Source organism: Dendrobates tinctorius, unplaced genomic scaffold (assembly GCF_039654945.1).
Source record: "Dendrobates tinctorius isolate UK_male_01 unplaced genomic scaffold, ASM3965494v1 ptg000332l, whole genome shotgun sequence".
Taxonomy (NCBI): domain Eukaryota; kingdom Metazoa; phylum Chordata; class Amphibia; order Anura; family Dendrobatidae; genus Dendrobates; species Dendrobates tinctorius.
Window position 1 is genome coordinate 858,209 of NW_027361998.1, and position 72,089 is coordinate 930,297.

A 72,089-nucleotide genomic window follows, 5' to 3' on the forward strand; every position below is an offset into this window, starting at 1 on the left:
TGGGGGGTCTAGTTTCCAAAATGGGGTCACTTGTAGGGGGTTTCCACTGTTTAGGTACATCAGGGACTCTCCAAACGTGACATGGCGTCCAATCTGAATTCCAGCCAATTTTGCATTGAAAAAGTCAAACGGCGCTCCTTCCATTCTGAGCTCTGCCATGCGCCGAAACAGTCGTTCCCCCCCCCACATATCAGGTATCTGCGTACTCAGGACAAATTGCACAATAACTTTTGCAGTTCAATTTCTCCTGTTACCCTTGGTAAAATAAAAAAAATTGAACCTGAAGTATTTTTTTTATGAAAAAAAGTTAGATGTTCATTTTTTTTTAAATATTCAAAAAAATTCCTGTGACGCACCTAAAGGGTTAATAAACTTCTTGAATGTGGTTTTGAGCACCTTAAGGGGTGCAGTTTTTAGAATAGTGTCACTTTTGGGTATTTTCTATCATATAGACCCCTCAAAGTGGCTTCAAATGTGATGTGGTCCTAAAAATAAAATGGTGTTGTAAAAATGAGAAATCGCTGGTCAACTTTTAACCCTTATAACTTCCTAACAAAAAAAAATTTTGGTTCCAAAATTGTGCTGATGTAAAGTAAACATGTGGGAAATGTTAGTTATCAAGTTTTTTGTGTGCCGTATCTCTGTGATTTAAGGGCATAAAAATTCAAAGTTGGAAAATTGCGAAATTTTCAAAATTTTCGCCAAATTTCCGTTTTTCTCACAAATAAACGCAAGTTATTTGAACGAAATGTTACCACAAACATGAAGTACAATATGTCACGAGAAAACAATGTCAGAATCACCGGTATCCATGGAAGCGTTCGAGAGTTATGACCTCATAAAGGTACAGTGGTCAGAATTGTAAAAATTGGCCCGGTCATGAACGTGCAAACCACCCTTGGGGGTGAAGGGGTTAATATTGATATTTTATAATTATTATATTATTGATAATTTTATTAATATTAATTGTATCAGAATTGTATATTGAGCAGAATTATGAATGCCAACATATATCATTTGAACCCGAGCACAGCCCCTTTTACATTTTATGAGCCCCCCCAACAGCCCCTTATATGCAGCAAAACAACAAAATTAAAACGCGTGAAAAACAAGGCCCATCTAGCCTGTCTAGGATTCAAGCGCTTGGCCGACTCCAGATAAATCAGATTCTTGTGATCGGTGAGGACCACTAATTGATGTCTAGCTCCCTCCAACCAATGTCTCCACTCCTCAAATGCCCATTTCATGGCCAACAATTCCTGATTCCCCACATCATAGTTGTGTTCAGATGGGGAGAACTTTCGAAAAAAGAAGGCACAGGGATTAATCTTAGAAGTCACAGGGTCTTTTTGGGACAACACAGCTCCTGCACCAATCTCAGAAGCATCTACCTCCACTTGAAATGGAAGTGAGACATCAGATTGCCGTAGAACTGGAGCTGAAGTAAATCTCCGCTTAAGCTCCTGAAATGCTGAGACAGCCTCAGGAGACCAATTCAGCACATCAGCTCCCTTCTTGGTCAGATCAGTCAGTGGTTTGACAATACTAGAAAAATTACCTATAAATTTACGATAGAAATTAGCAAAACCCAAAAACTTCTGGAGGGCCTTCAAAGAAGTAGGCTGAACCCAATCATAAATGGCCTGTACCTTGGCCGGGTCCATTTCAATAGTCGATGGAGACAAGACAAATCCCAAAAATGAAATCCTCTGTACACCAAAGAGGCATTTCGATCCCTTAGCAAACAGGGAATTCTCCCTCAAAATCCGGAACACAGTCATGTTCCACTTGAGAATCCCAATCACTAGAAAAGATCAGAATATCATCCAGATAGATGATCAAAAACTTATCTACAAAGTCTCGAAAAATATCATTCATAAAGGACTGGAAGACAGAAGGGGCATTAGTGAGCCCAAAAGGCATCACCAGGTACTCATAATGTCCCTCCGGAGTATTAAACGCCGTCTTCCATTCATCCCCGTGCTTGATGCGAACAAGATTATACGCCCCCCTGAGGTCAAGCTTAGTAAACCAGCAGGCACTCTTAACTCTGGAGAATAAATCAGACATCATAGGCAACGGGTACTGATATTTAACCGTCATCTTGTTAAGGGAACGATAATCAATACACGGTCTTAATGAACCATCTTTCTTGGCCACAAAAAAAAACCCAGCGCCCAAAGGTGAAGAGGATGGTTTAATATGACCCTTCTCCAACGACTCCTTAATATAGGATCGCATAGCATCATGTTCGGGTACAGATAAGTTGAAAAGCCGACCCTTGGGAAATTTACACCCCGGCTCAATTGCACAGTCATAACTCCTATGAGGAGGCAAAGATGCAGACTTACTCTCACTAAATACATCAGAAAAATCGGCCAGATAATCAGGAATATCATGAGACTGAGGAGAGGTGGAGAAAACAGGAGCGTCCCTAGGAACACACTGACAACCCCAACTCACCACAGACCCAGATTTCCAATCCAAAACTGGATTATGAGTTTGCAACCAGGGGAACCCCAGAACAATTGTATCATGCAAATTATGCAGCACCAAAAATTTACAATTTTCTTGGTGGTCTGGGGCAACTCGCATTATCACCTGGGTCCAAAACTGAGGTTTATTTTCTGCCAAAGGAGTGGCATCAATACCCCTCAAAGGAATAGGCGTCTGCAGAGGTGTCGTGGAAAAACCACAATGTTTAGCAAAGTCCAAATCCATCAGATTCAACGCTGCTCCTGAATCCACAAAAGCCTTAATGGAAAATGTGGACAAGGAGCAGATCAGAGTAATTGCCAAAAGGAACTTAAGTTGTATTCTGCCCACAGCAAATGTGTGTGCAAAACGTTTCCCTCGTTTAGGGCAGACAGAAATAGTATGAGAGGCATCTCCACAGAAATAACACAGCTTATTACGCCTTCTAAACTCCTGACGTTGCGCCCTAGACAAAACCCCATCACATTGCATAGGTTCAGACGTTTGTTCAGAAAGTGGCAGCGCCTCCCGTGTTGTCTTGTGTTCACGTAAACGCCGATCAACTTGAACGGCTAATGACATAGAGCCATCCAGACCAGAGGGAACAGGAAATCCCACCATAACATCTTTTACAGTCTCTGATAAACCTTTCCGAAAGAGAGCTGCCAATGCACCATCATTCCATGTAGTAAGGACCGCCCACTTTTGGAATCTTTGACAGTATAACTCTGCAGGATCCTGACCCTGGTTTAATGCCAACAGGGTTCTCTCAGCTTGATCAACAGCATTAGGTTCATCATACAAAAACCCCAAAGCCTGAAAAAATGCATCCACATTAGTCAGAATAGGATTTTCAGGTGTCAGAGAAAACGCCCAATCCTGGGGATCGCCGCGCAGCAAGGAGATGACAATTTTAACCTGCTGTGCAGAGCTCCCCGATGAGTTAGGCTTCAAGGCAAGAAATAATTTACAATTATTCTTAAAATTCTGAAATTTAGACCGATCCCCAGAAAACACATCAGGAGTAGAGATCTTGGGTTCAGCAACATGTGACTGAATGAGGTAGGTAGAAATTCCCCGCACTTCAGCAGCAAGTTGCTCCACACGATCAGACAATTGCTTAATCTCCATTAGGAAAAAAAAAATCCTCCTACGGCCCCAGAGAAAAAGAGGAAAAAATATTAAAAAAAAAATTCTGACACTTTTTTTTTCTTTCCTTTTTTTTTTCTTAAACAATTCCTTCCTGCCTTTGAGTACCCTAGAATCTGCGGTATGGCTGGTGATTCTATTACGAATGGGTCACCGAGGAGGAAAAAAGCAAAACACGCTAAGGCTACTTTCACACTTGCTTTTTTTTGCAGCGCGTTTTTCCCGCAAAAAAACACATGGAAAAAACGCATACAAATACTGCGTTTTTTTCAAGCATTTTTATGAGCATACATGAAAAAAACGCAGCGTTTTTATGCGTTTGTATGCGTTTTTAGTGCGTTTTTACCGCATTTGCGTTTTTTTCCAACATTAGTTGGCCCCTCACACTAACCCAAACCATGACTTTACTAACCCTAACCCTGACCCTAACCCTTAACCAAACCATACCCTAACCCTTAACCAAACCATACTAACCCTAACCCTTAACCAAACCCTACCCAAACCCTAACCCTAAACCCTAACTAACCCTAAACCCTAACCCTTAACCAAACCATACTAACCCTAACCCAAACCCTAACCCTAAACCCCCTTAACTAACCCTAACTATAACCCAAACCCCTAAATTCCATTGTCTAAGTAATGGTCAACAAAAAAACGCATGCGCAAAAAATGCATACATGAGCATGGCAATGCGCACATATGCGCACCCATAGACTTATAATGGGTGTCTTGCTGTAAAAAAAACGCATTGCACGCGCATGCGTTTTTTTGAGGCAAGTCGGACGCCCAAAAAATGCAACAGGATGCATTTTGTGCGCCTGAGCGCACACCACAAAAAAACGCATGCGCGGAAAAACGCATACAAAAGCATGTGTATGCGCACATAAGCGCATCCCATACAAAATATAGGGAAAAAAACGCATGCGTTTTTTAGCGCTAAAATCCAGCGCAAAAAAACGCAAGTGTGAAACCAGCCTTAGTCTCAGAAAACCATAAAGCTTGGTAACTATGCAGACTGCAGGGCCCTGATCTTAACACATAACTAGAAGCAGTCGTGGAGCGTGCCTACGGTGGTCCTGGACGTCTCATCACAACCGGAGAGCTAAATAAGCCTAAAGTAAGAAAAGAGGAAAACTAACTCCCCAGAGCAGACCCCAAAGGAAAGACAGCCCCCCACATGTATTGACGGTGAAGCAAGATGAAAACACAAACAAAGGCAGAAAAATAGGCTGAGCAAACGATGGGGCCAAACTAACTTGAAAGGACTGGAAAGGAAAGATACTGTCTGCAATCTGCCAAAAAACCCTACCAAAAATAATGTCCAACGCTTCTGATAACAAAATTAACCCTGAAATCACTAGACTTCTCCCACTATATCAGCACTCTGGAATATTCTGAGACAGAGCAAAAAGAGGCCAATCTAATAAAGGACAAAAAGGCAAATTGGCAAATACAGATAAATAAGAGTGGAAATTCAGCACAGCCCAGCCAGGCTGGCTGACCACACAAAAACTGAGTTGACCAACAAGAGCAAGTGTGAACATTAGCAAAAAAACAAACTTAACTTGAGATGACTGGAGCAGAGCTGAAGTCCAAGACCTGAGAAACAGACTGAATCACCAGCAACAGGATAGGGCGTTGGCTGTCTTACATCCACTCTGATACTCCGGAGATCCAATCACTATCCTCCTCGTCAGGTGGCAGACCATTACCAATTAAACTAACCTCACTACCTCCTGTCACTACCAGAGGGAGAACGGAAGGAGAACTCCCAGCTGGTGGAGCAGAAAATGAGCTCATAACACCCGCCACTGGTACCATGTGACAAAAATACACAGCAAGCTAATCTCGCTCTAACAATTTACCACAGGGGGTTATTTTGGATGCCCCACCACTGCTAACAACCTTCCAAGAACTGCGGGGATTTATGGGTATCCCACTTTGCCAGTTCCACTTTGGAACTCGCAGCTCTCCGGCACCCTTCTTACCCTCAGGTCAGTCAGGGAACTGCACCTAGGATAATTAGTCGCCGGATGGGCTGCTTGTTGTGCACGGGCAATCAGACTACTGCAGTAAGGGAATTATCAATACCTTGGCCTCAGCCACTCATTCAGCAATATTAGACCCTTCCGTACTGCCAACTAGCCTAACCAACCGCACACACCACGCTGCCACCAGCCACGACTCACTTAATCAACGAGTTAATTAAGAGGGTCTGTGGCAAACCCCCAAATTAGTAGCAATTATCTAAAAAAGGCGCATAGTTCGTTTCTTAGAGCATGGAGACAAACTGATAATTTTATCATTTATTCCCAAAAAGGTGGGCAGTGATTACACAGATAAAAGTTGTTACAAAGTTGAGACATTAAATATGTACAATGCAAATATAACATAACAGGGATGAAAAAACAGAAAGTACACTTACAGTTGCTTATGGTTCTTTAGGCAAGCCATGTGCTAGGGGGAGGGGCAGCCAACCACACATCCCCGGACATCTGCCCGTCTTGTCAGCATCAAAACTCCAGCTTCAACTGAGGAGTCTTAAGGGAGAGGTATCTTATAGCCTAGGGTCGGTTACATCACGAAAGGGGCAGTCTGCAGAAGTTCAACCCCCCTATCTCCAAGTTGCCATTTAACTAAAAAAACTTATAATAACCATATCTAAATGAGGGAAGCTCGTATAGACACACCGAGGGTCTCATTGGTTGTAGTTTATCAAATACAATAAAACAACATCAAACATGCCATAATTAAGACACTCCATTTGGGAGCAATCCATATCTCAGTTTCTGGAGGGGTTAGAACCGTGAAAATTAGGGGTTTAGAAAGCTGGTTTCGTGCCCTTGGCAGAAATGCAATTATTATATCTCTGCCGCTAGCGAAGTGCATGCTGGAGCTTCTTTTAATATTTCCTATACCTTTATCCAGCCTCATGGCCAGGACAAAGGAATACTTTCCCTTATCTAATTAACATTCCTTTCTCAATAGGAAATGGATGGTGTCCTGTTACCCAAATGCAGGCAGAGAGCTGTAAGTGAATAAGGAGGGAGAAACAAAAGGAGGGGGGCTGCAGCTGTGTGACAAAGAGGTTTTCTCCTAGAATGGAGGATTCTGGAAGGTTCCAACAAAATCATGCCATACAGTACATTACAATGGGGGCTGTATTATAGTAGTTATATTCTTGCACATAGGGGGCAGTGTTATAGTAGTTACATTCTTGTACATAGGAGCAGTATTATAGTAGATATATTCTTGTACATAGGGGGCAGTATTATAGTAGTTATATTCTTGTATATAGGGGCAGTATTATAGTAGTTATATTCTTGTACATAGGAGCAGTATTATAGTAGTTATATTCTTGTACATAGAGGGCAGTATTATAGTAGTTATATTCTTGTATATAGGGGGCAGTATTATAGTAGTTATATTCTTGTACATAGGAGCAGTATTATAGTAGTTATATTCTTGCACATAGGGGGCAGTATTATAGTAGTTATATTCTTGTACATAGGAGCAGTATTACAGTAGTCATATTCTTGTACATAGGGAGCAGTATTATAGTAGTTATATTCTTGTACATAGGGGCAGTATTATAGTAGTTATATTCTTGTACATAGGAGCAGTATTATAGTAGTTATATTCTTGTACATAGGGGCAGTATTATAGTAGTTATATTCTTGAACATAGGAGCAGTATTATAGTAGTTATATTCTGGTACATAGGAGCAGTATTATAGTAGTTATATTCTGGTACATAGGGGCAGTATTATAGTAGTTATTTTCTTGTATGCTGTGAGTTCATTTTCCCCTTCACCATTGAGGTCTGATGAACTCCCTCTTCTGGTGAAGGAAGGTAGTGAGGCTGATTACCAAGCACCTGTGCAGGATGATGATGACTGGGTGACTGGAATTGCTGACTGGATATAAGGCAGCCGACGCCCTTCTGCCTTGCTGGTGATCTCTCTGAGGGATTCTAGGAGACCAGTCTGATTCCTGCGCCTCAAAAGCTAAGTTTTCTGCTCTGCTTTTTGCATTTGTGTTTTGGTTTTGTTTTGCCTTGTTTTTCTGGATTTCTGCCATTCCCTGCTGGGGTGAGCTGAATTCCTTTTTGCTCTGTCTTCAGAAAATACCTGAGTACTGATATAGTCTTTTTGAAGCCTAGCGTCTTCAGGGCTTTTTTCCCTATCAGTCTGTTGGCTCTTGTTTTGATATGGTTTTGGCGGATTGCAGACAGCAGCTTTTCTATTCTTTCCTATTTAATTAGCTTGGGCCCCAACATTTGCTCAGCCTATCTTTCTATCTGTGTGAGTGTTTTTTCATCTTGCTTCACCGTCATTATATGTTGGGGGCTGCCTATTGCTTTAGGGTCTGCTCTGGGGCAGTTTAGATTTCCCTTTCTGTCTTTAGGCTATTTAGTTCTCTGGCTGTGATCAAGGGGTCTAGGGCACCGTAGGAACCCCACATGGCTACTGCTAGTTGTTGTTGATAGGTTCAGGGGTCTGCAATCCGATAGCTGCCAACTTCTCTGGTTTTTTGGACTTAGCTAGTATTTCTGTTTTTGCCTCCTACGGTGACTCATTCATAACACTTGTACATAGGAGCAGTATTATAGTAGTTATATTCATGTACACAGGAGCAGTATTATAGTAGTTATATTCTTGTACACAGGAGCAGTATTATAGTAGTTATATTCTTGTACATAGGGGCAGTATTATAGTAGTTATAGTCTTGTATATAGGGGCAGTATTATAGTAGTTATATTCTTGTACATCGGGGCAGTATTATAGTAGTTATATTCTTGTACATAGGAGGCAGTATTATAGTAGTTATATTCTTGTACATAGGAGCAGTATTATAGTAGTTATATTCTTGTACATAGGAGCAGTATTATAGTAGTTATATTCTTGTACATAGGGGCAGTATTATAGTAGTTATATTCTTGTACATAGGGGGCAGTATTATAGTAGTTATATTCTTGTACATAGTAGCAGTATTATAGTAGTTATATTCTTGTATATAGGAGCAGTATTATAGTAGTTATATTCTTGTACATAGGGGCAGTATTATAGTAGTTATATTCTTGTACATAGTAGCAGTATTATAGTAGTTATATTCTTGTATATAGGGGCAGTATTATAGTAGTTATATTCTTGTACATAGGAGGCAGTATTATAGTAGTTATATTCTTGTACATAGGAGCAGTATTATAGTAGTTATATTCTTGTACATAGGGGGCAGTATTATAGTAGTTATATTCTTGTACATAGTAGCAGTATTATAGTAGTTATATTCTTGTATATAGGAGCAGTATTATAGTAGTTATATTCTTGTACATAGGGGGCAGTATTATAGTAGTTATATTCTTGTACATCGGGGCAGTATTATAGTAGTATATTCTTGTACATAGGGGGCAGTATTATAGTAGTTATATTCTTGTACATCGGGGCAGTATTATAGTAGTTATATTCTTGTACATAGGAGGCAGTATTATAGTAGTTATATTCTTGTACATAGGAGCAGTATTATAGTAGTTATATTCTTGTACATAGGGGCAGTATTATAGTAGTTATATTCTTGTACATAGTAGCAGTATTATAGTAGTTATATTCTTGTATATAGGAGCAGTATTATAGTAGTTATATTCTTGTACATAGGGGGCAGTATTATAGTAGTTATATTCTTGTACATCGGGGCAGTATTATAGTAGTATATTCTTGTACATAGGGGGCAGTATTATAGTAGTTATATTCTTGTACATCGGGGCAGTATTATAGTAGTTATATTCTTTAGCAATTGTTAGTTGCACCGGTGTGATGAATGCCGTTGTATGGCGCTGTCCATCACTGAGTCGTTTTATATGTGCAGCCCCTTGAGCCTGGATGTTGTACTCCGCCCGTCAGCAGCCACGTCCCCTCTTGGAAGACTTTTTTCAACCACTAATGTCTAGCTCTCAGTTCTATCCAATATTGCTATATGTTACTGACAATGTGAAATAACAGAGCCGTGGATGAGAAATGGCCTCTTTCTCCTGTTTGTCAGATTTATATATTTTGGTAATTTAAATGATTAATCGCCTTTGTATTATAAAGATTTATTTCGGCTTATTTGGCCAAGAGTAAAATGAGTCCCCGATTCCTCTGTGTAATTATCCCCGGTGATCTGTTATTGAAGGCGCACTTACTTTCTTCCTTCAGTTGTGTTCCATTAAGTAAAGCATCTTTCACATGTATTAATGCACTAAAGACCCACTCGAGTGGTTAGTGAATTAAACCCATAATCCGCCTGCAACTCTGAGGAAAGAGGCAAAATTGCAGTGTTTCAGGCTGCAGAATGGGGGAATTAGGGGTTTTTTTTTTTCTGATAAAAGAAGTGGAATTTATCTTCTTCAAGGACCGAAGTTCAATAGAATCTCAGGAATCAACATTTGGTCTTCACCTCGACGACCAGTCTTTGGAAAAACTGCGGGGGTGGTGGGTGTCACAGTCTTGGAAAAAGCAAAAATATATATAGACACAGGATATACAGTACGTATAATATATAGAAAGTTGCCTAAAGATGGTGAACCCTTGAACATCACTTGGCTTAGAGGATCCTAATTTTAAGCCAATTGATGCCAATTTTCACAAATTTTTCAGGACTGTCTTAATTTTTTTAAATCAATCTCAACAAATTTGGGGCTGTCCTGGGCAAAAAAGAGCTTGGGTTCATGTAATGATATCTCTAAGGTGTGCATTTCAGGTCTGTTTGGGGCTATTCCTAGGCAAAATTGAGGGCAGGACCAGAGGGATGGCGACTTAAACGTTCCCTCTTCTGCCAAGGTTTTCTCAATCAGTATTTGTGTAGTTAGACTTTTTGGACCTGAGATGGCATGGTCATCATTTCGCATCTCCAGTTCATTTGAGGGTATCCACATTAAAATCGGATGAAGGGTTTAGGAGTTTCAGCTCCTTAACATGTGCCACCCTGTTTTTAAAGGGACCAAAAGTGATTGGACAATTGACTCCAAGGCTATTTCATGGACAGGTGTGGGCAATCCCTTCGTTATGTCATTCTCAATTAAGCAGATAAAAGGCCTGGAGTTGATTTGAGGTGTGGTGCTTGCATTTGGAAGGTTTTGCTGTGAAGGAAACATGCGGTCAAAGGAGCTCTCCATGCAGGTGAAACAAGCCATCCTTAAGCCGCAAAAACAGAAAAAACCCATCTGAGAAATTGCTACAACATTAGGAGTGGCAAAATCTACAGTTTGGTACATCCTGAGAAAGAAAGAAAGCACTGGTGAACTCATCAATGCAAAAAGACCTGGGCGCACACGGAAGACAACAATGGTGGATGATCGCAGAATAGTCTCCATGGGGAAGAGAAACCCCTTCACAACAGCCAACCAAGTGACCAACACTCTCCAGGAGGTCGGCGTATCAATATCCAAATCTACCATAAAGAGAAGACTGCATGAAAGTAAATACAGAGGGTTCACTGCACGGTGCAAGCCACTCATAAGCATCAAGAATCAAAAGGCCAGACTGGACTTTGCTAAAAAACATCTAAAAAAGCCAGCACAGTTCTGGAAGAACATTCTTTGGACAGATGAAACCAAGATCAACCTCTACCAGAATGATGGAAAGAGAAAAGTATGGCGAAGGCGTGGTACAGCTCATGATCCAAAGCATACCACATCATCTGTAAAACACGGCGTAGGCAGTGTGATGGCTTGGGCATGCATGGCTGCCAGTGGCACTGGGTCACTAGTGTTTATTGATGATGTGACACAGGACAGAAGCAGCCGAATGAATTCTGAGGTATTCAGAGCCACACTGTGCGCTCAGATCCAGCCAAATGCAGCCAAACTGATTGGTCGTCGCTTCATACTACAGATGGACAATGACCCAAAACATAAAGCCAAAGCAACCCAGGAGTTTATTAAAGCAAAGAAGTGGAACATTCTTGAATGGCCAAGTCAGTCACCTGATCTCAACAGAATTGAGCATGCATTTCACTTGTTAAAGACTAAACTTCAGACCCAGAAACAAACAGCAACTGAAAACCACCGCAGTGAAGGCCTGGCAGAGCATCAAAAAGAAGGAAACACAGCGTCTGGTCATGTCCATGAGTTCAAGACTTCAGGCAGTCATTGACAACAAATGGTTTTCAACCAAGTACTAGAAATGAACATTTTATTTCCAATTATTTAATCTGTCCAATTACTTTTGTTTTGTTTAAAAACAGGGTGGCACATGTTAAGGAGCTGAAACTCCTAAACCCTTCATCCAATTTTAATGTGGATACCCTCAAATGAAAGCTGAAAGTCTGAACTTCAACTGCATCTGAATTGTTTTGTTTAAAATTCATTGTGGTAATGTCTAGAACCAAAATTAGAAAAATGTTGTCTCTGTCCAAATATATATGGACCTAACTGTAATTCTCTGATACAATGACTGTTACTCAATAGAATGCGTTCCTGATGATGGTCAACCATTCCACTTTCAAGTGTCCCATACCCTTCGCCTTTTCTTACTTCTGACTGTTACCAACTGAATGGCATCAGCTATTATGATGTCTCCCATCACACATGAGGGATTCATGTTCAGAAGCAGCAGACTAGAGGATACTATACAGCAGTTCCGAGCTGTGTAACTGTGGAGAGGAGGACACCCAGATAGTGAAAGGACAGGTACCCAGGGGATCGCCATCAGGGTTCCTGAGGGAACGATACTGGGAAGACAGTAAAAGGAAAGACTTGACTGAAATTGTCAGGGAAACAGGGGGCGGGGCAAGCTTAAAAGGAGCAGGGAGCGCGCTGAAGTGGCAGTTGACAGAGAGCAGGACAACAGACAGAAAGCCGTGTGAGAGAGGACCGAGGGAGCAGACGGTGTGTTGGGGAGAGACCGTCAGGGGCCTGTGAAAGGAAAGCTGCGGACTCACCGACTAGTGACACGTGAGAGACTTGCACCGGCGGCCGCTCCCCGCATACTGTCCCATACAGCGACTCCTGCTGCTTCCCACCCTGTTATGACAAGGCGGCTACCTCAGGCGACCGCAGCGACGACAGACCATTCCTTTACAACGGTCAGGACACTGCCCCCTGCCTTCTACCACAGCTGTGCCCCTGTCATCACTGGCCCCAGGGGGGGCCACCTCACTACAGGCAGTAGTAGAGGCCCCCGTCCGGTTTGCTCAGGGACCCTGAGCAGAGGTTGGTGAACGGTTATATTTTGAGACTGCGTCATAACCCCGCGGTGAGACGAGAGCAGCAAGGAGACGCCTGTTGCGCCCACCGGCACAGTTTCTTCAGGGCCTGTTGCGCCCCACCATCAGTTTCTTCAGGGCCTGTTGCGCCCCGCCGTCATTGTTTCTTCAGGGCCTGTTGCGCCCACCGGCACAGTTTCTTCAGGGCCTGCTGCGCCCCACCGTCAGTTTCTTCAGGGCCTGTTGCGCCCCACCGTCATCTTTTCTTCAGGGCCTGTTGTGCCCCACCGTCATCGTTTGTTCAGGGCCTGTTGTGCCCCACCGTCATCGTTTGTTCAGGGCCTGTTGCGCCCCATCGTCATCGTTTGTTCAGGGCCTGTTGCGCCACACCGTCCTCGTTTCTTCAGGGCCTGTTGTGCCCAGAACCATCCCGGAATATCGAGGCGTCAAGGCAGCCGCATCAGCGACCTCTACGCAGCCACGCCTGTGATCCTGACAGACTCCTGGAAGGATAAGGGTACCGTTACACCTAGCGATGCACCAGCGATCCCGACTAGCGATATGACGCAGTCAGGGTCGCTGGTGCATCGCTAGGTGGTCGCTAGTGAGCTGCCACACAGGCAGATCTCACCAGCGACATCGCTGGGGACGGGGGTCGCTACTTATCTGTCAGACGCGGCGATCCTGCGTCCTCCCGCCCGGCTCCACGCGTCGCTCGTCGTCACAGCAGGAAGCGCCGCAGGAAGTGACCGACGAGGAATGGTCCAGCAGCTTCTCGCGTGATCAGCGATAATCAGCGGGGGCGCGGGTCGGAGGTATCACATGCAGCGATATCGCTAGCAATATCGCTGCAACGTCACAAAATCGGTGACTTTACAGCGATATTGCTAGTGATATCGCAGTGTGTAACGGGGGCTTAAGTTTATTATAAGAGATAAGGACCCCCTCAGTTTGGTCATATGTGGCCTATAGCACCCGGGCCAACCGGGTTAGTCGCATTACCCATAAGAAAGTGTTGTTAGGTTTGTTGAGTCCCTGCGTGGACTGGTTGCTGTTAATACTTTTTTTGGTTGCTCAATATAGCCCCAGCGGCTACAGTTTATAAAAGTTATTTCCACAAACCACACTCAGTCTCATGTCTTGTCACTGCATCTTGCGAACCTGCTAGAACCCTACATAACTGTGAAACCAGCGCTTGGGTGTGTCAGTATTCCGGGTTTTTTCTAAATCATCTTGTGAATGACTTTGCCCTTTTTCAAGATGGAGGTTGCTGTTTCTCTGCCCTACTTCCTGTTCATTTGTATAAAACCCGGTCCAGGTGCTGCCTTCCTTGCTGGAGTATTTTGCTTCTGCTTCCCGTCAGCTGTGCTGTTCGCTTCCTCAGGGTGCTTCTACTGTGGCTAGGGACATTCTCTGTTCTCTGCTTAGGAAAGCTGCACTCATCGTGCTATCATTAGTCTGTTTGACTTTGGAACTTAACCCTCGGTAAGACCTGTGTTTCTGAATTGTGTGTCGCCGCAATCCTTCACTCTCCCCAGTGAGAGCTGTGGGAACTATCACCGACCTTATACTTTGATGTGAACCTGTTTCTGGACTCACTTGTGTTCACGTCTCTTCTGGGAACAACTTATAGATCAGCTTCTGGCCTTTCTTGTGTTTTTGCTGCGTCTGGGATCAACTTGTCCTGGACTTCCCTGTGCCTGTTAAATATCTGGATTTGACTCTCTCTGCACCACCAGTGTGAACTGCGCCACGTCACCCGAGTGTCACACTCACCTTCTGTTCACATTTTTGTGAGGACTCTGTTTTTGGGAACTCTGCCAACTTGCTATGGGTCGCCCTCCCAGGGCAGCGGGGTACTCGGTACCGGGCCGGTGTCAGGGGAATGTGTCACAGCAGCGGTGACCCGGTCCGTGGCCCTGGGCGCCCAAGCAATGGGGAGATGTAGTTAATGGTAGAATAGTTTGTGACGCCACCCGTGGTGTTTGGCAAATATGGTGTTAGGCCAACGCTGCATACAGATCCGCTGGGGCTGATGGTATGTGCAGCTTAGATGGTAAAGCTCCCCACAGGTGGAGCTGTAGTCCCAGGGCAGTGTAGATGTAGCTGGCACGGGGATGTAGCAGTGCCGAAAGCGTAGGGAACAGACAAGACAGCGGTTGTAGTTTCTGTACCTTTACTGAGTATATGCAGTCCAGAGTCCTGATTACAGATGGTATTGGGGCAGGTTAGCCTGGAAGCAGATCACGATTCTCTCTCAGCAGAAGGGCTGTGCAGTCTCCTTCCTAGCGCTTTGTAGTGTGAAGCACTCCAGTACTTAGTTACTCTGGAACGCCTCTCCTCCGATGTTCCTAGAACTATACTTGTATGACAGACAGCTGTAGCATTTACAGCCTCCTACTCCTCTGGTATCTGTGGCAGGACCGTCAGTATCTGTACCACCATGGAGACCAGGCTCCAGTCTTTGCGCTCTAGCGGTGAGGGAGCTCTCCTCCCGGAGCTCAACCTCCACCCCGCTCCACACGTCTGCACATGTGGACCTCCTCACACTATCTGATCCTTCTTCCTTCTGGCCCTCAGAGGACACTCCTCTCCAGAATCCTCCTGGAACTGTGTTGTATGCATTAGGTTAACTGCTGGAGAGACCCATCACTGCTTCCAAGCCTGGCATTTACCCTCCCCTGGAGGAAGGCAAAGCCAGTGTGGCGACCATACCCCCTGGGGGCGCCACAGCTATATAGGTCGAGGACTGGTCTCATTGAAGGTTATCAGTATACCGTTTGGGATATTATCACTGTGTAAAAATACACTGTTTGCACACAAAGAAACCTGTCTCTGTCTGTTCATTGCCCCACGCTATGAGAATCCTCGAGTTTCTACAATAGTATTATAGGATACTCCAGCCAAAAAGAGGATTCTGCTGGGGCAATGTCAGAGTGAAGGGCAGACAAAATGTTTTCTATGATTAACTCCTTGCAGCAGGAGGTGGGGGCTATACAAAATAAACTTAGAGACTTGGAGTCCCGGGTTGACCACAATGCACAGGTGTTTGGTCAGGCTCTCCAAGATCTACGTACCAGGACAGAAGTCCAGGAGGCCTTACCCACTGAGCATACACCGTTCCTCAGTATGCCCAAATTGCCTCCATTCCGGTTTAATGGTGATCGAAGTCAATTTCGTGGGTTTGTCAATCAATGCATATTATTTTTTGATGTACATTCCTCTTACTACCGGTCTGATAGATCTAAAGTTCTATGTATTATTATGTTGTTGACATCGCGGGCTCTGGCGTGGGCAAATCCTATGGTTGAAAGTCATGATACCCGTCTAAATAATTTGGATGATTTTCTGACAGCTATGGCGCAAATGTTCGACGACCCCCAACCGCCGTGCCACCGCTGAATCTGCCTTGCTTTCCTTATGCCAGGGGAAGCATGCAGTCATAGAATATGTTACCGAATTTAAGGCCTCTTTCACACATCAGGTTTTCGCCTTCAGGCGCGATCCGGCGCTTTTGACAGAAACCGGATCCGGCGAAATGCAATGCCGGATCCGGTTTCCCCCCCATTGACTTGCATTTGCGCCGGATCGCGCCGGATGGCCATGCGTTTCATCCGGTTTTCGCCGGATCCGGCAATGTGTCCGGATCCGGCGTCTGGAAAAAACATCTACTGTAACGTTTTTTGTCTCCGGCGAAAAAGTTGGACACGCCGGATCCGGCGCGTCCGGCTTTTTCACACAATGGAAGCCTATGAGCGCCGCAATGCGCCGGATCCGGCTTTTTTTGGTCTGAGCATGCTCAGTAGCCACAAGGGTCAATTTTAAAAACCGGATCCGGCGTAATCCGTCGAAAAACGGATAGAAAAACGGATGAACCGGATGAGACGGATCCGGTTTTGTCTGTCAAGAAAAAGACTGATCCGGCAGAAAACCGGATCCGTCACATCCGGTTTTACAAAACATTTGCCGGATCCGGCGTTCCGGCACGACGCCGGATCGCGCCTGACGCCGAAAACCTGATGTGTGAAAGTAGCCTAAGAGGTTAGTGGTGGATACCAACTGGGACAACAATGCTTTGTTGCCAATTTTTAGGAATGGGCTGTCCAGTGCAATTAAGGATGAGCTAACTCGTTCAGAGTCTCCACAGGAGTTCGAGTTGTTTTTACAACACTGTGTGCGTATTGATATTCACCTAACTGAACGCAGACAAGAGAAATGGGCAGCTTTAAATCGCATCACTAATTTTGCTCTTCCATCTAGGGAAACTACAGGCAAAAACCCGCGGGAGGCCGAGGAGGTGCCTATGCAAGTGGATTCGCTATATAGACGTGAGAATAATGAACACCGGGAATGCCGTTTCCGCGAACACTTATGTTTTTATTGTGGTCTATCAGACCATTTCCTCATTAATTGTCCTAAATGTCCCAGGCGACCTAACAAGGTGCTGGCGGCAGTAGGGGATTATGACAATACTGACGCTGAGTCTGAGGTTTCGGAGGCCAGTTTACATCTAGACGCTGTGTTTCCCCCAACATTGTTGTCCACCTCCCCCAAAGATCAAGGGGAGAAATATTCACATTGTTCTCTTCCTATTCAGATTCTGTGGGAAGGTCAGTGGATATCAAGTTCGGCCATGATAGACTCTGGTGCAGGTGGGAATTTCATGGATTCTTCTTTTGCCAGGGAACATGGCATAAGGACCCAATTAAGAGCTTCACTAGTCACCATGGAAACGGTGGATGTTTCCCCATTAGCTTCCGGACCAGTAGACCGGGAGACGGTGCTTCTGGAATGTAAGATGAAACCAGATCATCAGGAGACCCTTTCATTTATGTTAATATCTTCTCCTCACTTTCCTATAATTTTAGGAATTCCCTGGTTACGGTCACAAAATCCACACATCAATTGGGAAACCAAGGAAATATCCTTCCTCCCGAAGTGTCGTCCTACCATCAGTCCAACAGTAACGGTTCCAGTTACCCAGAACGTGGAAGAGCCAATACAGGTACCTACTGTCCCTCTGGTTTATCAGGAATTCGCGGACGTTTGTGACAAGAGGAGGGCAGACCAGCTCCCACCACATAGACCATATGACTGCCCCATAGAATTTCTTCCTGGGGCAGCGATTCATTTCGGCCATGTTTACCAGCTGGCAACTCCAGCTGGTAAACTCCAGAACTAAAGACATTACGAGAATATATAGATCAAAATCTAGCCAAGGGGTTTATCTGACCATCTTCTTCACCAGTGGGAGCCCCCATATTCTTTGTAAAGAAGAAAGATGGGACTCTAAGACCCTGCATTGACTACCGGGAGCTAAATAAGGTAACCATTCGTAATAGATACCTGTTTGCGCTAATCCCTGAAATGTTGGAGAGAGTTCGTCAAGCCAAAATATTTACCAAATTAGATCTCCGTGGCGCATATAATTTACTCCGTATACGTCCCGGAGACGAATGGAAGACAGCTTTTAGATGCCGGTATGGACATTATGAATATTTAGTGATGCCATTCTTTTCACGCGGGTTTTCTTCCGCTGAACTGAATTATGATATTGCAGATAAGGAATTTTTGGCAATCATTTCTGCTTTTAAGGAATAGAGACACCATTTGCAGGGAGCAACTCAACAGGTAGTAGTGCTCACAGATCATCGTAATTTGGAATTCCTTAAATCCGCCAGGTGTCTTTCTCCTCGACAAGCTAGGTAGAGTTTGTTTCTGAACCAGTTTGATTTTTTTATCTCGTACCGCCCAGGTTCACGTAATGGCCGATGCGTTATCCCGAATCCACACGGTGGACTCCGTGCCTGGGACCCTGTCTAAGACCATCTTGGCCGATGCCAATTTCATAGGAGTGCTCCAGGACGGGACTTGTGGGAGGAGATCAAGCTGGCCTACGACGGTGATGTATTTCTTGCTACTCCACCTGACAACGTGAATCTTGTCTTTCAGAATGTGGTGTGGCTTAGAGATCAACGTATTTACGTCCCAGAGGCTGTGAGACTTCGAACTCTCAAATTGGTCCACGAATCCGTATTGGCTGGTCATAGGGGGGTACAGAAGACGCAGGAATTTTTAAGTCGTTTTTTCTGGTGGCCTACCTGCCTGAAGGATGTGAATGACTATGTCTGCTCTTCTGAGGTTTGTGCCCGGTACAAGGTTCCTCGTGTCTCACCTACTGGTCTTCTTAAACCACTACCCGTACCATCTCGCCCTTGGGGGTCTATTTCGATGGACTTTATTGTGGAGTTACCCACCTCTAGCGGTAAAAATACTATTTTGGTGATAGTAGACCGTTTAACGAAGGCAGCTCATTCCATTCCTCGTACCGGTCTCCCCTCAGCTACAGAGTCAGTGGACCTGGTTATCCAGAACGTTTTTCGGCTGCATGGGGTACCAGATGAGATAATTTCTGACTGGGGAATACAGTTTACCTCTAGGTTTTGGAAAGGATTTTGTTCTGCGCACCACATTAATGTTTGCTTGTCTTCTGCATATCACCCTCAGACCAACAGGCAGACCGAACGGACCAATCAAACCTTGGAGCAATATCTACGCTGCTACGTCAGTCATTTGCAGGATGACTGGCTGAAGCTACTTCCTTTAGCGGAATTTTCGTACAACTCACAGAGCAGTTCCACGAAGGTAACGCCCTTTTTTGCCAATCTGGGGTATCATCCAAATATTCTTCCTACATCTCTGATCGTTTCTTCGGTACCAGCGGTTCAAGACAGAGTGGCGCTGTTGCAACATAATTTTGAAGTTTTGAAGGACTCCCTGACTGTAGCACTGGAGCGTTACAAAAGGTCGGCAGATAGATTCCAGAAGCCAGCACCTATGTATAAGGTAGGAGACTTGGTTTGGTTGTCTACCAAGAATCTAAGGTTGGGTGTTCCTTCGCAGAAATTGGGACAAAAGTTCATCGGCCCATTCAAAATTACCGGGATTGTGAGCTCCGTTGCTTGTCGGCTGGAGCTACCACAAACTCTAAAGGTACACCCAGTATTTCATGTTTCTTTATTAAAACCGGTTTCTCCTACCATGTTTCAGGGAAGTATCGTACCTCCTCCTCCACCAGTGTTGGTTGATGGCGAAGAACAATTTGTGGTTCAGGACATTATTGATTCACGACTTCATAGAAACCGGCTTCAGTATCTAATTAGATGGCAGGGTTACTCTCCTGAAAATGATTCGTGGGAACCAGTAAGCAACATCAATGCTCCCCTGAAGGTTGCGCAGTTTCATCGGAGGTTCCCAGACAAACCTGGTCCGGGATCGTCCTGAGGCCGTTTCTAGAGGGGGGAGTAATGTCAGTATTCCGAGTTTTTTCTAAGTCATCTTGTGAATGACTTTGCCCTTTATCAAGATGGAGGTTGCTGTTTCTCTGCCCTACTTCCTGTTCATTTGTATAAAACCCGGTCCAGGTGCTGCCTTCCTTGCTGGAGTATTTTGCTTCTGCTTCCCGTCAGCTGTGCTGTTCGCTTCCTCAGGGTGCTTCTACTGTGGCTAGGGACATTCTCTGTTCTCTGCTTAGGAAAGCTGCACTCATCTGTGCTATCATTAGTCTGTTTGACTTTGGAACTTAACCCTCGGTAAGACCTGTGTTTCTGAATTGTGTGTTGCCGCAATCCTTCACTCTCCCCGGTGAGAGCTGTGGGAACTATCACCGACCTTATACTTTGATGTGAACCTGTTTCTGGACTCACTTGTGTTCACGTCGCTTCTGGGACCAACTTGTGGATCAGCTTCTGGACTTTCTTGTGTTTTTGCTGCGTCTGGGATCAACCTGTGAACTTGTTCTGGACTTCCCTGTGCCTGCTAAATATCTGGATTTGACTCTCTCTGCACTACCAGTGTGAACTGCGCCATGTCACCCGAGTGTCACACTCACCTTCTGATCACATTTTTGTGAGGACTCTGTTTTTGGGAACTCTGATCAGTTCTAGGGTGGAATTTAATACATATTAGTAAGCAGCAGAATAGAGGACATTACACAGCAGTTCTGAGCAGTGTAACTGTGAGACCAGTACTAGGGTGGGATAAAATACATATTAGTAAGCAGCAGCAGCATGGAGGACATTATACAGCAGTTCTGAGCAGTGTAACTGTGAGACCAGTATTGGGTGAGATTAAATCTATATTAGTAAGTAGCATTACGGACGACAGTAGTTATGAACAGTGTAACTGTGATACCAGCACTAGGGCGGAATAAAATACATATTAGTAAGCAGCAGAATTGAGGACATTGCATGCAGTTCTGAGCAGTGTAACTGTGAGACCATCGCTATGGTGGTATAAAACACAACAATAACAGCAGCATGGAGTACATTACACAGCAGTACTGAACAGTGGGATGTGAAACCAGCATTAAGGTGGGATAAATACACTTTGTAAGCAGTAGCAGCATAGAGGAGGACATTCTTCAGCCATTCTGTGGAGTAAAACTTTCAGACCAGCTCTAGCTTTGGATAACATATACATTAATAAGCAGCATGAAGTAAATTAAACACCAATACTGAGCAGTGTAGCTGTGAATCCAGTATTGTAGGTGAGATAAGCAATCACTAGACCCTCGATAATTCCACATCTGTATAGACTTCAATGCATAGCTGTAATCTGATCTCTCAGTGTCTTTGCAGTGTTGTCTTAACTGGGAAGGATATGAGATATTCCCCGGAGTGGGTGATAAGTTCGGCAGAAGGCAGGAGAAGAAGCGGCTCATAGGTGAAGAAAGAAGCAGAAATCTTTCAGAAGATATATTTCAAAGCTTATTATTTTTGATTCTTTCTTAAAAACAAAAGCGGCCATTATTTTCTTTCATAAAATATGAAATAAGGTCAGATAATTCTAAGGCCTTTTAATGCACACAAGGTATAGGATCAAATCATTTCATGAGGACCCCATGCTGTCTGTCCCACTCCTCGTTCGCCCAGGGCCCCCAGCGCTTAGGCTAGTTTCACACTTGCTTTTTTTTGCAGCGCGTTTTTCCCGCAAAAAAACGCATTGAAAAAACGCATACAAAAGCATACAACTGCTGCGTTTTTTTCAAGCATTTTTATGAGCATGCATGAAAAAAACGCAGCGTTTTTATGCGTTTGTATGCGTTTTTAGTGCGTTTTTACCGCGTTTGCGTTTTTTTCCAACATTTTTAGGTGGCCCCTCACACTACCCAAACCATGACTTTACTAACCCTAACCCTGACCCTAACCCTGACCCTGACCCTAACCCTAACCCTGACCCTAACCCTTAACCAAATCATACTTAACCCAAACCCTAAACCCTAACTAACCCTAACCCTAACCCTGACCCTAACCCTAACCCTGACCCTAACCCTGACCCTAACCCTAACCCTGACCCTAACCCTTAACAAAACCATACTTAACCCTAACCCTGACCCTAACCCTAACCCTAACCCTGACCCTAACCCTTAAGCAAACCATACTTAACCCTAATCCTGACCCTAACCCTGACCCTAACCCTGACCCTAACCCTTAACAAAACCATACTTAACCCTAATCCTGACCCTGACCCTAACCCTTAACAAAACCATACTTAACCCTAACCCTGACCCTAACCCTAACCCTGACCCTAACCCTAACCCTGACCCTAACCCTAACCCTAACCCTTAACCAAACCATACTTAACCCTAATCCTGACCCTAACCCTGACCCTAATCCTTAACAAAACCATACTTAACCCTAACCCTGACCCTAACCCTGACCCTAACCCTGACCCTAACCCTTAACAAAACCATACTTAACCCTAATCCTGACCCTAACCCTGACCCTAACCCTTAACCAAACCATACTTAACCCTAACCCTGACCCAAACCCCAACCCTAACCCTGACCCTGACCCTAACCCTAACCCTAAACCCCCTTAACTAACCCTAACTCTAACCCAAACCCCTAAATTCCATGGTTAAAAAAAAAAAACGCATATGCAAAAAAACGCATACATGAGCATGCCAGTGCGCACATATGCGCATCCATAGGCTATAATGGCCATTTTTAGCGCAAAACGTGCGCATATGTGCGCATGCGCTTTTTTGCAGGGCCAAAAAATGCAACATGCTGCGTCTGGAAAATACCAACGCACACCCCAAAAAAACGCAGCGCATGAAAATCGCATACATGCGCTTACAAGCGCGCAGGTATGCGCACCCATGTTAAATATAGGGGAAAAAACGCATGCGCACATATGCGTTTTTTTCCAGCGCTAAAAAACGCAAATGTGAAACCAGCCTTACCTGGGTTCGTCGGGTGGTGCCGCCGGCCCTGGTCCTGGAGGTGGGTCGGGATAGCGTGCATGCGTCTGCGCGCGCCTCTGCCTCCCTCCGTTTTAAAGGGCCCACGTCCTTAAATTTTTTTTTCTTCTCCCTCCTCTCTGGGGCCCAGGGGCCCACCGAGCATTTCACCGGTATCCCGGTGGGCCAGTCCGAGCCTGTGAGGATGCCTTATGAAGCAATCACAGGGAAGAACGATCCACGTTGGGAGATCACGATCTGCTGATCCTCTGATCGCTGTTGGAAGTAAACTACTAATCATTTCATCATTATTCAGTAACGTGTTGAGATTAGAGTATGAATTGCTTTTTTGATAAAGAAGAACTCAGTTTCTGAGAGATCTTTGTGGCTTTTTTAATCAAACCTGAACATTGCATCTTCAGAAAATGCATGAACAATTTACAAGACTTCAACTGTTTAGATGAAGGAGAAGCTCCGGCAGACCTCAAACCCCCAAGGAGAAGAAATCAGGAACAGAAGAACTTGGAATAGCTTTTTAATGTCTTTTTAATGCACGCAGTGAGTCAGATGTAAAACGACTAACTTAATGATTGATTGGAAATGGCCCATGATGAAATGCTGCAAATACTTATGTGCCGAACGCCTGTGATGTACCAGCAACAACGTGCTCCGTGAAGACCACAACAAAACTTTGTGAAGTTCATGATCTTAGAGAGCAAAGCTGGCTGGATGTAATTAGGAAGAGGAACACAGCCTGAAAGAATGAAGTCTAATATTTATACTGTGTGTATACTGTAATGTGTCTTATTATTCCAGATGATATTAGATATTTACCCTATCTCTACAAACACCTCTAGGCAGGTACAGAAAATCCGTCATATACTAACATCAGCATCATATACAGTACTGGTACTATCTCTAGGGTAAATAACTTCTATAATACTGCCCCTATGTACAAGAATATAACTACTATAATACTGCCCCTATATACAAGAATATAACTACTATAATACTGCCCCCTATGTACAAAAATATAACTACTATAATACTGCTCCCTATGTACAAGAATATAACTACTATAATACTGCCCCTATGTACAAGAATATAACTACTATACTACTGCTCCCTATGTACAAGAATATAACTACTATAATACTGCTCCTATGTACAAGAATATAACTACTATAATACTGCCCCTATGTACAAGAATATAACTATTATAATACTGCCGATATGTACAAGAATATAACTAATACTGCCCCTATGTACAAGAATAAAACTACTATAATACTGCCCCCTATGTAAAAGAATATAACTACTATAATACTGCCCCTATGTACAAGAATATAACTACTATAATACTGCCGCTATGTACAAGAATATAACTACTATAATACTGCTCCTATGTACAAGAATATAACTACTATAATACTGCCCCCTATGTACAAGAATATAACTACTATAATACTGCCCCCTATGTACAAGAATATAACTACTATAATACTGCCCCCTATGTAAAAGAATATAACTACTATAATAATGCTCCTATGTACAAGAATATAACTACTATAATACTGCCGCTATGTACAAGAATATAACTACTATAATACTGCCCCTATGTACAAGAATATAACTACTATAATACTGCCCCTATGTACAAGAATATAACTACTATAATACTGCCACTATGTACAAGAATATAACTACTATAATACTGCCCCTATGTACAAGAATATAACTACTATAATACTGCCCCTATGTACAAGAATATAACTACTATAATACTGCCCCCTATGTACAAGAATATAACTACTATAATACTGCCCCCTATGTACAAGAATATAACTACTATAATACTGCCGCTATGTACAAGAATATAACTACTGTAATACTGCTCCCTATGTACAAAAATAAAACTACTATAATACTGCCCCCTATTTAAAAGAATATAACTACTATAATACTGCCCCTATGTACAAGAATATAACTACTATAATACTGCCGCTATGTACAAGAATATAACTACTATAATACTGCCCCCTATGTAAAAGAATATAACTACTATAATAATGCTCCTATGTACAAGAATATAACTACTATAATACTGCCGCTATGTACAAGAATATAACTACTATAATACTGCTCCTATGTGCAAGAATATAACTACTATAATACTGCTCCTATGTACAAGAATATAACTACTATAATACTGCTCCTATGTGCAAGAATATAACTACTATAATACTGCCTCCTATGTACAAGAATATAACTACTATAATACTGCCCCCTATGTAAAAGAATATAACTACTATAATACTTCCCCTATGTACAAGAATATAACTACTATAATACTGCCCCTATGTACAAGAATATAACTACTATAATACTGCCCCCTATGTACAAGAATATAACTACTATAATACTGCCCCTATGTACAAGAATATAACTACTATAATACTGCCCCTATGTACAAGAATATAACTACTATAATACTGCTCCTATGTACAAGAATATAACTACTATAATACTGCTCCTATATACAAGAATATAACTACTATAATACTGCCCCTATGTACAAGAATATAACTACTATAATACTGCCCCTATGTACAAGAATATAACTACTATAATACTGCCCCCTATGTACAAGAATATAACTACTATAATACTGCCCATATGTACAAGAATATAACTACTGTAATACTGCCCCTATGTACAAGAATATAACTACTATAATACTGCTCCTATGTACAAGAATATAACTACTATAATACTGCCGCTATGTACAAGAATATAACTACTATAATACTGCTCCTATGTACAAGAATATAACTACTATAATACTGCTCCTATGTGCAAGAATATAACTACTATAATACTGCCCCTATGTACAAGAATATAACTACTATAATACTGCTCCTATGTACAAGAATATAACTACTATAATACTGCCCCCTATATACAAGAATACAACTACTATAATACTGCCCCCTATGTAAAAGAATATAACTACTATAATACTGCCCCTATGTACAAGAATATAACTACTATAATACTGCCCCCTATGTACAAGAATATAACTACTATAATACTGCTCCTATGTACAAGAATATAACTACTATAATACTGCCTCCTATGTACAAGAATATAACTACTATAATACTGCCCCCTATGTAAAAGAATATAACTACTATAATACTGCCCCTATGTACAAGAATATAACTACTATAATACTGCCCCCTATATACAAGAATATAACTACTATAATACTGCCCCCTATATACAAGAATATAACTACTATAATACTGCCCCCTATGTACAAGAATATAGCTACTATAATACTGCCCCCTATGTACAAGAATATAACTACTATAATACTGCCCCCTATGTACAAGAATATAACTACTATAATACTGCCCCCTATATACAAGAATATAACTACTATAATACTGCCCCCTATATACAAGAATATAACTACTATAATACTGCCCCCTATGTACAAGAATATAACTACTATAATACTGCCCCCTATGTACAAGAATATAACTACTATAATACTGCCCCCTATATACAAGAATATAACTACTATAATACTGCCCCCTATATACAAGAATATAGCTACTATAATACTGCCCCTATGTACAAGAATATAACTACTATAATACTGCTCCTTTTAAGGCTCCATAATTGGGACAGTGGATGGACTGTGAGATATATTTTATAATAGAAGTAATTCTGAGAATAATTTATGATTGCATCCTGTGTAAACATTCTGTGATCTGTATGACACAGCTTATTGCTTTGAAGAAGAAACTTCTAAGATCGTCTATTTCCTTCTGATTGCTCTGACACCATAGAAGTAAAACATTACCTGTCATCTACCAACAGCTGCAAGAACCAAGATCCCTCTCCCCTGTAAGTATTTTGGAGACAGGTCTGCTGAGGTTCTGTAGGAGGGGTATGATTAGTGCAGTAGTGGGGCTTGTTCTTAACTAGATTTCCTTCAATCAATCCCAAAAAGGTCAAGGAGAGCGGGCGTCAGGCATAGCGCCTTGTCCCTGCCAAAATCACCCCCTCCCTCCAGGGAATGAGACTCTGCAGAATGTCTGTGACAAGTATGACTGAGCACAGTCAGGACCCTGAACCTCTGCCCGGAGGCCCCCATAACTAAAGCCTCTCAGTCTATGTGTTCAGCTTGCAGCATGTTGAGGGCAGTGAGGTGACAAGTCATGGAGATTCCCTGCCATAAGGCGCGGGAGGTTTCATATCAAGAATCAAAGGAAAACAAGCATATACAGGGTCGGACTGGGGTGTCTAGGGCCCACCAAGGGAATTAATTTTAGGGGCACACCTACAGTAATGTACAACTCAACATTTAGGCTTTGAGACCGCGGAATTACACCATGGGTTCTTTTGCTGTATATCCCACGCCAAATCTGCATCATTTCAGCATCCTAATTCTACTAAAAGCTGCACCGTTGTTCATATGCTGCAGATCTTTCCGCACTACGATTCATTTAATCCTTTAGGGCCGCAGGCCTGTTTTCACCTTAATGCCCAGGCCATTTTTTGCAAATCTGACCTGTGTTACTTTGAAGTTAAAAAGTGACCCCATTTTGGAATCTACACCCCCAAGGATTGACGTAGGGGGTATAGTGATCACTTTGTCCCAACAAGAGTTCCATGGTAGATGCTACACAGCCCAGCCAATCGAAGCGTTCGTATCTGCAGGGGGGGCTAAAATTCGCCCGGACCAGCCAGGCAGCGTTGCTGCCTGCCGGTCTTAGCGGCGAAAGCCTCCCGGTACCCATGCGATTAGCTGCCCCAATAGGCAGCACAGGTCCCCAATAGGCAGCATTGGTCCCTATAGGCAGCACAGGTTCCCAATAGGCAGCACAACTCCCCAATAGGCAACACAGGTCCCCAAAAGGCAGCACAGGTCCCCAATAGGCAGCATTGGTCTCTATAGGCAGCACAGGTTCCCAATAGGCAGCACAACTCCCCAATAGGCAGCACAGGTCCCCAAAAGGCAGCACAGGTCCCCAATAGGTAGCACACATCCCCAATAGGCAGCACAGGTCCCCAATAGGCAGCACAGGTCCCCAATAGGCAGCATTGGTCCGCAATAGGCAGCACAGGTCCCCAATAGGCAGCACAGGTCCCCAATAGGCAGCATTGGTCCGCAATAGGCAGCATTGGTCCCAAATAGGGAGCAACGGTCCCCAATAGGCAGCACAGGTCCCCAATAGACTAAACCAAGAAAATGGTGAACACAAGGCCAAAATAATATATAAAAAAATACAATTTTATTAAAGCATCTAATAAAATCCAATTGACAGGTACATATGGGAACGATGTAGAAGAACGCACACATAGTGGTGGTACATAAGCACATGCAAAGTGACGTACACATCCAGATTAATATATAACAGCATTAGATATACTAATCACACAATTGTGATTTAACCCACATGGGGAAAAAAACCGCTATAATGTATAATAATATCACAGGGAATATGATGGACATAACAATGCACAACAGGGATAAATACCACAATCATTTCCCTTAGCAATGTCCATAAAGATCCCACCCTGCTAGCAGTAAGTGACCTCCATGTATTAATCACTACCCCAGAGTTACCATTCCAATAGGGGGTTAAATTACCAGCAGGTCACAGCTGCAGCAGGAACTATAAAGTATCCGGGATGAGCACGTCAGCCCCGACGCGCGTTTCGATCCTCCTTCATCAGGGGGCATAACTACATTGATGGCTGCCTGTCTTTATATACCGCCCGGTCAAAGCGTGTTTAACCGCGCGACCGGAAGTAGCGGTCCCGGACCGGAAGTGACGCGCTCCGTTGTCAAGATGCCAACGACGCCAGCGAGCGTCGGCGTCATGCTGGAGGAGGGGCCCGCAAGGAACCACCAACGCATGAAGACGCCGAAAGCAGGCGGGCGCAGGAGGCGATGACAAACAGGCGCGTACAGGTCGGGAAAGCTAGTCACACAGAAATAGACCAATCAATTAAAAAAATACATCAGAGTGACAAAATGTAAAACTGGAAGTATCATAAATAGAGGCTTATACAAAAATACACAGAAATATAGATACCACATATATACAGGAAAAAGAAGAGGGATTAACAAAATCCTAATATTTATTAACAAAGTAGACATGTATATGGATATCAGTCACTTCTTCATCAGCGCTTCCAACGCCGATCATAGGACGTAGTTCCTCATACATTGTCAGGAAAGCCGCTAGTCCGATACACATCCAGCACACATGAGCCATCATCATGATGATAATTAAACTAAAATATAAAATCAAAAAATTAAAATATGGACCACACAAAACCTGAGCGTTCTCCCTAAATCAGAACGGTGTGATCAAAGGAATGGGGCAAAGCTAATATGTTCATTTAATCCAGATGGATGGACGGTGCCCAATGTCCAAATCCACCTGGATTCCAACTGGGCCAACCTCTTAGACGTATTTCCACCACGAATACCAACATTCAACATGTCAATACCTCTAACCCTGAGAAGACTACCATTGCAGCCATGGAAACTCCTGAAATGGCGGGGGATGGTTTTTAGCGATGTGGGGTCCTCAGTGGACACTGCTGCCTCAATCCCCAATACGTGCTCGCGTATACGTTTTTTAAGCTGTCTAGTAGTCATGCCCACATATATCAAGTTACATGGGCAGACCGCATAATAAATAACATTTCGACTTTCACATGTGATATGTTTTTTAATTTTATATTCACGTACACCGTCCTGGCTAGTAAAAACCTCAGTGCGTTCCATATTGGGGCAGGCCACGCAATGTCCACACGAGGAACTCCCACATCGCCTGGCCATCCGATCCAAAAATGTCTCCGGCATCACACTCGTGTAGTGACTACTGACTAATGTATCACGTAAGTTCCTAGATCTCCTAGCCGCAATGGCAGCCCTCTCAGGAAGGAACCCAGATAATACCGGGTCAGCCTTCAAAATATGCCAGGATTTATCCAATATTCGCCTCATACGAGAAAAGTGTGAGTGAAAATTGGTGACAAATCTAACTTTATTTGTCTCACCCCTAGATTTCTGCCCATATAAGAGCACATCTCTCGATGAGTGTCTAGCCCTGTTGAATGCTCGTTTAATCCTTCTATTACTATACCCACGTTCAGACAGTCTTACTTTTAAGTCATCACTCTGTCTAAAGAAATCCTCGTCAGTGGAACATAATCTGCGTAGTCTCAAAAATTGACCCGTTGGAACAGATTGGATCATGTGGTCAGGATGGGAAGAGGTCGCATGCAATAACATATTTGTGGAAGTTGGCTTCCTAAATATGTAGGTATGTATTTCCCCTCCAATATCTTTTTTCAAGGTGACGTCCAAAAATTCAATCGTCACGGGATCGAATTTGTACGTAATGAAAATATTCATTCCATTAATATTAAGTGACCTCATGAAAGAATGGAGATCGTCACCTGAACCCTGCCAGATTATTAAAATGTCGGCGATGATCCATCTGGCAGGGGGAGGTCCCTCTCCCACAGCCCCAGGAACAGGTTAGCAATCCCCAATAGGCAGCACAGGTCCCCAATAGGCAGCACAGGTCCCCAATAGGCAGCACAGGTCCCCAATAGGCAGCATTGTTGCCAATAGGCAGCATTGGTCCCCAATAGGCAGCATTGGTCCCAAATAGGGAGCACAGGTCCCCAATAGGCAGCACAGGTCCCAATAGGCAGCACAGGTCCCCAATAGGCAGCACAGGTCCCAATAGGCAGCACAGGTCCCCAATAGGTAGCATTGTACCCAATAGGCAGCACAGGTCCCCAATAGGCAGCACAGGTCCCAATAGGCAGCACAGGTCCCCAATAGGCAGCATTGTTCCCTATAGGCAGCATTGGTCCCCAGTAGGCAGCACAGGTCCCCAATAGACAGCACAGGTCCCTATAGGCAGCACAGGTCCCCAATAGGCAGCACAGGTCCCCAATAGGCAGGCACAGGTCCCTAATAGGCAGCATTGTTCCCTAATAGGCAGCACAGGTCCCCAATAGGCAGGCACAGGTCCCTAGTAGGCAGCACAGGTCCCTAATAGGCAGCACAGGTCCCCAATAGGCAGGCACAGGTCCCTAGTAGGCAGCACAGGTCCCCAATACGCAGCACATACAGACAGTAACTCACTGACCCGGCGTTGGCCTGTGTACCAGATACACAGGCGACAGGCTGCGACGCGTCTGACTCTGAAGAAGAAAAAGACTGCCACTGTAATCCCGCGGCCGCGGTTGAGGCCTCCTGGATGGCCAGGCCCGCACCGCCCGTCCTGCTCCTCCGGCCTCCGGGTGTGCGCAAATCACCGGTCCGTCACGCTGCCTGGGCTCAGCTCACATTGACTTGACAAGTCTGGGCAGTGGCGGTGACTCCTCCAGCGAGCTCCAGTTACCCGCCAATGCCGCACTGCGCGCAGGAATCAGTGCGCGGGGCGGGGGCCTCCGGGGTGTGCTGTGCTCTGTCCAGTAGTCAGAGACAGAGCAGAGAACGACCCGACGTATCAATGCGCGGTATCCGGCGCGGCGGGCGGGACTAGGAAGCAGAGCAAGAGTCCTCCTCTGCTCCTGCTCCTTGCCGGCTGCACTGCAGGAACATCAAAGTACCGGATCGCGGCTGTGAATCTCCCCGGTTCGGGGAACTGGCTGCTTTTTTAACAACCGGTTCCACCGAATCGGGGAGAACCCGCTGAATCCCACCCCTGGGCAGGGCCGGCTCCAGGTTTTTGAGGGCCCCGGGTGAAAAAGTCTCAGTTGGCCCCCCCTTAACACATACCACGACTCATGCCGTGTGACATCCGTGGTGACGGCCAAAAACCGACTTCTCTCTGTGTGGATCACACGGACACGCATGTGATCCACACGGACACTCGCTCTGTGGCAAAACACGTTCAAGTGATGGAGGCTACTGATTAGTAGTGTACGCATGAAAGAAAGAAGAGAGGGGAAATAAAGAACAGAGAAAGAAAGAGAGAATGGAAGGAAGAACAGAGAAAGATACAGAGAGAGAAAGAAAGAAAGAACATAGAAAGAACGAACAGAGAAAGAAAGAAAGAAAGAAAGAAAGAAAGAAAGAAAGAAAGAAAGAAAGAAAGAAAGAAAGAAAGAAAGAAAGAAAGAGGGGAATAAAGAACAGAGAGGGAGAGAAAAAGGGGAAAGAAAGAATGGAGAGAGAAAAAGAGTTGACAGAAAAAAAGAACAGGGAGAGAGAGAAAAAGAAGGAGGGGAAAGAAAGAACAGAGAGGTAGAGAGAAAAAGAAAGAGGGGAAAGAACAGAGAGGAAGAGGGGAAAGAAAGAACAGAGAGAGAGAAAGAAAGCGAGGAAAGAGAGAACAGACAGAGAGAAAGAACAGAGACAGAAAGAAAGAGAACAGAGAGCGAAACAACAGAGAGAGAGAAAAAAAAGATTAGAGAGAAAGAACAGAGAGAGAAAGAAACAGAGAAAGAAAAATTCTACAAAGATACTATAGCAGCCCAGCTCCCATTGTAGTGCCTACCTGAGCCTCCTGGTGCAGGACATATCATGATCCACTCACATGGCCGACATCTCAGATTCCAAGGCGATCTCGCTGTCCGCTGTCAGAGGAGGACACGGTGATGGATCTGAAGCATTCCCTGAAGTGCCTCCATGGTTCCGTCATAATCTCCTACTGAAATGACCTAATTTCTGGCCAGCTTCCAGCACGTCACTTCCGGTAGAACGTTACGTGCAAGTTTTAAATTGCTCCTTGGGGCTCCGCTGTGTACTCCTGTGTCCCGCGGGGAAAGTAAGCTGGGGCAGTCTCTCTTTCAAAATCGGGACTGTCTCGCTGGATCCGGGACAGTTGGGACTCGGGAGGTATAAATGCTCCCCATCATACACCTCGTACACGCACGGCTCCGCTTTGTATGCCTCGTACACATACGGCTCCGCTCCGGACACCTTGTACACACGCAGCTTCACTCCGTACACCCCCGGCTCTGCTCCGCTCCATAAACACACGGCTCTGCTCCATACACACAGGGCTCCGTTCCGTACATCTCGTACACACACGGCTCTGCTCCATACACCTCGTACACACACGGCTTCGCTCCGTACACCTCGTACACACACGGCTCTGCTCCGTACACCTCGTACACACACGGCTCTGCTCCGTACAACTTGTAAACCCCTCCTGACCCCACCCAAGAACACACGGCTCTGCTACATCCACCTTGTAAAGCCCCTCCTGACCCCACACAAGTACGCACACGGCTCTGCTACATCCACCTTGTAAAACCCCTCCCTGACCCCACACAAGTACACACACGGCTCTGCTACATCCACCTTGTAAACCCCTCCTGACCCCACACAAGTACACACACGGCTCTGCTACATCCACCTTGTTAAACCCCTCCTGACCCCACACAAGTACACACACGGCTCTGCTACATCCACCTTGTTAAACCCCTCCCTGACCCCACACAAGTACACACACGGCTCTGCTACATCCACCTTGTAAAACCCCTCCCTGACCCCACACAAGTACACACACGGCTCTGCTACATCCACCTTGTTAAACCCCTCCCTGACCCCATACAAGTACACACACGGCTCTGCTACATCTACCTTGTAAACCCCTCCTGACCCCACACAAGTACACACACGGCTCTGCTACATCCACCTTGTAAACCCCTTCTGACCCCACACAAGTACACACACGGCTCTGCTCCGTACAACTTGTAAACCCCTCCTGACCCCACCCAAGAACACACACGGCTCTGCTACATCCACCTTGTTAAACCCCTCCCTGACCCCACACAAGTACACACACGGCTCTGTTACATCCAACTTGTAAAACCCCTCCTGACCCTACTCAAGAACACACACGGCTCTGCTACATCCACCTTGTAAACCCCTTCTGACCCCACACAAGTACACACACGGCTCTGCTACATCCACCTTGTTAAACCCCTCCTGACCCTACTCAAGAACACACACGGCTCTGCTACATCCACCTTGTTAAACCCCTCCCTGACCCCACACAAGTACACACACGGCTCTGCTACATCTACCTTGTAAAACCCCTCCCTGACCCCACACAAGTACACACACGGCTCTGCTACATCCACCTTGTTAAACCCCTCCCTGACCCCACACAAGTACACACACGGCTCTGCTACATCCAACTTGTAAAACCCCTCCTGACCCCGCACAAGTACACACACGGCTCTGCTACATCCACCTTGTAAACCCCTCCTGACCCCACACAAGTACACACACGGCTCTGCTACATCCACCTTGTAAAACCCCTCCCTGACCCCACACAAGTACACACACGGCTCTGCTACATCCACCTTGTTAAACCCCTCCTGACCCCACACAAGTACACACACGGCTCTGCTACATCCACCTTGTTAAACCCCTCCTGACCCCACACAAGTACACACACGGCTCTGCTACATCCACCTTGTAAAACCCCTCCTGACCCCACACAAGTACACACACGGCTCTGCTACATCCACCTTGTTAAACCCCTCCTGACCCCACACAAGTACACACACGGCTCTGCTACATCCACCTTGTAAAACCCCTCCCTGACCCCACACAAGTACACACACGGCTCTGCTACATCCACCTTGTTAAACCCCTCCTGACACCACACAAGTACACACACAGCTCTGCTACATCCACCTTGTAAAACCCCTCCTGACCCCACACAAGTACACACACGGCTCTGCTACATCCACCTTGTTAAACCCCTCCTGACCCCACACAAGTACACACACGGCTCTGCTACATCCACCTTGTTAAACCCCTCCCTGACCCCACACAAGTACACACACGGCTCTGCTACATCCACCTTGTAAAACCCCTCCTGACCCCACACAAGTACACACACGGCTCTGCTACATCCACCTTGTTAAACCCCTCCTGACCCCACACAAGTACACACACGGCTCTGCTACATCCACCTTGTAAAACCCCTCCCTGACCCCACACAAGTACACACACGGCTCTGCTACATCCACCTTGTAAACCCCTCCTGACCCCACACAAGTACACACACGGCTCTGCTACATCCACCTTGTTAAACCCCTCCCTGACCCCACTGACCCACACATAAACGTTACCTCATCCATCCAGACCAGCACCATAATGAAAAGCGACCAGCACAGCAGTCCTACAGCCGCCCTGATCATGTGACCCCTGACTCCTCCCCTCCTGTGACCTCATCACAGGTCCTGTCCTGGCACCGCACACAAGATTACAGCGGAAGGAAGCGATGATCATTGCTGGCTGTAAGGGGCTGCGTCACTGTGTGGGTCCCTCACGGAGGGCGCAGGATGGGGTCAGTACATGGGGGGCGTGGCAGCGGCCGGAGGGTATCCCAGACAGCGTGAGTGGGCCCTCCCATCTCGCCAGGGCCCCGGCACTTGCGTGGGTGCGCCGGGTGCTGACGCCGGCCCTGCCCCTGGGTACGAGCGACCAGTGAGTGACAGTGACATTCGGGGGCGGGGCCCACCGAGGGATCCAACGGTTCCTCGGTGGGCCAGTCCGAGCCTGAGCATATACCAAACACAGATATTACTTCTTTCAAGCTGCGTATTATTCTTGAAAAGACCTTTGGATGATGCCATGGAAATTCTGGAACTTTTGAAAAGTAACCCATCTATAAGGCTGTGTGCCCATGTTGCATTTTTTAAGCGTTTCCGCCGCCTTTTTGCCGCTGCGGAAACGCCTAGAAAACGCTAACAAATCGCATCACATACACAATTGCTGTGATCATACTGTGGATTTTTCCGCTGCTGAATCACATCGTGGTAAAATCCACAGCATGTCCACTAATTTTGCGGAATCACAGCGATTCCGTCGCCATAGGATTGCATTGAAATGCTCACTTTATGCATGTGGCTATGCCCACCAAGCGAAAAGTGAGCGTTTTATGTGCGGATGGTACCCAGGGTCGGGAGGAGAGGAAACTCTCCTCCAGGCCCTGGGTACCATATTCCTGTAAAAAGTAGAATTAAAATAAAAAATAGGGATATACTTACCCCCAGAGTCCTCCCTGTCCTCATCAGCGCTGCCAGCAAGTTCCGTTCCCAGGGATGCATTGCGCGAATCACCTGAGATGATATCGCGGTCCGTTACGTCATCAGAGGTCATTCACGCAATGCATCCCTGGGAACGGAACTTGCTGGCAGCGCCGATGAGGACAGGGAGGACTCCGGGGGTAAGTATATCCCTATTTTTTATTTTTTTTATTATTTTTGACATTCTAGCTTTTACTATTGATGGTGCATAGGCAGCATCAATAGTAAAAAGTTGGTCACACTTGTCAAGCACTATGCTTGACAAGTTTGACCAACCTGTCAATCACTTTTCCATTCTATGCTTCAAATCGCTTGGAAAAGCATTAGCATTCTGCATGCTAAAAACGCTTGTATTTTGCAGGAAAACACATGCGAATTCCGCATGCGTTTTACCCGCCACAGGGAGTTGCTGAAATGCTGCGGACAATTCCGCATCATTTCTGCAACGTGGGCACATAGCCTCAATGTCGTGCTGTATACTGTAACAATGCTACTCACCGGGGCGCAGGATGAGTTCTCACAGGATTCGTTTCTATTTATAAGCCAGGCTGGTTTATTTCATTCCTCATGAACCGCATCACAGGAAAAATTCAATCCAGGTTGTGATGGTGTGATAGGCTATGTGGATATCATTTTGTGTATATTTCTATTTCACTTATTTTCATAGTGTTTTTCTTGCTGCCTTGTTTGTCTATAGCCTGACTGTATCTGTCTCTTGATAACCCCCTGTAGTTCCTTAATCCCCAAGGCTCCTTTGTCTCCTCAACCTGTCTGACTACCCCTGGACATAAGGAGGGGGCTGGGGAGGACAGAAGCTGTACACAAGGAAGGGGGTGGGGAGGAGAGGAGGTGGACAAGTCAGTTCCTGTGTGGAGAGCTTCGTGAAGACTGCACCCCAGAGAGAAGGACCCATTTTATCCTCTGGTGCTAGAGTTTTGGAATCTCGTCTCCCTGGACATTTTATCCTGTTACTGGACTGCATTCTTGTTCTGGACTATTGCATCCTCAGTGTGGTGGATTGTTTATGGACCTTCTAATTTTGCCTGTAATAAAGGTCTTGGGATTGTTCACACTTCCCTCGCTCTGTTGATTGTGTGGTATCAGAGAAGGACCCCGTGACTCAGTCCTTGACCGGTACAAAGTGAAACATAAGGTAAAGGTATGCAATAGTGCTGGTTCACCCAGTTGGGATAGAGTTCAGCTTCTTAGGGTCCCGTTACACATAGCGGTGCTCCAGCGATCCCGACAATATGACCTGGTAAGAATCGCTGGTGCGTCGCTATATGGTCGCTAGTAAGCCATCAAACAGGCAGATCAACGCAACGACGCAGCAACAATACGGCGATCCGTATACCGACCTCGGCGGTCGTTGGGACCTTATCACACAGCAGCTATTCTGACGACTCAGACCTCGATAGGCGCCTGCATCCCTGAGTTCTGAGTCGCTAACGAGGTTGCTCGTCGTTGATATGGCGTTAAACACAGCGATGCATGCTGGCCCCAGCGGGACACCAATAGTCAAAATATGGCCTAGGACATTCGAGCACGATCAGCGATATCGCAGCGGGGGGGCCGGTCGCCGCTATGTGTCACACGTTGCGAGATCGCTGGAGAGGTCGCTGTTGCATCACAAAACCTGTGACGTTTCAGCGATCTCGCTGCGATCTTGCTATGTGTTAAGTACCCCTTAGTCTCTTAGCAAAAGCATACAATCCTGGAGGTCTGCAAACCTCCAAACACAGAACATGTGTCAGATAAACAGGCCCCATTTTACAGTGTGAACCACACCCAGGGGAGGAGATATGGTGAGCAGCCATCCCGCCCTAACTCTTCAGCTGCTCACAATCAATCTGTCATGGCAGATTAACCCCTCTTGGTACTGCGTACTAGAGCTTTACTCCAGGTTTACATCACAGAGATCAACCTCCTCCGTGATACATATCTCCCATCCACTGTGTGTCAGGCAGCCACCTTACAATGCAAATACAGAAAAGGTATTTTTACCCGGCATCAGTTGGACCTGGTACGTGATGGTTTATGGTTTTATGGCCTCCTTTTATTAATGCTTTTCATGTGAGTTGAGAACTTTATCGTTTTCCACTGGAGTTTTAGTAACTTGTAGTTCACAACTAATGATTCATCCCATGGAATAACCTCCCGACACCCTGGCTTCCTGGCACGTGTAAGAGGGGTGGCAGACCGGATGTAGTGTGCACCCTAGCTTACCCAGGCTCCAAACAAGAAACCAAACAATAGGAACAGTTCAAGTAACATGGAGACAATTGTACTTTTTCACTTTGCACAACAGCAAAACTTTTAGGATAATGTATACTCTGGATTCTCCACCTTTCTTGGTGCACCTGAGTTCACGTTGACCCTTGAACACCACTGCACTTGCAGTCACTTCAGACCCTGGCTGTCACGCTCTTAGGACCAGTTCCCTGGATCTTTCTATTATGCTCAGTCTCACACTGGCATTCTCTCCACAGCTTTCACGTTACTCAAAGCACTCACCATTAGAGTGACCACTTGCGCACTGGAATGGTTGCCTCGTGAACATGCACTCCAGGCCTTCATCCTCACAATGCACCTGCACAGTCGGACTTTATCCATCTGGATTATCAACCTCTTCCACCTGTCTTTAGGCCACTGGTTGCTTCAGATGCAGCCATCTCTTCCCTTTACTGGCTGTACGCCATTAGATCTGGTTATGGTAGATACTTTTGGTAGCATGAGCCGGCACTCGCTTTCTCAGCTCTGCTCACTTGGATTTTCTGTGTTACGGCTATTTTGGCAGTATGGATTCTCCCTCTTTCCCCAGCTATTATCTCTTCTCAGGAGCACTGTCTGTTGGAGTGTTCAAGGAGTTTGGAAGCAAATGAGGGCAGCAATATGGGCGATAGCTGGACATAGCAGTCAGGTCAAGAGATGGCTATTTGAGGACAGGCCTGATTCACATATAACGCGCCATGGAATAAATGACGCTTTAATAATAAATAATAATAATTGTTGCATGTTTGAGAGCAGAAGGGAAGGTACCAGAAGTTAGTGGTAGGTTAAAGAGATGGGTTAGGCATGGGATATGTGTGGGGGTGAGGTTGAGAAGGAGATGGGATGGAATGAGGTCAAGTGCACAAGTGGTGAGGTGTGATTTGGGGAGATAAATGAGCTCTCCTTCAGTGATGGCGGTGAGGAAAGTTATGGAGGAAGGGCATTGGCCTGCAGTACAAAGGAGTTGTGGTGGTTGAACAATAAAGACTTGCCTTGCTTGGTTTATCTGATTTTTGAAGTGTGTGACAAAGTTCTCAGCAGAGATGAGGGAGGTTGGAGATGGCAGTGGTGGGCGGAGGAGGGAGTTAAAAGTGCTGAATAACTGTTGGGGGTTGTAGGATAGGGAAGATACAAGGGATGTAAAGTAGGCCTGTTTAGCAGAGGTGAGGACTGATTTGAGTGTTGCTTGTTTGAAAGCAGTGAAGTTTTCTTGTGAATGTGTTTTCTTCCAACGCTGCTCCACAACCCTGGACACTTGCCAAAGATTTTCAGTGAGGTTATTGTGCCAGGATTGTCTATTGATACATCGCACTCTGCCATGAATGAGAGAGGCGACAGAGTCAATAGCTGATGTGAGAGTAGCATTGTAGAAAGCAGTGGCACTGTCTGTGTCGTGGAGCAAAGATATGGATGCCAGTGGTAGAATAGAGTCAGAGAGTGTGCGAGTATCTAGTGTCACGACTCCCGGGTATTACTGCTGCGGGCATAACTGTGCGCCGCAGCAAGGGACCTGAGAGCAGAGCGCCGGGTAACTAACCAGGTAACAGACAGGACCTGAACCATGTGACAGAGTAGGGGTGGAGCCAGACGCCGGGGTGCAGAGGAGAAGATAAACACAGGAGAGTAGTCAAGCTAAGATCAGAGCCAGGAGATCACAAGGTACCAAAGGGGTGAGACAGGATTGTCAGAAGGGAAGCCAGAGGTCAGAAATCCAAAAGAACAAACAAACAGAGTACCATGTTGCTGCCACAAGTAAAGCCATCGCTAGACGTTTTTGGTGGCCATCCAAGCGTAAGGATATTAAGGATTTTGTATCTGCTTGTGAAGTTTGCGCACACACCAAAGTTAGTCATAGCCGGCTGGTTGGGGAACTGGCCCCATTGCCTATTCCAGAAGGACCATGGACTTATTTGTCCATGGATTTCATTACTGATTTGCCTCTATCTGATGGGAAGACTGCTATTTGGGTGGTAGTTGATCAATTCAGCAAACAAGCTCATTTTGCCTGATCTTGGACTTTGTTCTGACTATTCGCCTGTTTAACTCCTTCAGCTCTGATCCGTTAACCTCCCGGTACTCTGAACTCAGAACGTCACTTGACTATGCTTTTGTCTCTTCCTACTGTTCATGGCGTACCCTCCTTCTGACCTTGAACCCCTTGACCACTCTGACTCACGGCTTGGCCGTGAGACGTGACTAGCATCATACCCATCTCCTCCACCATGTCTGTTGCTAGGACGAGGAGTGTGGGTGAACTGGAGGCCAACGTAACACAGCACAGCAGGGGAGGCTGTGTTGGAGGGTGTCATCCATGTTCCGGTGAGGCCCAAGAAAGAAAGACTGTGAGAGGTAAAGAGGTTGTGAATCACATGGAGCTTGTTGCAGACAGATCAGGCGTTGCAGAGGGCTCCAGAGGGAGGGAGCCGGGGGATGCGCATCAAGGGCATGGGATTTACATAGGAAAGATTCCGGAAGTTCATATTAGGTAGGGAGCAATAGGAGCGGGAATTAATGGGAAGTATCAGCTATGAGGGTCCAGGATTGGGAGATTTGTCACCAGCAGTGAGGAGAAACAGAGAGAAGGAGAGCAGGTGGGAAAAGAAGTGCGGCCTTCTCCCAATTCTGGACCCAAGATGTTCTGTGTCAAGATGTTCTGTTCAAGTGCATTTGAAAAAGCACCAAGAAATGGGCAATGTTGAAGAGCGTAGATGCAATGATCAGCTACGGAAACTTAGGACAGAAGATGAGACATTTCATGTTACTTTCCTTGGAAATCAGAAGATGTCCAGCAACGCCATCAGCTCAGAACTGGCAGCAACTAATGGGACACCGCTACACATATCTACTGTTTGGAAAAGTTTGTCTACAGGTGCTCTTCAAGGAAGAATTGTGACCAAAAGCCAAACATTTTACATGGAAACAAGGGCAAGTGACTCAACTATACTCAAAAAGCATAGGAACCGGAGTACTGACAAAATGTCTGCATGTTTCTGTAGGAGTGTGACAGAAGCTGTCATGTACATCTCCCCCTAGTGTTCATGTGCATAAAACTAATATGTGGTAATGTAAATGATGCTTATGTGTACCTTTTTATAATAATGTGGATGTTACAGTTGTGCTCAAAAGTTTACATACCCCGGCAGAATTTTTGTTTTCTTTGCCTTTTTTCAGAGAATATGAATGATAACACCAAAAGTTTTTCTCCGTTCATGGTTAGTGGTTGGGTGAAGCCATTTATTGTCAAACTACTGTGTTTTCTATTTTTAAATCTTAATGACAGCCCAAAACATCCAAATGACCCTGATAAAAAGTTTACATACCCTGGTGATTTTGGCCTGATAACATACACAGAAGTTGACACAAATGGGTTTGAATGGCTACTAAAGGTAACATCCTCACCTGTGACCTGTTTGCTTGTAATCAGTGTGTGTTCATAAAAGCTGAGTGAGTTTCTGGGATCCAGACAGACTCTTACATCTTTCATCCAGCCACTGACGTTTCTGGATTATGAGTCATAGGTAAAGCAAAAAAATTGTCAACGGATCTACGGGAAATGGTAGTTGAACTGTATAAAACAGGAAATGGATACACAAAGATATCCAAGGAATTGATAATGCCAGTCAGCAGCGTTCAGACTGTGATTAACAAATGGAAAATCAGGGGCTCTGTAAAAACAAAACCACGGTCAGGTAGACCAACAAAAATGTCATCCACAACTGCCAGGAAAATTGTTCATGATGCAAAGAAAAACCCACAAATAACATCAGCTGAAATACTGGACTCTCCGAAAACTAGCGGTGTGGCTGTTCCAAGATGCACAATAAGGAGGCACTGGAAGAAAAATCGGCTGCATGATCGAGTCGCCAGAAGAAAGCCATTACTGAGCAAATGCCACAAAGTATCTCGCCTACAATACGCAAAACAGCACAGAGTCAAGCCTCAAAACTTCTGTAACAAGGCGATGAGACCAAAATTGAACTTTTTGCCCACAACCATAAATGTTACATTTGGAGAGAGGTTGTAACATTAAGAAAGTGCTGGAGAGTGATTCAGAAGGCAGAACAAGCCAGAGGGCCACACAGTATGGAAAGACACAGAACACTTGGGAAAAGCAGAACGCGGTCAGTCGCCACTTGGTACGAGGGTATCCCTTAGAGAATCCAGGGCCTATGGCTAAATCAGTACAAAGGAACCTTTTTCATCTCCCAGTGAAGGAGAACTGGAGTGGAAAATATGGGGTGCAGAAATATGGGGACCCCAGAGCCAGGAAGAACATCTCAGAGGCTAGAGGAGTCAGCACTGGGAAGTAAAGCTCAGGTTGAATATGAGACCGCAGAGCCAGGAAGAGCATCTCAGAGGCTAGAGGAGCCAGCACTGAGAAGTAAAGCTCAGGTTGATAACATGAACTTGTGCTGTACTGAAACTACCATGGATTCTTTGTTGTCAAGTAAAGTTACACTGTTAGGCCGGAGTCACACTAGAGAGGAATATGGACGAGTGCAATGCTAGAAAAAATGTAAGATGTGACCGTTCATTTTCTCACACTGCAGAGTTCATCGCAGGTCAGGCTGTGAGGCTGCACAGCATCAGTGACATCAGCGCTAGTCGCTGATGCTGCCGCTGGCAGCTTCTCATTCATTCATCAGTGGTTTACAGCCAGGGCAATCGCATTAGCACTGCTCCTGGTTGTAAACTATATATCCTCCAGATATGGATTATAGCGTGGAACGGAACGCCGGACAGGTGTGGTATATTGTTGTTTTTTTATTACAGGAGATCGAGGGCGTCGTTTGGATTAACAGAACAATAAAGATGGCAAAATTGTGTGGTGTTTCATTTAATTAAAATACTTTTTTTCTGGCTGTGTTTATTTAACCCCTTACATACTATATGATTAGTAATGGATAGGTGTCTTATTGACACCTCTACATTACTAAGCCGGGCTTAATGTCACCTTACAAAACAAAGGTGACATTAACCCCCTATTACCCCATATGCCACTGCTACAGGGCAGTGGGAAGAGAGAGGCTAAGTGCCGGAATTGGCGCATCTTCTGGGGTGGCTGGGGGCTGCCCTGTTGTGAGTTCATTTTCCCCTTCACCATTGAGGTCTGATGAACTCCCTCTTCTAGTGAAGGAAGGTAGTGAGGCTGATTACCAAGCATCTGGGCAGGATGATGATGACTGGGTGACGGGAATTGCTGACTGGATATAAGGCAGCCGACGCCCTTCTGCCTTGCTGGTGATCTCTCTGAGGGATTCTAGGAGACCAGTCTGATTCCTGCTCCTCAAAAGCTAAGTTTTCTGCTCTGCCTTTTGCATTTGTGTTTTGGTTTTGTTTTTCCTTGTTTTTTCTGGATTTCTGCCATTCCCTGCCTGGGTGTGCTGAATTCCTTTTTGCTCTGTCTTCAGAAGATACCTGAGTGCTGATATAGTCTTTTTTGAAGCCTAGCGTCTTCAGGGCTTTTTTCCCTATCAGCTGTTGCCTCTTGTTTTGATAGGGTTTTGGCAGATTACAGACAGCAGCTTTTCTATCCTGTCCTATGTAGTTAGTTTGGGCCCCATCTTTTGCTCAGCCTATCTTTCTATCTGTGTGAGTGTTTTTTCATCTTGCTTCACCGTCATTATATGTTGGGGGCTGCCTATTGCTTTGGGGTCTGCTCTGGGGCAGTTTAGATTTCCCTTTCTGTCTTTAGGCTAAGCAGTTCTCCGGCTGTGATCGAGGGGTCTAGGGCATCGTAGGAACCCCCCACGGCTACTGCTAGTTGTTGTTGATAGGTTCAGGGGTCTGCAATCCGATAGCTACCAACTTCTCTGGTTTTCTGGACTTAGCTAGCATTTCTGTTTTTGCCTCCTACGGTGACTCATTCACAACAGAATCACCAGCCTTACGCAGATCCTAGGGTACTCAATAGCAGGAAAGAAAAAAAAAAAAAGTGTGTATATTTTTTCCTCTATATCTCTGAGGCCGTAGGGGGATTTTTTTTTTCTCTCAATGGAGATAAAGCAATTGTCTGATCGTGTGGAGCAGCTCGCTGCGGAAGTGCGGGGAATTTCTGCCTACCTTGCTCATTCACATGCTGCTGAACCAAAGATCCCTACTCCTGATGTGTTTTTTGGGGATCGGTCTAAATTTTTGAATTTCAAGAATAATTGTAAATTATTTTTTGCCTTGAAGCCTAACTCGTCAGGGAGCTCCGCACAGCAGGTTAAAATTGTCATCTCTTTGCTGCATGGCGATCCCCAGGATTGGGCGTTTTCTTTGAAACCTGATGATCCTAGTCTGACTAATGTGAACGCATTTTTTCAAGCCTTGGGGTTGTTGTATGATGAACCTAATGCTATTGATCAGGCTGAAAAGACCCTGTTGGCATTGAGCCAGGGTCGAGATTCTGCAGAATTGTACTGTCAAAAATTCCGAAAGTGGGTGGTCCTTACTGCCTGGAATGATAATGCCTTGGCAGCTCTCTTTCAGAAGGGTTTGTTAGAAGCCATAAAAGATACTATGGTGGGATTTCCTGTTCCCTCTGGTCTGGACGATTCTATGTCATTAGCCATTCAGGTTGATCGGCGTTTACGTGAACGCAGGACTGCACGAGAGTTGTGGCCACCTGTTGAACAAGTGTCTGAACCTATGCAATGTGACAGAGTTTTGTCCAGGGAGCAACGTCAGGAGTTCAGAAAGCGTAATAAGTTGTGTTTTTTTGTGGAGATGCCTCGCATATTATTTCTGTCTGTCCTAAATGAGAGAAACGTTTTGCACACACGTTTTCTGTTGGTGGTGTTCAACCTAAGTTTCTTCTGGCAATTACTCTGATCTGCTCCCTGTCCACATTTTCCGCCAAGGCTTTTGTGGATTCGGGTGCAGCCCTGAACCTAATAGACTTGGATTTTGCTAAACGTTGTGGATTTCCTATGACACCTCTGCGGACGCCTATCCCTTTGAGGGGAATTGATGCTACTCCTTTGGCGAAAAATAAACCTCAGTTTTGGACCCAGGTGGCAATGCGGGTCGCCCCAAACCATCAAGAAAATTGCAAATTTTTGGTGTTGCATAATTTGCATGATACCATTGTTCTGGGGTTTCCCTGGTTGCAAATTCATAATCCAGTTTTGGACTGGAAATCTGTGTCTGTGGTGAGTTGTTGTTGTCGGTGTGCCCTTAGTGAGGCTCCGGTTTTTTCCACCTCTCCTCAGTCGCATGATGTTCCTGACTATTTGGCGGACTTTTATGATGTATTTAGTGAGAATGAGTCTGCGTCTTTGCCTCCTCATAGGAGTTATGACTGTGCAATTGAACTGAGCCCGGGGTGTAAATTTCCCAAGGGTCGACTCTTCATTTTATCTGTACCCGAGCACGAGGCTATGCGATTCTATATTAAGGAGGCGTTGGAGAAGGGTCATATTATACCATCCTCTTCACCATTAGGTGCTGGGTTTTTTTTCGTGGCCAAAAAGGATGGTTCATTAAGGCCTTGTATTGATTATCGTGCCCTCAACAAAATTACTATTACATATCAGTATCCGTTACCCCTGATTTCGGATCTATTCTCCAGAGTTAAAGGTGCTTGCTGGTTTACCAAGCTTGACCTCAGGGGGGCGTATAATCTTATCCGCATTAAGCATGGGGATGAATGAAAGACGGCATTTAATACTCCAGAGGGACATTTTGAGTACCTGGTGATACCTTTTGGGCTCACTAATGCCCCTTCTGTCTTCCAGTGCTTCATGAACGACATTTTCCGAGACTTTGTGGATAAATTTTTGATTATCTATCTGGATGATATTTTGATCTTCTCCAAGGATTGGGATTCTCATGTGGAACATGTTCGGACGGTGTTCCGGATCTTGAGGGAGAATTCCCTGTATGTCAAAGGATCGAAATGCCTTTTTGGGGTACAGAGGGTTTCATTTTTGGGATTTATTTTGTCTCCGTCAACTATTGAAATGGACCCGGCCAAGGTACAGGCCATTTATGATTGGGTTCAGCCCACTTCTTTGAAGGCCCTCCAGAAGTTTTTGGGTTTTGCTAATTTTTATCGGAAATTTATAGCAAAATTTTCTAGTATTGCCAAGCCATTGACTGATCTGACTAAGAAGGGTGCTGATGTGTTGAATTGGTCTCCGGAGGCTGTTTCTTCCTTTCAGGAGCTGAAGCGAAGATTCACTTCTGCCCCGGTTTTGCGATAACCTGATGTCTCACTCCCGTTCCAGGTAGAGGTGGACGCTTCTGAGATTGGTGCAAGAGCTGTTTTGTCCCAAAAGGATCCTGTAACATCTAAAATGAATCCCTGTGCTTTCTTTTCCCGAAAGTTCTCCCCATCTGAACGTAACTATGATGTGGGGAATCGGGAACTGTTGGCCATGAAATGGGCATTTGAGGAGAGGAGACATTGGTTGGAGGGAGCTAAACATCAAGTCGTGGTCCTCACTGACCACAAGAATTTGATTTACCTGGAGTCGGCCAAACGCTTGAACCCTAGACAGGCTAGATGGGCCTTGTTTTTTACACGTTTTGATTTTGTGATCTCTTTTCTTCCTGGCACTAAGAATGTCAAGGCTGACGCTCTTTCTAGGAGCTTCTTTGCTGATTCTCCTGTGGTGACCAAGCCTGCTACCATCTTAGGCGAAGGGGTAGTTCTTTCTGCCATCTCACCCGATTTGAGACGTGTTCTGGAAGAGTTCCAGAGGGACAAACCTGAGCGTTGTCCCAGTGGAAAGTTGTATGTTCATGACCAGTGGAAGAAGAGAGTGATGTCTGAAGTTCATTGCTCTGCATTGGCTGGTCATCCAGGTATTTTTGGTACTAGAGATCTGGTGAGTCGGTCTTTTTGGTGGCCCGCCTTGTCTCGTGATGTCAGGAATTTTGTGCAGTCCTGTGGGACTTGCTCCCGGTCTAAACCTTGTTCTCGCTCTAGTGGGTTGTTGATGCCTTTACCGGTACCCAGGAGGCCATGGACCCATATTTCAATGGATTTAATCTCTGATATGCCTGTCTCTCAGAGAATGACTGTTATTTGGGTGATTTGTGATAGGTTCTCTAAGATGGTTCATCTTGTACCACTCCCTAAGTTGCCATCTTCTTCTGAGTTGGTGCCCCTGTTTTTGCAACAGGTGGTTCGCTTGCACGGGATTCCTGAGAACATTGTATCTGACAGAGGGGTTCAGTTTGTGTCTAGATTTTGGAGGACGTTCTGTTCCAAGCTGGGAATTCAGTTGTCCTTCTCCTCTGCGTTTCACCCTCAGACCAATGGGCAGATGGAGAGAACAAACCAGACCTTGGAGTCGTATTTGAGATGTTTTATTTCCGCTGATCAGGATGATTGGGTTTCATTTTTGCCCTTGGCCGAATTTGCTTTAAATAATAGAGCTAGTTCTGCCACTTTGATGTCACCTTTTTTTTGCACCTTTGGATTTCATCCTCGATTTTCTTCAGGGCAGGTGGAGCCTTCTGCCTGCCCAGGTGTTGACACTGTGGTGGAGAGAATGCACCAGATCTGGGACCAAGTGGTGGATAAGTTACAGTATCTCTCTCCCAGGAAAAGGCCCAGCGGTTTTCCAACCGACATAGGACCATTGGTCCCCAGTTTAAGGTGGGTGATATGGTTTGGTTATCATCAAAAAATATCACTATGAAGGTAGCTTCTCCTAAGTTTAAGCCTAGATTTATTGGGCCTTACAAGATTTTGGAGATCATTAATCCGGTCTCTTTTCGGTTGGCTCTTCCTGTCACATTTAAAATCTATAATGTGTTTCATAAGTCCTTGTTGAAGAGGTTTGTTGAACCAGTAGTTCCTGGGGTGGCACCTCCGGACCCTGTATTGGTTGAAGGTAACATGGAATATGAGGTAGAGAAGATACTGGATTCCCGTCTGGCTAGACGGAGACTCCAGTATTTGGTTAAGTGGAAGGGTTATGGTCAGGAGGATAATTCCTGGGTCTCTGCCTCTGATATTCGCACCAAAATATTGGTGCGTGCCTTTCATCGGGCTCACCCTGATCGCCCTGGTGGCGTGGATGAAGGTTCGGTGACCCCTCCTCAAGGGGGGGTACTGTTATGAGTTCATTTTCCCCTTCACCATTGAGGTCTGATAAACTCCCTCTTCTGGTGAAGGAAGGTAGTGAGGCTGATTACCAAGCACCTGAGCTGGGAGAGGATGACAGGGAGACGGGGATCTCTGACTGGATATAAGGCAGCCGACGCCCTTCTTCCTCGCTGGTGATTTCTCTGTGGAATTCTAGGAGACCAGTCTGATTCCTGCTCCTCAAAAGTTAAGTTTTCTGCTTTGCCTTTTTGCATTTGTGTTTTGGTTTTAGTTTGCCTTGCTTTTCTGGATTCTGCCATTCCCTGCTGGGGTGAGCTGAATTCCTTTTTGTCGGTTTGCTCTGTCTTCAGAAAATACCTGAGTACTGACATAGTCTTTTTGAAGCCTAGCGTCTTCAGGGCCTTTTTCCCTGTCAGTCTGTTGGCTCTTATTTTGATAGGGTTTTTCGCGGATTGCAGACAGCAGCCTTCCTATCCTGTCCTATCTAGTTAGCTTGGGCCCCATCATTTGCTCAGTCTATCTTTCTATCTGTGTTAGTGTTTTTTCTTCTTGCTTCACCGTCATTATATGTTGGGGGCTGCCTATTGCTTTGGGGTCTGCTCTGGGGCAGTTTAGATTTCCCTTTCTGCCTTTAGGCTAGGCAGTTCTCCGGCTGTGATCGAGGGGTCTAGGGCACCGTAGGAACCCCCCACGGCTACTGCTAGTTGTTGTTGATAGGTTCAGGGGTCTGCAATCCGATAGCTGCCAACTTCTCTGGTTTTCTGGACTTAGCTAGCATTTCTGTTTTTGCCTCCTGCGGTGACTCATTCATAACAGGATTCTCCCCTCCACACTCCGCCAACATGTACCTTACTGAATGACTCCTCCAATGCACCTTTAGGTGCGAAGCACTCCAGTACTTAGTTACCCTGGAATGCCTCTCTCTAGGTGTTCCTAGTCTCTTCTTGTATGACAGACAGCTGTAGCCTGCTTCGGGGACTCCACTCTGCGTCCCGGCTCTCTATTCAGTTGCTGTTGTGTCCCAAGTCTATGATGGGAGCAAGGCGTTAGCGGCTCACTACTCCTCCGGTGTCTGTTGCCGGACATAAAGTTCCATTCAACCTTGGGGACCGGGCCCTGGCCTTTGCGCTCTCTGGACTGGAAGGGTTCTCTTTCTTCAACCAGCTTCCCACCATCCTTCTATTCTCCTTCGTTCCGATCTGTTCTATCTCTCTTATGGAAGGTTAGGTTATCAATCTTATCAGTCTCTTTCTCTGGTCTTTCTCATGCCAGCAGCCCAGATTACTGGGACCTGCTGCAGCACGTCCCTCAGACACCCATCTTCTCTCCTCTCTCTCCTCTAACTACTCCCCCCTAACTTTCACTCTTCCCACTCTTTTATATCATCTCACTCCACCCGCCTCCCAGCACATCTCGTGTTACGAAGCAGGGTTCCACAAGGGGTGCTCTGCTAACCCCCAGCCTGAAGCTGTTAGGTGGCCCCACTGAACTATCCTGTGTGTGGAATGCAGGTGTGGAGCGTGGTCAGGAGTTCCCACCTTACTTGGATGGTGGGGCACTACACCTTAGGAGAAGGTGCAGTACCTCTGTGGCGACTGAAGCCTCAGGGGCGCCACAAAAGCATCATAGAAACATTTGCACCCCTTCTGCACTTTTCACCCACTCCTGGTTTTGGCTTACAAATACTGGCTGTGTGTATTTGGCCTGAGAGCGGAATATGGTGTCTGTTCCTGAGTGTGTGATATCGTCCGGAGACGGGACTATGAGATCAGCAGGATTTGCAACCAGAAACGTGAGTTTTGTGCAATACTCCTGTAGTGACCCTGTCCAGAGTTGTTCTGTCCCTTTAAGTAATACTGAATTGTAAGTAGCTTCTGTACACTACTGCTCATTCTCTAACTGCCCCTTTATGTGAACTGTAATTCTCCATTTCTAGTCACCTCCATTTTAGATGCAATGCATTTCTCCTTTGCTGTGTTCTGTCGCAATCTAATGGTGAAAGTGTACAATGACTGAATTATTGTTTTGTAAGGATCTGAGATGTGAATTTGGTCTCCTATTGGCCAGCTCCTAGTAACATGGTCAATAGGAGGAGCTGTTTTTCCAGGCAAGTCTAGAATGTTCTTTAGCCTGAGGGATGCCTTCAGGGAGAGCAAAACACATGTGGAGGAGGTTTTTACCTCAAGGTCTCCTGCAGGCGTAAAAGCCTAAGTACCCTCTAACCTGTACAGACATCATTCTGACAGGATTCACCACATGTAAAGTATTGCTGTCAGGATTCACCACATGTAAAGTATTGCTGACAGGATTCACCACATCTAAAGAATTGCTGTAACAACCCTGCTGACATCACTGCATGGCTTCCCATCCCCGCACACCAACTTACTCACTGCTCCGGGTCATGCTGTGAATTCTGTTTGCTGCCAGTCCTATGCTTTGTGCTCAGTGTCTCTGCTCTCCTGTATGCTTCCTGGCTATGTGTGTATAGGGGGGCGGTGCCAGAACTCTCTGGTTCTTATGCAGTCAGGGTGCACCTGCCTAATCTGTCCCTGACCAATTGCCTAGAGCCCTCGACTATTTAGATCCGCTACACCCACTGAACATTGCCTGTGCAATGTCTAAACTCAGTTAGTATCTTGCTGCTGAGGAAGCCAGGCCCTGTTCTGTGTATCTCCTTCTCTGTAGGAATTCTCTTAGCCTTGCTTTGTGTACGTTGTCTGCCCTCCAGGAGGCTGCATATCCTGGTCTCTGTGTCTTGGTCCTAGCTTTGTGTTTACTTGTCCTTCTGCCTGCCAGGAGGCTGAATATCCTGGTCCTTGAGTCCTTGTCCCTGTACCTTGTCTGAACTCTGTCCTACCCCTGCCTCCTTGTCTTTGGCTTCCTTCTCTGCTGTGTCTTTCCTTGTGTCCTCCCTGTCTGTGCCTCTGCACCCTTGCAGCTCTGTCTGTGCCCCTGCAAGCTTTGCAGCTCTGTCTGTGCTTCTGCAAGCTTTGCAGCTCTGTCTGTGCCTCTGCAAGCCTTGCAGCTCTGTCTGTGTGTTATGATGAGTCACCGAAGGAGGAAAAAACAAAATACCAGCTAAGTCCAGAAAAACCAGAGAGGTTGGCAGCTATCGGATTGCAGACCCCTGAACCTATCCACAACAACTAGCAGTAGCCGTGGGGGGTTCCTACGGTGCCCTAGACCCCTCGATCACAGCCAGAGAGCTACACAGCCTAAAGACAGAAAGGGGAAAAAGTAAACTGCCCCAGAGCAGACCCCAAAACAATAGGCAGCCCCCAACATAGAATGACGATGAAGCAAGATGAAAACACTAACACAGATAGAAAGATAGGTTTGAGCAAATGATGGGGCCCAAGCTAGCTACATAGGACAGGATAGGAAAGCTGCTGTCTGCCATCCGCAAAAACCCTATCAAAATGAGCCAACCGACTGATAGGAAAAACAGGCCCTGAAGTCGCTAGGCTTCAAAAGACTATATCAGCACTCAGGTATATTCTGAAGACAGAGCAAAAGATCAACAGATCAGAGACAAAAATGGAATTCAGCTCACCCCTGGCCGGGGATGGCAGAACTCCCAAAAAACAAGGCAAAACAAAAACAAAACTGAAGAGTACAAAGCAGAGAAGAAAAACTTAGCTTTGAGATGCAGGAATCAGACTGGTCTCCAAGAATCCAGCAGGAAAATCACCAGCCAGGAAGTAGGGCGTCGGCAGCCTTATATCCAGTCCTCAATTCCAGCCACCCAGTCATCATCTAGCTGCCCAGGTGTTTGATAATCAGCCTCACTACCTTCCTTCACCAGAGGAGGGAGTTCATCAGACCTCAATGGTGAGGGGAAAAATGAACTCACAACAGTACCTCCCCCTTGAGGAGGGGTCACCGAACCCTCATCCATGCCACCAGGGCGATCCGGGGGAGCCCGATGAAAGGCATGCACCAATCTTTCGGCATGAATATCAGAGGCAGAGACCCAGGAATTATCCTCCTGACCATAACCCTTCCACTTAACCAAATACTGGAGTCTCCGTCTAGCCAGACGGGAATCCAGTATCTTCTCTACCTCATAATCCATGTTACCTTCAACCAATATAGGGTCAGGAGGTGCCACCACAGGAACTACTGGTTCAACAAACCTCTTCAACAAGGACTTATGAAACACATTATGAATTTTAAATGTGACAAGAAGAGCCAACCGAAAAGAGACCGGATTAATAATCTCCAAAATCTTGTAAGGTCCAATAAATCTAGGCTTAAACTTAGGAGAAGCCACCTTCATAGCGATATTTTTTGATGACAACCAAACCATATCACCCACCTTAAACTGGGGACCAACGGTCCTACGCCGGTTGGAAAACCGCTGGGCCTTTTCCTGGGAGAGAGACAACTTATCCACTACTTGGTCCCAGATCTGGTGCATTCTCTCCACCACAGTGTCAACACCTGGGCAGGAAGAAGGCTGCACCTGCCCTGAAGAAAATCGAGGGTGAAAACCAAAGTTACAAAAAAAAGGTGACATCAAAGTGGCAGAACTAGCTCTATTATTTAAAGCAAATCCGGCCAAGGGCAAAAATGAAACCCAATCATCCTGATCGGCAGAAATAAAACATCTCAAATACGACTCCAAAGTCTGGTTTGTTCTCTCCGTCTGCCCATTGGTCTGAGGGTGAAACGCAGAGGAGAAGGACAACTGAATTCCCAGCTTGGAACAGAAAGTCCTCCAAAATCTAGACACAAACTGAACTCCTCTGTCAGATACAATGTTCTTAGGAATCCCGTGCAAGCGAACCACCTGTTGCAAAAACAAGGGCACCAACTCAGAGGAAGATGGCAACTTAGGGAGTGGTACAAGATGGACCATCTTAGAGAATCTATTACAAATCACGCAAATAACAGTCATTCTCTGAGAGACAGGCATATCAGAGATAAAATCCATTGAAATATGGGTCCATGGCCTCCTGGGCACCGGCAAAGGCATCAACAAGCCACTAGAGCGATAACAAGGTTTAGACCGGGAGCAAGTCCCACAGGACTGCACAAAATTCCTGACATCACGAGACAAGGCGGGCCACCAAAAAGACCGACTCACCAGATCTCTAGTACCAAAAATACCTGGATGACCAGCCAATGCAGAGCAATGAACTTCAGACATCACTCTCTTCCTCCACTGGTCAGGAACATACAACTTTCCACTGGGACAACGCTCAGGTTTGTCCTCCTGAAACTCTTCCAGAGCACGTCTCAAATCGGGCGAGATGGCAGAAAGAACTACCCCCTCGCCTAAGATGGTAGCAGGCTTAGTCACAACAGGAGAATCAGCAAGGAAGCTCCTAGAGAGGGCGTCTGCCTTAACATTCTTAGTGCCCGGAAGAAAAGAGACCACAAAATCAAAACGTGTGAAAAACAAGGCCCACCTAGCCTGTCTAGGATTCAAGCGCTTGGCCGACTCCAGGTAAATCAAATTCTTGTGGTCAGTAAGGACCATGACTTGGTGTTTTGCTCCCTCCAACCAATGTCTCCACTCCTCAAATGCCCATTTCATGGCCAACAGTTCCCGATTCCCCACATCATAGCTACGTTCGGATGGGGAGAACTTTTGGGAAAAGAAAGCACAAGGATTCATTTTAGATGTTACAGGATCCTTTTGGGACAACACCGCTCCTGCACCAATCTCAGAAGCGTCCACCTCCACCTGAAACGGGAGTGAGACATCAGGTTGCCGCAAAACCGGAGCAGAAGTGAATCTTCACTTCAGCTCCTGAAAGGAAGAAACAGCCTCCAGAGGCCAATTCAGCACATCAGCACCCTTCCTAGTCAAATCCGTCAATGGCTTGGCAATACCAGAAAAATTAGCTATAAATTTCCGATAAAAATTAGCAAAACCCAAAAACTTCTGGAGGGCCTTCAAAGAAGTGGGCTGAACCCAATCATAAATGGCCTGTACCTTGGCCGGGTCCATTTCAATAGTTGACGGAGACAAAATAAATCCCAAAAATGAAACCCTCTGTACCCCAAAAAGGCATTTCGATCCCTTGACATACAGGGAATTCGCCCTCAAAATCCGGAACACAGTCCGAACATGTTCCACATGAGAGTCCCAATTCTTGGAGAAGATCAAAATATCATCCAGATAGATAATCAAAAATTTATCCACAAAGTCTCGGAATATATCGTTCATGAAGCACTGGAAGACAGAAGGGGCATTAGTGAGCCCAAAAGGCATCACCAGGTACTCAAAATGTCCCTCCGGAGTATTAAACGCCGTCTTCCATTCATCCCCATGCTTAATGCGAATAAGATTATACGCCCCCCTGAGGTCAAGCTTGTTAAACCAGCAAGCATCTTTAATTCTGGAGAATAGATCAGAAATCAGGGGTAACGGATACTGATATTTAACAGTAATCTTGTTGAGGGCACGATAGTCAATACAAGGCCTTAATGAACCATCCTTTTTAGCCACGAAAAAAAAACCAGCACCTAAGGGTGAAGAGGATGGTCTAGTATGACCCTTCTCCAATGCCTCCTTAATATAGGATCGCATAGCCTCGTGCTCGGGTACAGATAAATTGAAAAGCCGACCCTTGGGGAATTTACACCCCGGGCTCAGCTCAATTGCACAGTCATAACTCCTATGAGGAGGCAAAGACGCAGACTCATTCTCACTAAATACATCATAAAAGTCAGCCAAATAGTCAGGAACATCATGCGACTGGGGAGAGGTGGAGAAAACAGGAGCATCACTAAGGGCACACCGACAACCCCAACTCACCACAGACAAAGATTTCCAATCCAGAACTGGATTATGGATTTGCAACCAGGGAAACCCCAGAACAATGGTATCATGCAAATTATGCAACACCAGAAATCTGCAATTTTCTTGATGGTCTGGGGCGACCCGCATTACCACCTGGGTCCAAAACTGAGGTTTATTTTTAGCCAAAGGAGTAGCATCAATACCCCTCAAAGGGATAGGCGTCCGCAGAGGTGTCATAGGAAATCCACAACGTTTAGCAAAATCCAAGTCCATCAGGTTCAGAGCTGCTCCTGAATCCACAAAAGCCTTGGCGGAAAATGTAGACAGGGAGCAGATCAGAGTAATTGCCAGAAGATACTTAGGTTGAACACCACCCACAGAAAACGTGTGTGCACAACGTTTCTCTCGTTTAGGGCAGACAGAAATAATATGCGAGGCATCTCCACAAAAAAAACACAGCTTATTACGCCTTCTGAACTCCTGACGTTGCACCCTAGACAAAACTCTATCACATTGCATAGGTTCAAACATTTGTTCAACAGGTGGCAACATCTCTCGTGTAGTTTTGCGTTCACGTAAACGCCGATCCACCTGAATGGCTAATGACATAGAATCGTCAAGACCAGAGGGAACAGGAAATCCCACCATAGTATCTTTTACAGTTTCTGACAAACCCTTCCGAAAGAGGGCTGCCAAGGCACCATCATTCCAGGTAGTAAGGACCGCACACTTTTGGAATTTTTGACAGCACATCTCTGCCGAATCCCGACCCTGGCTTAATGCCAACAGGGTCTTTTCAGCCTGATCAATAGCATTAGGTTCATCATACAACAACCCCAAGGCTTGAAAAAATGCGTTCACATTATTCAGAATAGGATCATCAGGTTTCAAAGAAAACGCCCAATCCTGGGGATCGCCGCGCAGCAAAGAGATGACAATTTTAACCTGCTGCGCCGAGTTCCCCGACGAGTTAGGCTTCAAGGCAAAAAATAATTTACAATTATTCTTGAAATTCAAGAATTTAGACCGATCCCCAAAAAACACATCAGGAGTAGGAATCTTTGGCTCAGCAGCATGTGAATGAGCAAGATAGGCAGAAATTGCCCGCACTTCAGCAGCAAGCTGCTCCACACGATCAGACAATTGCTTCATCTCCATTGAGAGAAAAATTCCCCCTACGGCCTCAGAGATATAGAGGAAAAAATATGCACACAAAAATAAAAAAAATTCTGACACTTTTTTTTTTTTTTCTACAATTCTCCCCTGCTATTGAGTACCCTAGGATCTGCGGTTTGGCTGGTGATTCTGTTATGATGAGTCACCGAAGGAGGAAAAAACAAAATACCAGCTAAGTCCAGAAAAACCAGAGAGGTTGGCAGCTATCAGATTGCAGACCCCTGGACCTATCCACAACAACTAGCAGTAGCCGTGGGGGGTTCCTACGGTGCCCTAGACCCCTCGATCACAGCTGGAGAGCTACACAGCCTAAAGACAGAAAGGGGAAAAACTAAACTGCCCCAGAGCAGACCCCAAAGCAATAGGCAGCCCCAACATAGAATGACGGTGAAGCAAGATGAAAACACTAACACAGATAGAAAGATAGGCTGAGCAAATGATGGGGCCCAAGCTAACTACATAGGACAGGATAGGAAAGCTGCTGTCTGCCATCCGCAAAAACCCTGTCAAAATGAGCCAACCGACTGATAGGAAAAACAGGCCCTGAAGTCGCTAGGCTTCAAAAGACTATATCAGCACTCAGGTATATTCTGAAGACAGAGCAAAAGATCAACAGATCAGAGACAAAAATGGAATTCAGCTCACCCCCGGCCGGGGATGGCAGAACTCCCAAAAAACAAGGAAAAACAAAAACAAAACTGAAGAGTACAAAGCAGAGCAGAAAAACTTAGCTTTGAGATGCAGGAATCAGACTGGTCTCCAAGAATCCAGCAGGATCACCAGCAAGGCAGAAGGGCGTCGGCAGCCTTATATCCAGTTCTCAATTCCAGTCACCCAGTCATCATCTAGCGGCCCAGGTGTTTGATAATCAGCCTCACTACCTTCCTTCACCAGAGGAGGGAGTTCATCAGACCTCAATGGTGAAGGGAAAAATGAACTCACAACACTGTGCCTCTGAAAGCTTTGCAGCTCTGTCTGTGCCTCTGCAAGCCTTGCAGCTCTGTCTGTGCCTCTGCAGCCTTGCAGCTGTCTGTGCCTCTGCAGCCTTGCAGCTCTGTCTGTGCCTCTGCAGCCTTGCAGCTCTGTCTGTGTCTCTGCAGCCTTGCAGCTCTGTCTTCTCTGCTGCTGCAGAACTTCTTGCTGCAGCTTCTCTCCACAGACCTTGTGGTTCAGCTTTGCTCCGCTCCTGCTGCCGCTGCAGAACCTCTTTCTGCAGCTTCTCTCTGCACTCCTGCGCCTCCGCCTACTCCGCACTCCTGCGGCTCCACCTACTCCGCACTCCTGCCTGTATCCATACCTACATCTCCTGTGTGAACAGGTCCAAAACCTGTTCCTTCATATTCCACTCCTTCCTGCCCTGTGTCTCAGCCGTGCCTGCCTGTCAGTCACACCTGACCAAGTGACTTGTCCCCGAGTGGGATCAGCAGTCACAGCCAGACACCACCCTGGAGTGGCACCCGGCAGCTACCTGCCGCACAAGCCTGACCTCACCATCAGAGGCTCCAGCGAAGACCAAGGTAGCCGCCGTAATCACGCCCCTTCCAGGGTAGTCTGGTTTGTGGCACAGTGGGGCCACAACCCCCCGGCTCACGACAATCAGCCAAGGCGCGAGCGTGACAATTGCTGTAAGGATTCACCACATCTCAATTATTGCTGACAAGTTTCACCACAGTTTCTACATTCACCTATAAGTTCTTGTGCACGTGCCGTGACACACCGTGGAGATAACCTCAAGTACAGGTCTGTAACCTCTAATTGCTGCGTCTACCTCCCTCTGTAGAATACCAAAAGACTCTGTCCAGTGCTCTTAAAGCTCCAGACCCCAATCACATCTCAGCATCTAAGTGTGAACTGTAATTGCCGTGGACTACCCATGAGAGACTGCTCCTCATTTGTTCCAAGTTATAATTCCCGTTCCTGCTGAAGTAAAAGCAACTGTTATCCCCGAGACCGGTGTGTGTCGTAATTCCTTCGGTTGTGGACACCGTGTGGGGGTGGACAGCAGGCAATGTTCGGCCTGGTCATTACACTCCCACACCACACATCAGACGTGACATTATGTTTTCTTCGCTGGGTGCCAGGGTGTGGGAACACAATAGCCCCTCGCCATGACTGCTACCCTGGCCACCTCACATATCCACACTGAGGAGTCACAATGTGAAATGTTTCGATGTACCAGAAGCAGATTGTTCCCCGGAGGCCTGAGCGGCACAATAATGGGGGTCTAGAGGAGCAGTGGAGCACGGTGAAGGGTCCTGCAAGGTTGTGGCTGCATTTCAGCAAATGAAGGTGAGGATTTGCTCAGGATTAATGGTGTCCTCAGTGCTGAGAAATCCCGGCAGATCCATCATGTAATATCATCAGGAGGCGTCTGATCGGCTCCAAATTTATTCTGCATTCAGGCAACGACCCCCAACATCCAGCCTATGTCATTAATAATGAGGAGTCCTGGGGGTGATGATCCAGGAACACAGAGCCCTGATCTCACATCATCCAGTCTGTCTGGAATCACATGAGGAGACAGAAGGATCCGCACAAGCCTCATACACAGAAGATCTGGGGTCAGGACTCCAAGATGTTTGGTACAACCTCCTGCCGAGATCCTCCATAACCTGTGTACAAGTGACGAGGAGAAGTGATGGAGGCGACGGGCGATCACCAGTTACTGATGATGGAGGTGATGGGCGATCACCAGATACTGATGATGGAGGCGACGAGCGGTCACCAGATACTGATGATGGAGGAGACGGGCGGTCACCAGATACTGATGATGGAGGCGACAGACAATCACCAGAAACTGATGATGGAGGCGACGAGCGGCCACCAGATACTGATGATGGAGGCGACGCAGGTCACCAGATACTGATGATGGAGGTGACGGGTAGTCACCAGATACTGATGATGGAGGCAGCAGAGGTCACCAGATACTGATGATGGAGGCAGCAGGCAGTCATCAGATACTGATGATAGAGGCGACGGGCAGTCACCAGATACTGATGATGGAGGCGACGGGCGGTCACCAGATACTGATGATGGAGGCAGCAGAGGTCACCAGATACTGATGATGAAGGCAGCAGGCGGTCATCAGATACTGATGATGGAGGCGACGGGCGGTCACCAGATACTGATGATGGAGGCGACGGGCGGTCACCAGATACTGATGATAGAGGCAACAAGCGGTCACCAGATACTGATGATAGAGGCAACGAGCGGTCACCAAAAAAAGATGACGGAGGCGGCGGGTAATCACCAGATACTGATGATGGAGGCAACGGAGGTCAACAGATACTGATGATGGAGGTGGCGGGTAATCACCAGACACTGATGATGGAGGCAACGGAGGTCAACAGATACTGATGATGGAGGTGGCAGGTAATCACCAGACACTGATGATGGAGGCGACGGAGGTCAACAGATGCTGATGATGGAGGCGACGGAGGTCACCAGATACTGATGATGGAGGCAACAGATGATCACCAGATATTGATGATGGAGGCGACGGGCAGTCACTAGATACTTATGATGGAGGAGGTGACGGGCAGTCACCAGATGCTGATGATGTAGACGACGGGCGGTCATCAGATACTGATGATGGAGCTGATGGGCATTCACCAGATACTGATGATGGAGGTGACGGGCAATCACCAGATACTGATGATGGAGGTGACAGAGGTCACCAGATACTAATGATGGAGGCAACAGGTGATCACCAGATATTGATGATGGAGGCGACGGGCGGTCACCAGATACTGATGATGGAGCTGATGGGCAATCACTAGATACTGATGATGGAGGTGACGGATGGTCACCAGATACTGATGATGGAGGTGACGGGCTCTCACCAGATACTGATGGGAGTTAAATTTCTCTTCTTTTCATTCACTTTGCGTTTTGTTAATTGATAAAAAAATACTATTAACACTTTATTTTAAAACATTCTTACTTTACAGCATTTTTTCTACATCTGCCTAAAATTTTTCAAAATAGTGTACATAGAAAAGAGATACAGTATCTTTTGTATGACTATTTCGGCCTGTTTCGTCCCATCAGTAGGTCTTAAAAGTTCTCCGGATCTGTGTGAGTCTTCTACGGTTGACGGCAGCTACAGGACAGGACATGAATTTCCCATGATGAGTTGCAGTTATTAGCTGTAGTCGTTGTCGCTGTGGGATCGTATTATTATCTTACCCGGAGATAATTAATGTCACTAATTAGTTCTGCTCTGGAGCCATGTATCGTCCAATATTAGCTACTTATTCTTGTTTTCTATACACTTTGTTGCAGGCTCATAGGCACAAGTATAGAAGAAGCAGATAAGCGGAGTCTCTCTGTTATCAGCCACCTTACTGTTCCTGGTACAGGCTTTCTATCTGCTATAAAATAGCTATGATCACTGACTCTTGCAGCTGTCATAAGTGAGGTTGTGAGATATAAAAGTTAAAGGCTGGGGGCATTGGATCACTGCCGGCACCCTCTGTTGTTAACAGGTAATTAAAGCAGGTTATCTGATGAATGGCAGACATGGAGTGTGTATGCAGAGTAATTAAGAGGTAGCCGTCTGCTTGGATTTGGTTTGTGTTTCTCCTAATCATCTTCCCATTTGGTTTGTCCCACCTAACCCTCCCTTGATTCCCACTCAGTTGTTTTGTGAGTCTATTTGTATAATTGTGGTTTTCTTTTATCCCTGTCTGTTTTATCCTGTGTGTCAGGTTTGTGTCATTCCTTATGCTTCTGTCCCTACGTCCTTGGGTGGGGGAGGGAATAGATGTGTTCAGATAGGAGTATAGCGAGATACGAGACCCAGGCATCCCCACCATCAGGGTTAATCTGGTGGTCAGGGATAGCCAAGGGTTCCCCTACTTTGAGGGACAGGTTAGGTAGCCCATTATCCCTGAAAATCCTCCTACAATAACGTGAGATTATGAATGAATAAGTGTGACCTACTGGACCCCCAAGACAAACACTGTATTAGCTTGGTATAGTGCAGTGATGTACTACCAATAGTGGAAGACCACGTGGTCACTATAGGGCCCGTGAGTTGTGGATCCTGGTGCCAGCAACGGAACCAGGCTCCCCCTACCTAGCATTGACTTTCAACTGAATCGGTATCCTGAATGCCGATACAGTTGAAAGCAAAGATGGAAGAGGGGGCCACAGCTCCCCCTTCATTGTTCTCACTCCGCATCTGAGCTCTAACGTCTCAGCGCGGCGGGCACAGTGACATCACTACATTGCACCCGCTGTGGCGAGCTGTGAGGAGCTGCAGACCAGATGTTATGGAGACTTTAGCAGAAGGGAATGAGGACAGGCAAGTAATTTTTTATTTTATCAATGACTACATTGTGGGGGTCATTATACTATATGGAAGGCTATGTGGAGGCAATTATAATATTTGGAGGGCTATGTAGAGGCCATTCTACTATATGAAGGGCTATGTGGAGGCCATTTTAATATTTGGAAGGTTGTGTGGGCGTCATTATACAGTTTGGAGAACTATGTGGGGGCCGTTATACTGTTTGCAGGGCTATGTGACTGACAATTACACTGTTTACAGGGCTTTATGGGGCCCATTATACTGATTGGGGGCTAATGGGGGCCATTACACTGTATGCAAGTAATTATACTGTGTAGAGGTTTGTGTGTGGTCCTTCATACTGTATGGAGACCTGTGTGGTGGCCATTATACTGTTTGGAGGGCTACATGAGGGCCATTATATGGTTTGCAGGGCTATGTGGGGGGGCCATTATACTGGTTTCAGGGCTATATGGGGTCATTAAACTTTTCAGGGCTATAGGGGGGCCATTATACTGTGATGAAGGGCTATGTGGGGGGCATTATACTGTTTGCAGTGCTATGTGGGGGGCATTATACTGTTTGCAGAGCTATGTGGGGGACATGATACTGTTTGGAGGGCTATGTGGGGGACATGATACTGTTTGGAGGGCTATGTGGGGGACATGATACTGTTTGCAGTGCTATGTGGGGGGCATTATACTGTTTGCAGAGCTATGTGGGGGACATTATACTGTTTGGAGGGCTATGTGGGGGACATCATACTGTTTGCAGTGCTATGTGGGAGGCATTATACTGTTTGCAGAGCTATGTGGGGGACATTATACTGTTTGGAGGGCTATGTGGGGGACATGATACTGTTTGGAGGGCTATGTGGTGGCCATTCTGTTTTGCAGGGCTATGTGGGGGACATTATACTGTTTGCAGGGCTATGTGGGGGACATTATACTGATTGCAGTGCTATGTGGGGTACATTATTCTGTTTTGCAGGGCTATGTGAGGGACATGATACTGTTTGGAGGGCTATGTGGTGGCCATTCTGTTTTGCAGTGCTATGTGGGGGACATCATACTGTTTGCTTGGCTATGTGGGGGGGCATTATACTGTTTGCAGTGCTATGTGGGGGACATTATACTGTTTGGAGGGCTATGTGGGGGACATTATACTGATTGCAGTGCTATGTGGTGGCCATTATTCTGTTTTGCAGGTCTATGTGGGGTACATCATACTGTTTGCAGGGCTATGTGGGTGGGCATTATACTATTTGCAGTGCTATCTGGTGGACATTATACTGTTTGGAGAGCTATGTGGGGGACATTATGTGGCGCCCCTGAGGCTTCAGTCGCCACAGAGGTACTGCACCTTCTCCTAAGGTGTGGTGCCCCACCATCCAGGTAGGCTGGGAACTCCCTTCCGCATTCCAACACCTGCACCCACACACAGGATAGTTCAGCAGGGACCCATCCATGCTTTATGCTGGAAAGGTCATGGGGTGCCTTTTGTGGTCCCTGGCTTCGTAACACGAGAGGTGCTGGGGAGGCGGGTGGAGTTAGCTATAAAAGAGAGGGAAGGTGTAGGATTTCAGGTCAGTCAGACGGGGAGTCTGAGAGAGAGAAGGAGGTCACTCAGACAGGAGTGAGGATCCCTGGAAGAGGGATGGAGGAAGGAGTGCTGCAGCTGCCTCAGTGACCTGAGCCAGCTGGCACGGGAAAGGAAGAGAAGGAAGGAGACGTAGACTGGAGACTACAGATTCCATAAGAGAGATAGAACAGATCGGAACGAAGGAGAATAGAAGGACGGTGGGAAGCAGGTTGAGAAAGAGAGAGAACCCTTCCAGTCCAGAGCGCAAAGGCCGGGGCCCGGTCCCCGAGGTTGATTGGATCTTTATGTCCGGCAACAGACACCGGAGGAGTAGTGAGCCACTAACGCCTTACTCCCATCATAGACTTGGGACACAACAGCAACTGAATAGAGAGCCGGGACGCAGTGAGGAGTCCCCGAAGCAGGCTACAGCTGTCTGTCATACAAGTAGAGACTAGGAACACCTAGAGAGAGGCATTCCAGGGTAACTAAGTACTGGAGTGCTTCGCACCTAAAGGCGCATTGGAGGAGTCGTTCAGTAAAGTACATATTGGCGGAGTGTGGTGGGGAGAATCCTGTCCTGCCTGGAGGTTGGCTGGAGCCCTGACCTGGAGAACACAGTGCGGAGGTAGGCAGTTGTGTGAACTGTAAACAGTGAGTAAAGCTTTGGAACTGCATGCTCTGGTGTCCTCCAGTTATTCCCGCACCACTACACCTGGGTAACAACATCTCTACCATTATACGCCTCTCCTCGTCCATTGCCCCTACACTGCCCTGGGACTACAGCTCCACCTGTGGGGAGCTACACCATCTCTGCTGCACCACACCATCAGTCCCAGTGGATCTGCACGCAGCGTTGGCTCAACATCTTACTTGCCAAACACCACGGGTGGAGTCACGAACTATTCTAATAAACTTTAACACCATTAACATCACCACCATTGATATTGGGCGCCCAGGGCCACGGACCGGGTCACCGCTGCTGTGACACATTCCCGCCTTGACACCGGCCCGGTACCGAGTACCCCCGCTGCCCTGGGTGTGAGGGGCGACCCAATTTTGGCGTCACGAACAGGATGACGAGACCCGATACCGTTGGGTTCTGTGTGCCTTGGATTTACAACTTTTGAAAATGTGCAAAAGACCAAATTTAATAGACTGTAACATGGACATTAGAAATGGCCACTGGCGCGGAGAACAAGGACGGGATGTCCTAAGAAAAGACTGCGAAGAGTCTTGGGCCTTCCCTGCCTGAATTACTATGTGACAGATACATGGCCCACCCCCTGAGGGGTACGCATCCTGGCTTGGTATGGAGGCGCTGGAAGAAGACGCCGCCCCCGGAAGGAGGGGCAGAAGAAGCCAGTGGCGGGAAAGGGGCCAAGGCAGGAAGAAGAACGCCAGAACGCCATTTTGGAGAGTGAGCGAAGGAGGCCTGCGAAGCGCGGGGAAGTGCAAACCCCCGGCGCCATGGCTGACGGCTCCAACCCTGAAACTGGCATGAGTTGCCGGCAGCTACAGGATGAGATCACGGAACTCACTACTCGTCTGCAGCTAAGAAGAGAAGCGCTGGAGAGGCTGAGACGGCAGCGCGCCCAGGCGGGGCCTACCAGTAACGTACCCAGTTCACCGGTACTCGCTGCTACACCGGACTGCCCCCGGACGGCGCTGACCTACACATCTACCCTGACCGTGCGGTTGAGCACCACCTGCCCGGAGAAGTTATCGGAGGACCCGGGAGAGGAAGCGGAGCTCCCGCCTGGACCTGACGCGGCTGTGCCGGACCCTACCGAGACCCCTGCGGATCCAGAGTCCGCACCTGCTCCTTCATCACCTGCACCGGAGCAGAGGCCGCACCGCCGGGAGACCTCAGGTTTTATCCGGCGCCCCTTCACCCGAAAAGACCCGGGGTTGCCCCACCGTTGCAGTGGCCAGCCAGGTTGTACTAGACCTGGTCTGGGATCGGGAAGCCAGTCCCCGAGGGGAGACACCGGAACCCCCAACGGTGGTACCGCAGGCTCCAGTAGGCAATAATAAACTTTAACACCATTAACATCACCGCTATTGATATTGGGCGCCCAGGGCCACGGACCGGGTCACCGCTGCTGTGACACACATTCCCCCTTGACACCAGCCCGGTACCGAGTACCCTGCTGCCCTGGGTGTGAGGGGCGACCCAATTGTACTGTTTGGAGGGCTATGTGGGGGCCGTTATACTGTTTGGAGGGCTATGTGGGGGACATTAAACTGTTTGAAGGGCTATGTGAGGGCCATTATACTGTTGGCAGGGCTATGGGGGGGGCATTAGACTGTTTGGAGGGCTGTTGGGGGCCATTATACTGTAGTGTGGTTGTTCTTGTGGGGTCCATCATACTGTGTGGATGGCTATGTGGTGGCCACTGTACAGTGTGGAGATGACTGGGTGAAGGTACGGTTCATAGATTAAGGGGGTGCAAAATATTTGCCTTTCCCCAGACAACCGACTGTCTACCACTGATCTTGTATGACTTTTATCGGAGAAATCAAAACAGAAAATGTCATTTTATTACCAAATATCCTCTGTGCCGTGATACCCAAACACGTATAATCAGGAGCGGCAGGCGGGCTGCAGGACACATTACTTACTCTGCATATTTCCTACATGACTCAGTATCAGATTCTTCCCGTGACTGCTGTTCTATGTATATGATTTGGGGAGACATTATGATATACACATCTTCGCCTGGCATTACAAATGACAGACGTAATGTGGAGCGAGGACCCAGCGATGACGGGTTTACATTGGATAATGCGGATTATTTACATTGTTACCGGGAAGTGGAAATTCTGATGGATAAAAGTGAGGAGCGTTCGGATATTCTTCCCAGGACGGAGGCTCGGGCTCATTACTAGTGAGGGGATGTATATATCGCCGGGCTCCGCTGGATGAAGGCACCTGGAGTTCCAGTAGCTGCCGAGTTTCACATTTCTAAACATTATAAAACGTAAAACAAATGAAATATAAATTTTCTCATCTTACTAAAAAATTACCTGGAAGCAAAAGTCATGAAATCTCCTCTTCTGTAAAGTAATTTCACATTCTACTCACAGAACATAAAGGTTCTAGGAAATAAGTACAGCAGGGCCTCATCCCGCTGGCGAGTGATATTAAACTGTTTTTAGCCCATATAGTATTGCTCTATACTGGCAAAATAATACTGCCATATACACGCAACATAGAATCATAGAATGGTAGAGTATGAAAGGGACCTCCTTGGCCATCTGGTCCAACCCCCTGCTCAAAGCAGGATTCGCTAAATCATCCCAGACAAATGTCTGTCCAGCCTCTGTTTGAAGACTTCCATTGAAGGAGAACTCACCACTTCTCGTGGCAGCTTGCTCCACTCATTAATCACTCTAACTGTCAAAAAGTTTTTTCTAATATCTAATCTGTGTCTCCTCCCATTCTGTTTCATCCCATTGCTTCTAGTCTTTCCTTGTGCAAATGAGAATAAAGCATAATACCACCATATACTGACAAGAAAATACTGCCATGTACAGGTGGCATAATACTGCCATATGCTGCCAAGATAATACTGCCATGTACAGGTGGCATAATATTGTCATATACTGACAAGAAAACACTGCCATGTACAGACAGCATAATACCGCCATATACTGCCAAGATAATACTACCATGTACAGGTGCATAATACTGCCATATACTGACAAGATAATACTGCCAATTACAGGTGGCATAATACTGCCATATACTGACAAGATAATACTGTACAGACAGCAAAATACCGCCATATATTGGCACAATAATACTGCTATGTAGAGCTGGCATAATACTGCCATGTACAGGTGGCATAATGCTTCCATATACTGACAAGATAATACTGCCATGTACAGACAGCATAATACCGCCATATATTGGCACAATAATACTGCCAAGATAATACTGCCATGTACAGGTGGCATAATACCACCATATACTGCCAAGATAATACTGCCATGTACAGACAGCATAATACTGCCATATACTGCCAAGATAATACTGCCATGTACAGACAGCATAATACTGCCATATACTGCCAAGATAATACTGCCATGTACAGACAGCATAATACTGCAATGTACAGCCAAGATAATACTGCCATGTACAGACAGCATAATACCGCCATATATTGGCACAATAATACTGCCAAGATAATACTGCCATGTACAGGTGGCATAATACCACCATATACTGTCAAGATAATACTGCCATGTACAGATAGCATAATACTGTCATATACTGCCAAGATAATACTGCCATGTACAGTCAGCATAATACTGCCACGTACAGCCAAGATAATACTGCCATGTACAGACAGCATAATGCCGCCATATATTGGCATGATAACACTGCCATGTACAGGTGGCATAATATAGCAGAGTAGAATGTCAATGAAGGTTTCAAAGAAATTGGTTAACATAGAAAAAAGGACCAATAAATCTAATATTTGTTAGATATACATTAAAAAGGACGAACAATCCTGAAGGTCAACACATACATGCATAAAGTGATAAAAATGCAATAACAGGACATAGCTAGCACCAGGCTCGGACTGGCCCATTGGGTAACAGGGGAATCCCCCGGTGGGCCCCTGTGCAGATCTGGCCCCCAACCCCTCTGTATGAGCAGTGCTTGGCATAATTCAATTGATTCTGTACAGAAAAAGCAGCATCTCATCACTCATTAACCACACTACCCAGTTTATTATTATATAGAGATAGAGGTAAATTTGTGAACGAGGGGAGTGTAATAATTGTATGCAAGTGGGCCCCCAAAGTCAGTGTTACTGGTGGGCCCTTGGCAGCCCAGTCCGACACAGGAATCTGCTGTGTTGCCTGCCTACCAGCGGAGGTTGGCACCTTATAGTGTATGACAGTGGCGCCCCCACTGATCGCCGGGTGCCCCTGCTGTACCTATAAGACCCTAAATAAAGATTACTTTGTGCCTGAGACCACATTATTATTATTATTATTATTATTATTATTATTATTGTTAACCTCCGCTGACAGGCAGGCAACAGAGCAGGTTCCTTGGTAGGACTGTGCTATTTCCTGTTATTGCATTTTTATCACTTTATGCATGTATGTGTTGACCTTCTGGATTGTTTATCCTTTTAATGTATATCTAACAAAGATTAGTTTTATAGATCCTTTTTTCTATGTTAACAGGTAGCATAATGCTACCATATACTGACAAAACAAATGCTGCCATGTACAGGTGACATGATACCCCCATGTACCGACAAGATAATATTGCCATGTACAGACAGCATAATATTGTCATATACTGCCAAGTACAGGTGGCATAATACCCCCACACACTGCCAAGATAATACTGACATGTACAAGCAACTTAATGCCACCATATACTGCCAAGTTAATACTGCCACATTCAGATGGTATAATAAGACCATATAGAGCTAAGTACAGATGGCATAAGATCACCATATACTGCCAAGATATTACTGTCATGTACGGGCAACAAAATACCACCATATACTGCCAAGAAGATATTGCTGCCACGTATAGGTGGCATAATACTGACATATATTTCCAAGATAATACTGCCATGTACAGGCAATACAATGTCACCACTTAATACTGCCATGTACAGATGGCATAATAACACCATGTCCTGCTAAGTACAGATGGCATAACATTGCAACATACTACCAAGATAGCACTGTCATGTGTAGGCAACATATTACCGCTATATACTGCAAATATATTACTGACATGTACAGATGGTATAATAACAACGTATGCTGTCAAAATAATACTGCCATATACAGCAACATAATACCCACATATATTGCCAAGATGTAACTGTTATATGCAAACCATATAATATCACTGTAGAAAATTAATATTGCTACATACTGATCAAATAATATTGCCATATATTACTCACACAACACAGTTATAAAATGACCGGATAACATCACCATATACGGTAATTCTAAGACAATACTGTCTTTTAAAGACTGTATAATATTCACATGTAGTGTGAAGAAAATTGCCGATATACACAGCACATAATGTCACCATATAGTGATAAGGTAATACTGCTATAACAGACCACATGAAGTAAACAGTGCCATATACAATGCTGTTTTGAAGTTTGTGGACCCTTTTGAATTTTCCATATTTCTGCATATATTTTACCTAGAAGACTACATCAGATTTTTACACCAGTCCTAAATGCACGAAAAGAGAACCAAACCAAAAGAATTTGTTATAAATATTAGACTTTATAATGATTCAATATCACATGTCTGTGTGTGGCAAAAGTATGTGAACCTTTAAGATTATCAGATAAAATGAAGGTGAAGTTAGAGTCTGGTGACTCCAATAAATAGGATGACAATCAGATGTGAGTGGGCGACCTGTTTTACTTAAAGAGCAAGGATCTGTCAAAGTCAAATCTTCACAACATGTTTGTGGAAGTGTATCTTAGCCAAACAATGGAGATTTCAGAGGACCTCAGAAAAAGGGTTGTTGATGCAAAACCATCTCTAAACAGTTTAAACTCCACCAATACACAGTTTGAAAGATTATGTATAGGTGGACGAAATACAGGACTATTATTACCTTTCTTAGGAGTGCTCAACCAACAAACTTCACTTTTAGTACAAGGCGTGTAGTAGTACATGAGGTCACAAAAGGAACCCAAGATAACCCCTAAGCAACTAAAGGCCTCTATCAAATTAATGTTCTTGAATCTACAATGAATAAATAAAAGCATCAGAAAGTATCCAAATAAAATCACCATACAGTTCAAAAACAAAAAAATAGCAGAAAGTATCAAAATGTCTACAAAACAATTTCTAAAGAGTGTGGACTCAACCAATCCACAGTCAGAAAGATTATGTATAGATGGAGGAAATTCAGGAATTCAGGACTATTATTACCTTTCTTAGGAATGGTAAACCAACAAACATCACTCTAAGTGCAAGGCGTGTAGTCCATGAGGTCACAATAGGAACCCAAGGTAACCTCTAAGCAACTAAAGGCCTCTAACAATTGAATGTGCTTGAATCTACAATGAATAAATAAGAGCACCAGAAAGTATCCAAATAAAATCACCATACAGCGCATAAATAAAAAAAGCAGAAAGTATCAAAATATAATGTCTACAAAACCATCTCTAAAGAGTATGGACTCCACCAATCGACAGGAAGAAAGATTATTTATAGATGGATGAAATTTGCGACTATTATTACCTTTCTCAGGAATGGTCAACCAATATACATCACTGCTATGATTGGGTCATTGAGGAGGAGAGCAAGACCAGGCTAAGCCACAGAAAACCAGAGAGGTTGGTAACTAAGCGGATTGCAAACCCTTATCCTATCCACACAACTAGCAGTAGCCGTGGAGCGTACCTACGATGATTCTAGACGCCTCGACACAGCCAGAGAGCTAAATAAGTCTAAAGCAAGAAAGGGGAAATCTAAACTGTCCCAGAGCAGAAGCCAAAGGAACAGATAGCCCCCAAACATATATTGTCGGTGAGACAAGATGAAAATACAAACGCAGGTAGGAAATAGACTGAGCTAACGATGGGGCCCACAGTAACTAGACAGGACAGGAAAGGAAAGATACTGTCTGCAATCATGCAAAAAACCCTGCAAAAAATGTCCAACACATATGACAGAAAAATACTGACGTCGCACGACTTCGCCCACTATATCAGCACTCTGGTATATTCTGAAAGCAGAGCAAAAAGAGGCCAATCTAATAAGGGACAAAAACAAACTGGCACAAGCAGTAACATAAGGATGGAAATTCAGCACAGCCCCAGCCGGAGCTGGCCGACCATACAAAACTGAAATAGACAAAACCAGATCAAATGTGAACAATGGCAAAAGAACACTTAGGTGAGCATGCAGGGACAGAGCTGGAAACTAAGAGCTAAAGAGGCAGGAAAAAATCACCAGCAAGGATAGAGGGAGTCGGCTGTCTTAAATCCAGTCAGAAACTCCAGATCTCCAATCGTCCTCCTCATTATTAGGTGGCAAGCCTCTGTTAATCAGATCAGTATAACAAAAAGACACGTCACTCCGATAATTCGATAAGGGGTGCTCAGAACAGGATACCAGTCCCAATAAATCATATAAGAAAAAAATCCGGCAGTCCCAAATGCAAAAAGAAGTTCCTTTTTATTTTTCACAGCTTAATAATCCACATGATGTACATTCAATAACGTTTCGGTCTCTATAATGGACCTTCTTCAGACTGAAAGTGACACAATGAAAGAAAAAAGAAAACAAAAAATACATAAATAAAATAAATAAAACAAAGCTGGTTCTCAAAACGCCTATCAAAATACAAATACTATCAATGAAGACTAGATCTGCACAGGAAACCAGATTATATAAGAGTGAATCATATGCGCATCATATTTATCTAGTGGTCACAAAAATAAGAACACATAGTAATCATATACAAATTTCAGAGAGGTAAAGTATCCCATATGAGACAACACCAAAAATATCATACAGCATAATGTAGAGAAATACAAATACAGATGGAACTCCCAATACACGGGTTACTGAAGAGATCTTCCATATAGCTATCAAATCGTCATTTAGCTAATATCATTAACAAAAGCAAGTGAAAAAATGCCCAAAAGACTGACATCAGAGATCTTGAAAAAAAAAAAAAAAAGGGGGGAAAGGGATAAATAGCTAGTAGAGCAGAAATACTCAATGACCTAGTATATGTCTAACAACTTGAATAATATTATTAAGGTTCAAAGTGACCCAATAG